At 41.6% G+C, this 72,089-nt stretch overlaps 1 protein-coding gene and 1 long non-coding RNA gene across 2 annotated transcripts; one reads left to right on the forward strand and one right to left on the reverse strand.

The window, feature by feature from the left end:
* Window positions 1-7,437: 7,437 nt before the first annotated feature.
* Window positions 7,438-16,050, forward strand: LOC124979878 (uncharacterized). The gene is made up of 3 exons (XR_007107705.1): window positions 7,438-7,555; window positions 13,607-13,699; window positions 15,402-16,050. It is a non-coding gene; the product is annotated as an uncharacterized LOC124979878 (long non-coding RNA).
* A 13,108-nt stretch (window positions 16,051-29,158) lies between these two features.
* On the reverse strand, window positions 29,159-52,918 carry Smim36 (small integral membrane protein 36). Its single transcript, XM_047543184.1, is given in 3 exon segments — window positions 29,159-29,328; window positions 52,441-52,746; window positions 52,748-52,918. Coding segments are annotated over 2 exon segments (282 nt in total). The 3' UTR covers window positions 29,159-29,328; window positions 52,441-52,635.
* Between the last annotated feature and the right edge of the window lie 19,171 nt (window positions 52,919-72,089).

Raw genomic sequence — 72,089 nt, forward strand, 5'->3', positions numbered from 1 at the left:
TTAAATCAGTGTAGTACCCTGACCTATTCTGAAACTTAGAATTCTTTTTTTCCCCATTATTCAAAGGAAGGACAAGCTACAAGTTAACATGCAAATTATAGGATAATTTAAATACGTCTATTTTCTGCCAGCAAACCGCCAAATCCCATGTCAACAAAAACATTGACATGCTGTAAGAGACTCCTTAATTAAAAAATAAGATTCATTGTAAAATATAGCACCTCCATTGCTTGCCAACAATTTTGCAGTAGTATTTTAGGCAAATTAAGTAAGTTTCCTTTGCCATTTTTATACTTAAAATTTGCATCAAAAGTCCATTCTTCACACAGAATTAAGTTATCAAAGACTCTCGTTAGAGTTTGATTGCATGGAATCTTAGAGTGTTTTGTATAAATAAATGAATGATGATCTATTATATGCAAGTGACTATTCCAGGCTTTTTGAAGCTCAGAACTGCATAGAACTCTTGGCAGGTAGGAACTTATCCAAACCCCCGACAATGAGAGACCTGACCAATGCTAGCATGGCTTCTAGCAGCCTAAGGTGGCATCCTTGGGACAACCTGGTCTCCTTTCCAGTTGAAGGCTGTCAGAAGAATTGACTATTAGTTCTAACCAACAGCTGATCCTCTTACTGCCTTTTCCCAAAGCTGTACTAGATTGTGCTTCCTTTGCCTTTCAGATGTAGATGTATCTTCTACAACTCAGGAATGCGTCACTCAAGGATCTGATGGGGCCTGAGAGTACTGACTCCCATCATTGCTCAGTAGCACACACAGCCCACCTACCTTCATTCACACTGATCAGTCCTCTGTAATTTTGCACTTCCCTGGCTTTGCCTGAACCATGCTCCCTCCTCCTACTTCTTTATCCTCCCTTTAAAATGCCCAGTCACCCCTGCACAAATTAAAATGGAGCTCCATTCTTTCCCTTACTGTCAGCAGTTTCCCAATAAAATCTATTTTCACCACCCCTAACTCAAGTCCAGCTTTGTTGACCTATTTCAGAGGCACGAGCCAGGTCTGTTCATCTAATAGCTCCGTGACATGGCCTTATCATTGTTCTTTTGGAAGATGAGGAAATTGATCTACCAAGAAATTAAATAACTTTCCCAGTATCACATTTATAGCTCATTAGTACTGAGTCATAGAATTACATAATTATTCTGCTGCAAGAAACCTTAGGATTCGTCTTGTCCAGGCTTCTCATTTGACTGGGGATTCTGAGAACCGGAGATAAACGCCTTCTCTTATAAGAGTCAGAACTAGACCCCTAGGCATTTTTGATGATTTTAATGAGCTAGAAATTCTTCCTGAATTTGGGGACAATTCCATATAAGCAATATTTATGAAGGAGGCAAGGCATGGTTTATTTACAAAGAAATTCACTCAAAATTCAATTAAATTTAAAACTTCTGAGTCATATAAACTTAGTGTATCAAGAAATCATACAGTTGGCTCTCAAACTGCTTTCTCTTTGGCCAACTCTTTCTGGCAAGCTTCTGCTGTTCTCTTGGGCAGGAATCATCACCCTTGTTGAGGGTAGGGGGCGGAGGAGGGAGGCCAGCTAGACTTTAGTTCAAGGGCAAAGAGGAGGTAGGATTTGTGCAAGCAGAGAAACCAGAGAATGGAGTCCCAGATCCAGAGTTTCTGTGGACAAGTAAACAGAGATGTGAAAAACAGTTCTGTGTTACTGATGGAGAGACTCCATTATCCACAGGTGACTCACCAGTGAGATCAAAGGAATGTGGTATTCTGCGGCCATACCTGTGACTCTCTAAACAGAGACAAAGCCACAGGGAGAGATAACATTGACTTTTTCTTTACTGATCCCCAACTCCACTGATAACAGTGGTTTGCACACAAGGCCTAAGGAATGTTTGCATAGCTCTTTCACATACTCTGTCTTAACTGAGTGCAGATGCTTGGCTGGAGGCAGAGCAAATGTTTTGTCATTGGTCATCCCCTCCCCTACCCCCATTTTATAAACAAAGCTGCTGAGGCTCAAACACATTAAGGACCAGTTCAAGGTTGTCCAGTGAATGTGGCAGAGCTACAACTCCAATAAGGGCTCCTAAGTCTGAATACTTTGTAGAGTGTGATGGTCTGCCAATCAGAGCAGGCCTGAGTTGAAGACCATGCAATGACTGTGACTTTTGGGTCTGCAATCAATAGGAAGGCGCAGGCTTTCAACAAGCACACACAAAGCAGCTCCACTTATTTAGATGATGAAAGAGTCTTTTAATCCTACGCAGTGAGGTTCACAAACTCCTAAGACAGGAAACTCCACATTGCCAAATCCTGGGAATTTTACAGCTGACAGGAAATGGGATTGTTCCATGACTTTCTGTGACTGCTCAATCTTCCATTTACGTTCCTCCCTTTGCTCTTGCTCAGAGCTGTTCTTTTGTTTCTTCCGTGTGCTGGATGCTTCTACTTCCTCATTGACTCGCCTGAGACCATCAAAGCGCTGTGCTGTTTGAAGCTTCAGGGGGTTGTGCCTTGACCTGCCCGGTCTGGAAAAACACTGCAGCACAACAGCCAAGACTCCCTGCTCAACACTTCTCTCTGTTCTGGTTTCCTCATCTATGAAATGGGGCTAATAACAGCTTTAGAGGGGCAAAAGGAACTTCTCCTCTGCCCTCTGAAGTTTTGATGATTGGGTTAGCTAACATAAATGGACAACAGAGTCACAGGAGAAAAGTCGTCACAAATGCATTAAGCATGCAAGGGATAATACCAGAAGGTGAGTTCCTGGCAACCTAGGGAGGTTTAGAAGCTCATGTTCCTTCTTCAGAAGAGAGAGAGAAGGGGGGATATAGAAAATTTATAGGGAAAATAACTTGTAGACACCCCTAAATGAGCTTGAAGAACAAGCAATAACCTGGGATTTGGGGACACTTCAACAACTCTAGTCTTTTTTCCTATAAGTTGTTCTTCTGGAGAATCTGACATACAACTTTGTAGGGGAACCTCAGAGAAAGTCTTCTCCATAGAGACCTTGGTTCTGATACAGCTTTTTATTTTATATTTTATTGTTTTAATTCAAAATACTCAATGTGTCAAAGTGCCATATTTTGTGGCCTGGTTTTCCGAGCCCCAGTAGCCTGGACTCCATAGGATATTGTGAAGAGGTAAAAATAATACCCTTCCATATTCAGCATAATGATTGGCACAGAGTATATGCTCAGTTAATATAGCCATTATCTTTGTTATCATTATTATGGTAACTGTTGGTGTTTATAGCTCCTAGTTGAATATTTTCAGGTCTCAATTTGAAAATCTCAGTGGATAATGACATGGGCAGAGCTCATTTTGTCTCACTAGGTCACGGATAGGCAGGCTTTGTAAACTGGCTGCCCTGGTCTCATCATCTCAAACTGGGAGTGTACTGTGGTACAAATAGGTGACTCATCCACAACTTTCACTGGGATATGTGAGTGCAGGAAAGTTGTTATAGAAAGGGGCATGGGTGTGGCTAGCAACTCAGCAATGTCTGATCCAAAGTGTGCAAGAATTTGTTCTCAGACAGTAACTATCTAATTTTAATAAGTGTTTGCAAACCTAGGTCATAGCCCCATTTGGATTAGAATTCTAGGGAATTCTTCCTAATCTCTGTTCCAACTGCATGCTTCCTTACATCCCAGAGATGCCTATGCCTAGCCAACTGGGTTTATCAAATGCCTGTACCATGCACAGTGTAGGGGTGATGATGTTGGGGTCCAGTAACAGGACAGGATTTCAAGATGAATGAGGAACAAGTTCTGTCTTTTGAGGCACTTAAAATCTGATAAGAGTCACAGCATAATTCTGAACCAAGGGAATATATGGCAAGTATAAAGTGGTAAGGTACCACAGAGAGGGAGAGTAACATTCTGTCTAGTGGGGTTTTGGAAGAAAGTCTTCATATGCAAAGTCATTTGGTCTAGATGGTGAATGGTTGGCAAGATACTGACCAGCTAAGATGAGTGGAAAGTATATAAGTAAATTATGTACAGTTTGAGTAAATACCATGAACAAGTTTTCAGAGATGGGAAGATGTGGTGCCCATTGGGACCCAAGGAAATGGTCTGGTTTGGTTCAAGTGTAGGTTATTTACTCAATGGGTAAGAGTTTTTATTTTATTTCTTTTAGTTTTCAGTACTAGTGATTGAACTCAGGGGTCCTTTACCACTGAGGTACATTCTCAGCCGTTTTTTAGTTTTTTCTTTGAGACAGGTTTTCACTAAGTTGCCCAGGTTGGCCTCAAACTTGCAATCATCCTGCCTCAGATTCCTGTGTCGCTGGGGTTACAGCTATGCACCACCATGCCCCTCTGGGAAGAGCATATTATATGGGTAAAAACAGTGGCATCATATCTTGGGGACTTTGATGCTAAGCTAAAGAGTAGGTGCCTAATTTTATAAACAAGGAGAATTCATAAAAAGAAACTAATAAAATATCTGCTAATTTTGTTTTTATGTTCTTATTTTGCTGGCTGCATGTGTTATAAAAGCATGTTTACGTATGTGTGCCTTCTTCTCAGCTCCTAGAAGGTCAGAATTGTATAACAAATTTGCTGAAACTCATCTTTATGCTTGCCAGGTGCTGTTCTTTCTTTTTTCCTCTGCCTCCTCCTTCTCCTCCTCCTTCTTCTTTATACTTGGCCACTGAGCTACATCCCAAGCTCTTTTTTAATTCATTTTTTATTTTGAGATGGGGTCCCACTGAGTTGCTGAGGCTGGCCTTGAACTTGAGATCTTCCTGCCTCAGCCTCCTAAGTAGCTGGACTTACAGGTGTGTGCCACTGTGCCAGGTTGCCAGGTGCTATTCTAAGTACTTGGCATGTATTATGTTCTCATAATAATCCTTGGAGGCATGAGGACCCTCATTTATCAATGATAAGGCTGGTACTTGCAGAAATCAACCTAAAGCTACTCCCTGGAGTGGGATAAAGCTAATGTCTAAACGTAGGCATAGTGCTATGTCATATTGCTATGAAATCCTTTTGCAACAACACCTAAACTAGCTCACACAATTCTGGGCGTTAAGGAAAAGAATTTTTTGCAAGCTCTGCAGGAGGTGATGCTTTTGCTAATCATGATGAAACAGAAAGTGGAGATCTAGTACTTATAACTTAATTACTTATGGCCTTTCTCTGTACCCGAGAAGTCAAAAACTCAGACTTGATCCAGACTAGGCATATGGGAGAAGATTCATTGTTCAATCAAAGACGAGAGAGCAATTCTCTAAAGGACTTCAAACTCTGAATAATTTATATAGTGATTCATTCCCTTCTTATATGAAGCTTTCACTTTCAAACCAAAAGAACATTCAGAAGCACAGGTGTTTTCTTAGAATCACAGGGTATTAGAACTGGGAAGACTTTAAACTGTTATCCAATTCAGATCCCTGCCACATGTTCAATTCTTGGGTCCCCCACTACCACAATCTCATCTCCTCCGCAGTTCTCGACCCTTTTCTTCCATGCCCAGCACTCAAGGGATGATATCCTCGTGTGAGATACATTACCTCTGCCGGTGAGATAAGAGCTTGTGGGTTTTGTGCAATTCCTGGCACGCCCACCTTGTATCACACCTTTTTCTTCCACTCTAAGTCAATCAATAATGCAAGTAATTAAGAGGGATGCTATTACAGAGACAGACTTGATGGCATCCTAAAGTGTTTTCTTTTTTAAAGCCATCTACTTGCAAAGGTTGGCAATTTAATCATTATCAGCCAAAATTACTAATCACATGCCACTTGTCTGTTCTTGAGAGGTAGGTTTTGTTGGATGAAAAGTGCTACTCTCACCTGGGGTCCAGATCCTGTCACTGGGAAAGAGGAGTTTCCCATTTCTGATGGAAGCGCATGACAACTTTGGATAGTTTTCTCTGTCAGCAAATTCCTTCTTTTATTCAGTTGGTGAAAAAAAAAAAAATCTCTAACTCAACTGGCCTGCAACAGCACTGGCAGATCCATTTGTAGCCTGCTCTGTATGTTCCTCTGGTGTTCACAGAACCTATTCTAAAATTTCACAGTTCTCTTGGAGTCTTTTACTCTATTACATGTCCCCTGCTCAGCAGGTGACCTCTCCTGGGCCCTACCAAGTGCTCGCAAAGTGTTTCCTGGCTATCTTTTCCTCTACAAATCAACTGGCATGGATACACCAGTTCTAGATTCTATTGTCTCTCTTCCTGTCCCAATCTCAGAGGAAGGGGCCGATCCCTTCTAGAAGGTTCATTAGTCCGACTGGGCTTTAAATCTAGTCCTGTTTGGGTAATTCAGGGACCTGGTTACTTTGCACAGAAGAAACAGTGCCATACCTCTTGGGTAGAAATATTTTCTTTCCTCGAAGGACAACTTCATTCCGAGCAATTGTTCCATTTTAGAAATCTAAGTAGTGAATTTAATCCTTCTCAAAGAAACTCCTAAATCATTCATTTGCTGTGCAATGTTCTTAATTTAGAGATCTACTAGAAGTACCTGGGGAGCTTTAAAAGTTCCTGATGCTCAGGCCACATCAAAGAAAAATGAAATCATAATTTCATGGGTGTGGGGTGGGAAGAGTGAGAAACCGGCATTGATATTTTTAAAACTCTCCCAGTGCTTCCAAAATGCATATAAGGTTAAGAACCTCTGGTGCAAACTCCATCCTTGCTCCTCAAAACGTGGTACCTGGACCATCAGCATCGGCATGCGAGAGCTTATTCAAAGTGTAGAAATCTTAGACTCCATCTTTTGAAGCAGAATCGGTGTCTGAACAAGATGCCCTGATGATTTCTAAGCACATTATGGTTTGAGAAGCAGTGGCTTAGATCAGACTCTAGAGCAGGATCTAGCAAACTGAAATCCAGAAGCCAAGTCCAGCTTACTCCCTGCTTTTGCAAATACAAATAAAGTCACACTGAAGAGAGTCCATGCACTTTTCACATATTGTCTATGGATGTTTTGGGGTTACAATGGCAGAGCTGAGTAGTTGTAACAGGCCTTGTGACTGACAAAGCCTAAAATGTTTAGGAAGGGTGTCACCTCAAAATATAATGCTTTGACATAAGAGTTACTTGGAAATAAGGGCACCTGAAAGAGCAGATGCAAGAAGGGCTTTCTAATCTTCCCTCTCTACCCACTCCCAAAGGGGACATTAAAACTTCCACATGAAAGATGCCCTCTCTATACCAAGAGAAAAGAGACAATTTTCATGGAAAGTCACAGGTCAGAGAATTCTATATAAACACTGTTATGGTTTAGATGTGGTGTCCCTCAAAAGATCACGTGTGAGACAAAGCAAGAAGGTTTGGAGGAGAAATGATTGGGTTAATCTAATCAAGGAGTCACTCCCTAATGGGATTACCTGAGTGGTAACTGGAGGCAGGTGGGTGTGGCTGGAGGAGGTGGGGCATTAGGGGCGTGGCTATGGGTATATATTTTGCATCCGGAGCTTTAAGTCTGTCTCTCTGCTTCCTCATCACCATGTCAGCTGCTTCCCTCTGCCACACTCTTCTGCCATGACATTCTGCCTCATCTGGAGCCCCACAGGATGGAACCTGCTCTCTTTGGATGGAGACCTCAGACAGTGTGAGTCCCTGAATACACCTTTTCTCTTCTGTAATTGTGCTGGTTGGGTCCTTTAGCCACAGCAGCGAAAAAGCTGACTAAAACAAAAACCCTTGTTAAAATATTTCTTTTACCTGGACACAACGGGCATATGCCCTTAATCTTAGCTACTTGGAAAGTCAGGGTAGAAGGATCATGAGTTCAAGGCCAGCCTGAACAAATTAGCTTCATCTCAAGAACAATAATGAGTGGACAAATTAAACCTCATCTCAAGAATAATAAGGAATGGATGAACGAATGAAAAACTTTTTGTCTTCCTTTAGCTTTCCCACATAATTTAGTTCCTTTTCCACAATTGTTCCATCTAATACAAAAGCAGATAGGTTTTAGTATTTCTTTAAGCCCTTATTTCTTTACATGTTATGTAAAACTTTTATTAAAAGTTTATGCTTTTCTCCTGTTAATCTGTGTCATGACAATTTAATTTTCAGGCCCAACCAGGATCCTGGGAGAGTAATGTGTCACCTCCTGTACATTTACCTACATTTACTCTCTGGTCCTTTCCAGATAGTTTGCCAACCACTGCTTTAGAGGATGTGATGGTTACGTTCAGCCAAGAAAGCATCTTTGTGCCTTTCTTTCTTTCTTTCTTTTTTTTCTTTAAGTTATGGGCAGAAGAGAGGACAAGATGTATCTTTTGGCACATGGTCCTTTTATATCCATTTACTAGGGTCATCCTGTCAAAGCAAGCCTGTTGTTTTTGAGTTTCTAATAGAATTAATTCTGGATATATTCTCAGAGGAACAGATGGGTTGGCACAAGTCCACCCTCAGAATCATGCTCAGACACAGACACCTCATGTCATTTAAATGATGTTGCAGAATCGTTTGACTAATGCAATATTGCAAAGTCTCTACTGGAAAAACAAGATGACATGAATCAGGAAGATGAGTTCCGGTGCCTGGCAACCACCAATCTTCCACTCCACTCCCCTTCAGAGATAGGAAATTTCTTTTCCCCCTTCCCTGTCTATCAGCTTGATTGCACATTTTTAAAAATGTGTGTCCTTCCTATTAATTAACCACTGGCTTCCAGTTAGGAAGCCAGAACTCACTCCCATTTGGTCTGTAAAGGGGAACATGGAGCTGACCTCCTCTATGTGAGAAACTCTTTTGCAAGGCTGTTGGCACAGCCTCGGGTCGATCTTTCCTCTGTAATCACAGACAGAGAGACATTAACCAGCTGTGACTATATTGATTTGTGGCCTTGTCCCAGTGGACAGGAGATAGCATTGTTTTTCAAACTCCAATGTACCTAGAAATCATTTGAGGATCTTGGTAAGTTGCTGATTCTGATTTTTGTAGTTGGAGGCTGGGCTGAAGATCTGGCATTTCTAGCATGGGCCCAGATAAAGCTGACAATCCTAAAATCAAGTCTAGAATAGAGTACAAGAGGGTAGGGCAAGGAATAGCAAAGCTCGGCCTCTGGCCAACTCTAGCCTGCTGGTTTTTTTTCTTTTTTTTTCTGCAAATAAAGTGTTACTGGAAAACAGTGCTCTCATTGGTCTGACATATTGTCTGTGGATGCTTTTATGCTGTGATGGAGGAGTTGAGTAGTCAGGATGGAGACTACCTGGACTGCCAGTCTTAAAATATTTACCATCTACCCAATTACAGGAAAAGTTCGTAGTGCTAATTCTCTAAGGACAGCCTGCATCAGTATCATTTGGAGATTTTGGTAAAATGCTGATTCCCAGTGTCATCTGCGACCGATTCCTAGGACAGTTGGGGGTGACCCTGGCAAGCCCATTGTTAGGAGAGGTTGAGGAGACATACTTGGAACAAAGGCACACCTTGTCTTACTGAGGGAGCTGGTCACTGATGAGGAGGACATCTTCCTGGCAGTTGATACGTTTCTTTAAGGAACTCACTCACTCAAATATTGATCAAATTATGATATGTGTATGTATGACTATATCACAACGTCTCCCAAGATTATGTATAATTAGAATGTACCAATTAAAAATTAATTTAAAAATTTTAAAAGAAACATTTCGTACTTAGATGCATGAACCAGAGTCTGGCTGAGGTCCTTGGAGCTGGGCAGGACTTTCTTTCCTGCCATTCAAAGTCCGAATGGAAGGTGGCCTGTGAAAATCAGCGCGGTGTCAGATGAGGTCCCAGGAAATTTGTTGGCAGGAGGTTTATTAGGGAGTGCTCCTGGGTTAACTCAGAGGCAGGGGAAGGGATAAAAAGTGGAGGGGAAGACGAAGGGTAAAAAGGAGGAAGGAAAAGAATGAGACAGGTTATCATACAGTCTCAAGGGTGGTCTTAGCTGACCCCAGGGGCCACTCTGAAGCTGAGACAGCCCTTCAGACTTACCCCAAAACAGGATGTGGGAGCCAGACTTCTGGAACCCTGCTCCTTTCACAGCTTCTCTAAGGATGGGGCGTGCCCTGGGGGCTAGTCCAGGCAATTCCTGCAGGGGACTAAGAACTGAGGGCAGCCCTCCTGCAGCACTCTTTGTAGCTGAGGGACTGAGTGCTTCTGTGACTCCAAAGTGGGATCCTGGGAAGTGCCTGATAACCACCATGTCATTTTTGTGGATGGCAATTATCATTTATCAGATTCCCATCAGAGGTCAAGCTTATTTCATGCTCAATAGCCTTATGAAGTCAGAATGGCAAAACAGAGACTCAGGGAGGTCAAGTAAATTTCCTAGGGCCCCACAGTAAGTAAGTGACCAGGTGGTGATTTCATTCTAGGTTTGCTGACTCCAAAGATCAAGATTTTCCATTACACCAGTATTTCCCAGTGTGCATTCCTCAGAACAGATGTTAATGGTATTACATAAAAGAAAGGGAGAAAGACTTTGTATGGTCAAATCGATTTTGGGAAATCTTGCTTTAAACGTGAACAGGAGTCTTTACAGCTGCCTTCCTCAGAAGCCTTCACGTGGCAAGCCACAGTGCAACTTTCTAGAGACATTAATGTGCGTTAGTTCCCAATCTTATTCAAAAATGGAATTGCTTTGTACCAGAACATGCTGATGCCTTGGAACACGGTGCACAATCTTGCCCAGTCTCCTTTCGAAGTCTGAGAGTCCTTCCCCAACTTCCCAACACTCCTCCGATCCTCTCTTGCCAGGGAGGGATTTTTCACAGGGTTTTCTTACATAAGGAATGGAATGTAGTGTTTACACTTTGCTACCTTTGGTCCTGATTTAGAAATACCCGGGGCAGGATGTCTCAGGCGGGAGAACATGGGGGGCGGGGTGCTCAGCCTCTGAGGCTTACCCTCTCAAGCCGAGCCAGATCTTGCCAGTCAGCAACCAATCTTGGAAAGCAAGGGATTAGGTCCCAGTCTCCCGTGGCGGCTGTTCCTGCTCAGGAACTCCCTCCATTCCGGGGGACTCCTTGGGTTTAGTGCTGTAGGTAGTAGTTCATCCATGACTTCACATATTTTCGAAACTTAACAATCACCACAAATAATCCTGGCAACCTTCAATTTCTTCCAGAAGAAGTTTTCAATGCTTCTGTTGAAAATATTTTTTAGTAGTTTTAGTTTTGCTGTAAAACAAAGGTTAAAAAAAATCACAATGCGAAGTTGCTAAAAAACAAAACAAAACAAAAAAAACCCTTTTCCTTTTAGTGAGAAAATGCTGAGGAACTACCGCTCCTGGATGGTCGGAAGGTGGGTAGGCAGGGGGGAAGCAGCCTCCACAGTTCAGATGAGGTCTCTGCAGTTAACCTCAAGGCAAACTTCTACCTGAAATCAGGGTAATCACAGGCCTCCATGGTACTTTTGGAAATTAGACCCAGGGCTGGCTTTCTATGACTCAGCTGGAAGATTAGAATCCTTGTCAGCTTTATCCACTGGGTAACATTGGCCTTGGTGACTCCCACTGACCTTGAGATGGGTAGGGTCTTTGGCTGGTAAGATTCTGCAGATTAAATAGAATCAAGTGGAATGTGTGTTCCCTTTACCGATCTGACTTCTGAGAACCTGTGGGTAGTTCTCCATCTATGGTGCATTTCCTCCTCTGGGTAGCATATGAAATTCAGGGAGTCAAGAAGGTGAAGATTTGGCCTGGGGTTGTGGCTCAGAGCACTTGCCTAGCATGTGTGAAACACTGGGTTCAAGTCTCAGCACCACATAAAAAAATAAATAAAGATATTGTGTCCATCTACAGCTAAAAATATTAAAAAAAAAAAAAAAAAAAAAGGTAAAGATGACTTTAGCTTAGCACATCATTTCTGACCCAAGGGATAGATATGGTTTTTAAAACCCTTTCCTAAAGTCGCACTATTGGAACCTTGAACCTCCTCTGTTTCAGATTACAAGGTATTTCTGTACAATGTTAGTGGATGTAGAACTCTGGGGTCAAAAGAGGCCAGGAAGGACACTTTTAAAATAGAACCCAAAAACTTCAGCAGGAAAGAGATTTGCCCAGCTGTAAGAAACTTTCTTTAAAAGTTCCATAATTGAACAAAACACAACAGATTGGTTGCGAAACTGATTATTCTAAGGGCTGGTTACAGCAAGTCTGAGTTGAAAAGAATTTTCAGTTTTTGCGGCTAAAACTTTCTTCTCTTCATTTCACAAGAGCAGAGCCCAGAGGTAAACTTATGTCCCTTAGGTCCCCCAGCTGTTAGTGGCAGAGATGAAATCAATGCCCAAACATGCTGAGACCATTTGACCGCTTCCCCTTCCTGCCGTCAAGACAACAGAATGAGTTGACCCCTAAATTAGAAACCAAACAATATTCTGGCAGGGTTGAGGTCATTTTATGACATAATTTCCTATGAGGTGGAGTTTTAATGACTGCAGTGGATGAGTTAATGAATATTTAAAGGACGAAAAGAGAAGGCTTGAGTGTCAGGGACCAGGAGAACACTAACTAATCTAGAATTCAGGTGGAGGTTTTCATTCCAACCTTGCATCTTGCATCTGTTTTTTGGCATTCTTTATATGAAATTATTCACTGCAGGCCTGACAAAAAATGACCTCAATACAACCTCATGCTGTCTCTTTGGGAGATCCGTATTATATGAGTGAATATTTTGGAATAGTGATACAAAGTGACCAGAAATGACAGTTCGTTCCAACTGCAGTGTGACCCAGGGCAGATTTTTTTTTTTTTTAGTTTCTTCATTGCTAATGTGAGAAAAATATTAATATTTATCTCACGGAGTTGTATAAATTAAGTGAGCTGCTAATATAAAGTTAGCCTGGCACATAGCACCAACTCCATACACACGAGCTATTATTATCACCAAGGAGGCTCACGTAGTACTTAATCTTTCTTAAGTTGATAAATATGTGCAGGGAAAAAGACCAAACATCCGAGTCAATCTCTGTGTAATTGGTGGTGGTGGTGGAGGGGGATAGAAAAAATAAAAATAAAAAATAAATAGAAATAAAAAATAAATAAAAATAAAAAATCTTAGACCACTTAGACTGCCTTAGAGACTTGAGATTATTCAGCTTCTAGACCAGCAGAGTATATCCTCTCAGGTGGAGTTGATGTTTCAAAATTTAATTCAATTTAATTGAGCTTTTAGTTTGATTTTCCAAACTTTGAGTTGTAAGACAAATGGCTGGAATACCTGGACTAAAAAGATTTCTGGAAGTTTCCATTGGGAGCAGCACTTATGGAATAACTATCTACTCTATGCAAAGTCTTTTCAGTAAGAAAAAAAAAAAGATTCAAAATATTGATAATGACCAAATACCTGGGAATGAGAGACAAAAATAATGACAAAAATTACTGTTACAGCCTAGTGACCTTGAAAATTCCAAGACCGTAGGTAAAGGGATTCACTATATTGACTCTTTTTTATTTAAAAATTTTTTTTAGTTGTAGTTGGGCACAATATCTTTCATTTATTTATTTATTTATTTATTTATTTATTTATTTATTTAATGTGGTGCTGAAATTTGAACCCAGTGCCTCACACATGTTAGGCCAGCGCTCCACCACTAAGCCACGAGTCCGGCCCACAATATTGACTCTTATGTTTGCCAATAATTATAGATTTTCTGAACCATATTTATTTTTCTTTTCTTTTAGTTCTTTATTCTCAAAGTTCAAACAGAGGTGGAACCAGAAGATAAAGCAGCACATGAGGCCATTTACATAAGAGACTGATGAGGATGTGGTTAGGTAATGCTCGTGGAGCGATATGCTAACCTTCTTCCCACCCACTCAATAGTCATCTAAAAAATAAACTCTACTCAGGAAATGAGCCTGGGCAGACGTGGGACGCTATTGTTGACGCCATTGTGATTTCTGCCTCCTCTGGGGTCGGTATTATCACTACTGGTTTTTCCCCCATATGATGAGTATTACATGTCAGACAGATGGGTTCAGACCCTGGCCGTCCCTCCTAATGGCTGTGTGGCTTTGGGAAATCTCTCATTTCCATATACTTTCATTTCATTACGTGAAACAGACATCATATCAAATTTATCATTTTACCCACTTTATTTATTTATGGTGCTAGGGGTTGAACCCAGAACCTTGTGCATGCAAGGCAAGCACTCTACCAACTGAGCTATACCCCCAGCCCTATTTTACCCATTTTAAAGTGTACAATTCAGTACCATTGTGAGTACCTTCACAATGTCATGCAACCATTACCACTATTTGTTTTCAGAACTAGTTCATGATCCCAAACAAAACCTGGACCCATTTCTTGAATACTTCCCATTCCTTTGTGTTCCCAGTCCCCATTAATCACTCTTGTACTTTCCATCTCTGTGAATTTGCCCGGTTCTAGGTAATTCACAGTAACAGAATCCTCCACTATTTGTCTTTTGGGTCTAGTTCATTTGACCCAGAATAATTTTTAATAATTCCATGGTGTAGCATGTGCCAGAATTTTATTCCTTTCTAAGGTTGGTTAATATTCCACTGTGTGTATATACCACATTTTGTTTATCCATTCATCTATCTGTGGACACTTGGGTTTTTCCACCTTCTTGCTGTGGTTTCTGTCTTTTAAAGGGGTTGATAATATCTATTTCACACATAATATTGAGAGGATAAGATAACCAGGAAAAGATCTGGTGTGTAGTAGGTCTCAACTAATGCACTCTTCTTCCTTTCTTCTTAGTATAAAAGTTTAATGTAATTCCTTAAAACCTTAAGTAAAAGTATAATGAAGGGGACTGGATGATTCTTTTCCTTTTCCTGTTTCCTTTTGATTCCTCTGTTATAATCTCTCTAACAGCTTGGCATTTCATAATATTTATGGGAAGAATTTCTCTGAGGATATGCTTGGGGACTTGGGAAAGGGAGGTTGGGGAGACAAAAGGATGACAGCACAAAATGGAAACAGCCATATAGTTGGTGATTTGTCACTAGGCCTAAGAATATTTGTTAGCTGAAGGATCTGCTAACATTTTCCAAAGCAGCAGCAGAGCTTACCACAGAGATAGCGATCTTTGAAACTTGACTCTCAGTATTGCAAAAGCCTCAAGTGTTCAGATCTGGGCCATTGAGACTGAAAAATGAAGATTTTTATCTCACTTCAATCCTTTCTTCTTTCAAGGGCAGATGCTTCCCCTCAGAATAGTAGTGGGACAGGGCAAAAGGCTATATTTTTTCTTCTGTAACTTAAATATGTGTCTCAAAGGATCCTGAGAAAAAAGTATCTATTTAATCTTGAATTCTTCTTGGGGACCATAAATGAGGTAAAGGCATCTAGAAGCCACTGAACTAAACCTCTCTCTTTAGGAAGCTAATGACCAGAGAGCTGGAAGGGCCTACCTGGCCAGGGTCATAAGAAAGGTTGGTTTGGAGTAGGGACTAAATCCCTGATCGCTTCACGTCTAGCTGAGTTATTTCTTTTGTTCCTTTACAGATCAACTGGGGTCCAGCTGATTTTCCCAACTTTGAGTTTTAAGGCAGAGGGCTGAGATACCCTTACTCAAAGGATTTCTGGAAGTTTCCATTGGGAGCAGCACTAACTGAATAGCTACTTACTCGATGCAATGTCTTTTACTGGGCACGATGAAGGAGAAGTGAAAGAAACAGACATCAAGCAGAACGGGCACCCTGGAGAGAAGAAGAATGATACCTGAAAGTAGTGCAAAGGTGTATTTGGGATAGAGTGGTAACTGATGTCCTTAGTGGCCTGAATGATAGCCCCCTAAAAGACAAATTTACACCTAATTCCTAGAAACTGAGTACTATTTCATGTGGTGAAGCTAGAAGCAGGGCAAAAGGTTAAGGTAAATCTCAACAGTAGGATTTTGTCCTGGATCATCCACAAGGGCCATAAATGCAATCACAAATATCTTTACAGGTGACAGGTAGAGGAGGTTTTGAGGGAGAAGAGAAAGAGGTAGTTAGACCAGGAGGTTAAGATTGGAGTGATCAATGGATGTTCTCTTTTTATTTATTTATACGTGTTGGGGAATATCAAACCCAGGGCCTCACACATGCCAGGCAAGCACTCTACCACTGAGCCGCAACTCCGGGAGGCTGAGACAGGAGGATCATGAGTTCAAAGCCAGCCTCGGCAATGGTGAGGCACCTAAGCAATTCAGTGAGACCCTGTCTCTAAATAAAATACAAAATAGGGCTAGGGATGTAACTCAGTGGTCCCCAGCCCCTGAGTTCAATCCCCAGTACCAAAAAAATAAAATAAAATAAAGCTCAGGAACTCTTCGAGGTCCTAGAAGCTAGAAGCAGCTGGGAATAGATGTTTCCTGGAAACTTCAGAGGCAAAGTCGTTCTGCCGACACCTTGATTTCACTCTTCCTGCATCCAGAGTTTGGGAGGAATCCTCTTTGTGGTTGGAGGTGATCAGCACATGGTAGTTTGTTATAGCAGCCACAGGGAAACCAGTATGACATCTAATGCATGACCTTTTGTATTTCCTCCTTGCTTCTGCTCAAGGGATGTGGGCCAAGGCCCTACTACCCTGCTATTTATCTACTTCTGTCATCATGAGGGGCTTAGAATGGGGTCTCAGGGTGTTGGGAGTAGACGGATTTGCCCTTTGGTTTCACTTTATAGGTGGGGTGATGGAGGCTCGGGGTGGTAAAGCAACTCACCGCCCGCCCCACACTGCTGCTTGGTTGAAGCCCAGATTCCACTCTGGGTCTGATACCCACACAGTATTCTTTGCTTTATGCTTACAGCTTAGAGAAAGGGAAATTGCAGCTGAGCTAAGAAATAGGCTGGAAGGCACACAGATCAGCTTAGCACACATAATGGGTTTAGGAATTCAGAGAACCCAAGCGGTCATCATGGAGACTCCTGGGGCTCAACCTTCGAGATATATCTCTAGATGTCTTCTTTCCATCTCCCTTGCTAGCACCTCATTGCTTAAAACTCCCTAGTGGCTTCTGATCACCCTTAGACTAAGACCCAAATTCCTGATTGCACTCTTACCAGGCCCTACCTGATCCAAGACCTTGGACCTTCTCCATCCCTGTTCCTTCCAGCGTCTCCACCCCTCCCACTCTTCATAACTGCCACTTTGGGCAGAGCTTGGCCTGGTCCTGAAGCCAAGGTCTTTTCCGTCCCTGGGACTGTGCACTTGCTCTCTGTCTGCCTGGAGTGCCTTCCCATGGCTCTTCCTGTGGCTGGCTCACATTTCACCTTCAAGTTTTAGCTCAATAGATCCCCAGGGGGGCCTTGAAGGGGGTCCTGGCTATTTCTTCTATATGTTCCTTATTACACACTGAAAATATTTTGTTCATTTGTTCAGTGTCTTCTCTTGCCACTAGAATAAACATTGCTCTGAAAAGGACGTTGAAAAAGATCCACCTCCATACCTGGAATGCGACCTGAGTAGGCTCTTAGGTGTGTTTACTGAGTGAATTTACCAGTCTTTCTAAATGGGGTTGCCTGAGCAGCTGCTGTATATTCCTTGCAAAAAAGACTGGAGACTTGGTTTCCTCTTGACCCTTCACGATCTGTATCAACCTCTCTAGAATTCTAAAGAAAACATGTTAGCAAACCCAGCATTCCCCAAGTATATATGATCGCCTGTCCTTTTGGTCATGAATTTGAAGGAATAGTCCGACATAGAGGGGGTTCCACAGAACGTGGTTTGGGAACTGCAGGTGTAGAAAATTGTCAACAACCACTGGTAGTCAAATTCCTCATTTGTTTGGAAACAACCCCAGGATGTTGTGTGTGTGTACACACAATTGTGTGTACAGAAAACAGAAGAGCTGATACTGGAAGTGGGTCAGTGGGGGTGGGGAGGGAAGGATTCTCGTGGCTGGAGAAGTGGGTGATTCTGACCTTTGCTGTGACCTCTGATCACTGAACGCTGTCTGGCAGGGGCGTGGGGTGGAACACCTTCTAAGCTTCTCAGTGGGACCTTGACCACAAGCCCGGGTCCACCAAGAACTTGGCCGTGGACTGTCTTCAGAAGGCTCTAGCTCTGCTGCCCCCACATGGTGTGCTCACCCATGGGTCTTCCTGTTCTGGAACATGGGCTCTGGCACCATCAGCTTGCATCCTGTCCCTGATTGACCCGAGAGTGACCTATAAAAGTTTCGAATTTGCTTTCTACTAGGAAAAACAACTCTTGTCAGTCAAGGCTGTATTATTTTAATACTGCCCTGCATCAGCTACGTCTTTCCTGAAACACAGAGACTCAGTGAGAACAAAGTCACTAGGTCATCGTTTGTTAAATCAAAGGTTCTCCTTTTAGAGTTGACCAAGCAGAAGCCCAGACGGGAGGAGGGAGGCGCTCAGGGGCCTGGGCTCTGTGGGGAGACCTGGGAATGGGTAGCAGTGTTTGGACACCTGCCACACTCCTCCCAGGCAGTTCCTCAGACTGGGAGGCCACGCAGCAAGGTTTCCAAGCACCTGTTTCCTGCTGTCCTCTCCTTTCACTCTCGAGAGGTCTGCAAAGCACAAATCATCCTACAGGATTCTTGGCAAGTTCGGCACTACTCAACTCAAGATATGCCAGAATCTTTGCTCTGGGAATGGCAGTTGCAGTGTCTAGTTTGGTTTTTTTGTGTTTTGTTTTTTTTTAACTTTAAATTGAAGGGTATCATATTGACTAAAAAGTGCGCATAAGCACTGGGAAATACAGAATGGACTTCTAGAAGTGGAACATGCCCCTTAGAACTCGCACCGGAACAAGAATTAGAATGTTCCAAGCCCCCTGGGAGGCCCCTACTGCTCCTTCCTACTCCTGCAGGTATGAATGTATCATCATTTATTTACCAGTTACGCTGCTAAGGAGAGATGGCCAGGTTTTAATAGTAAGCTCCAGAGATGTTCAGAGTGGGTGACTGGAGACTATTTAAGCATGGTGGTGGGGTGGGTCTTCACTGGTGACCTCTGCTTTTGAGTCAGTAGTAGAACCCTCGGTCTGAGAAATGGCATCATGGCAATTTGCCGTGTGGTAAGACTCCACAGATCCCCCTGCAGACAGGGCAGGCTGGAAGGAGGTCAGAGCAAGTTAGGGCCAGCTCTCCTTCCACCCCTTCTCGTAGGTGGGGCCCTAGCACTGACCTTCCAGTGTCACCTGGTCAGCATGAAACTTGCTCAAACCAGAAGTGACTTTCCTAGGACACTGGTACTGAATATAGGTTTGGTGGGCACATCTGTGATACTTATATTTAAAAAAACAAAAACAAAAACTGATTTATAGAGAGGTCCAGGAGATAGGGAGGAAGAATTAAGAGGTAAACAAAGCTCCTAAATAAATTATCCCAGACAAAACAAGCCGTCAAAGACAGGAAGGACTGAGACAGGGGAATGTCTCCTGGCATTTTGATAAACATTGCCAAAGAGAAAACTGCTGGGGTCTCAAATCATCCTGACTAGATTATCCTCCTTGCTAAAATAAAAATAAAAATAAAAATATAAAAATAAACAGGCTTCTGGGATTGTCTCTTAAACAAACAAATACACAAAACATCTGTACGGTTTTGCCTTTAAAGGGGGCATTAAAGAAAAATATCAGCTGAGAGATTTTTATTGATCACATGTTATTTTTAAAAACCTAGAAATCATAAAAGACCAGGAAGTAAAACTTTTAATGCATTAATTTCACAATGGGGGGATAATCACTATTAATTTTTTATGAATATTCTTTCAGCCTGTATGCATGTATTCACATGCCTTTTTAAATTACTGTTAGAACAACGCTTACTGCTTAGTCAATTGCTTTATTTCAATAAAAATGTACCTTGGATTGTTTTATGTAGATAAGGTGCACTGGCAATTTCAAAATCTCTGCCTTCTTATTTGAGAAAAATGATGGCTATAGTTTGGTTTTGGAGTGTTCCTCAAAGGCCTGTGTGCTAAAGGCTTGGTTCTCAGCTTGGCACTATTGGCAGGTGACAGGAACTTTAAGAGATGGGGTCTACTGGGAGGTTTTAGGCCAATGAGTGCATGCTCTTAAAGGGAATTATGGATACTGATCTCTACAGGTCTCTTCTTTCTCTTTTGTTTCCTAGACACCACAATATGACAGCTTCACCATGTTCCGTTCCATGCCTTGATATGCTACCTTATCATGGACCTAAAAAATGGGGTCAACCAACCAATGGATTGAAACTTCTGAAACTAGGAGACAAAATAACCTTTTTCTCTTTGTAGGTGAATTTTTCTGAGGTATTTGATACAGCAACGGAAAGTTAACATGATAATCAAAACAAATTTAAAATCCTCACCATCTATCATATTTTCCTATGCCATTAACCACTCTTTGATCATGTACTTAATGACTGTTTTCTTCCCAACACAAAAGAGGCACCATAATTCATTTAATTTATTCCCTATGTGTGGACATTAGTCAGCTTCTAATTATTCATTTCTAGAATGAGCACTGCAATGGATTTCCTTAGAAACTTCTGTGCACATTCATTGTTTACTTATAATAAATTCCTAGGTGAACAATTGCTCAGTCAAAAGCCATGGCCTTTCAAAGCATTTTGCTACTTATTCCCAAATTGCTCTCTAGAGAGGTTGGACCAATTGGTAATGCCACCAGCAGTGTTTTTGATCATTTGCAAGAGTTGAGTAAGTAGGAGCATTTAAAAAGTCTCGGGGAAACTTGATCAAGGGAGATATACACTACTTTGTGCTGTGCATGAAGTATAAGTTCTCATCTGGTTTCTGATTTCAGATGGGGCCAACATCTATCTTCCCAGACTCATCTCCTTCTCTTCCTCTACCGCCACACACAGGTACAGACATACACACATGTATGCACACAACTGTTGTTCAAGGACTGGGGATGTAACTCAGTTGGTAGACTGCTTGCCCTGAAAGCACACCAAAAAAATCAATTGCTACAACTGTAGTTCAAATAAGATTCATACACCCTTAGCTTTATGTTTCTTCTTTGATGACATTTCATATTCCATTCACTCTCACCTTATCCTTCCCAATAACCTTTCAAAATCTTTGATTTGACATTGTTTCTAAGGTCACATCCCTCATTGGGTCTGCTTTTGACATTCTGAGTCAAATGGAAGCTTTTCCTTCTCCTCCTGTAATCATCTTACCCTACCCTGTTCATAATTCTATCCTACACTGGGAGTCAGTCATTTTCCTTGCTGTGTCTTAGCTTTTCCTTCTGTAAACAGAGTGGGTAATTTCACCTTTAACAACTTACCATTCAATTTATTCACAAGTTATTCCACAATGAGCACAGTGTTCCTTAAATTTCCTGGAGCCACAGATGCATTGAGAATGGAATGAAAACCTTGAACCCTTTGTCTACCCAATGGAGTCAGAGGTGTGAATACGTGATAACAATGTGGTTATTCGACATTCACTCAAGTCCACTTAGGGTCGGTCCCAAGGTTAAGAATTGGATTTCTCCCATCCTGCTCCCTGTAGTAGGAATTGAACTTAGGGGTACTCTACTGCCCAGCTACATTGTCAATTCTTTTTATTTTTATTTTGAGACAGGTTCTTGCTAAGTTGCTTAGGGCCTCGCTAAGTGGCTAAGGCTGACTAAACTTGTGATCCTCCTGCCTCAGCCTCCTGAGTCACTAGTATTGCAGGTGTGCGCCACTGTGCCCAAGTCAAGCATTTGATTCTTTATGTTGATGTTCATGTTTCTCTCTTGAATATGGGAGGAAGGTTCAATAAATATTTTTCACTGTGAATCATATTTAAGCAGGAAGGCAGTGAGACTGAAAAGTAATTATGTGACTTTACTCTTGGGGCACAAGGATGAATTTCATTCCTTTCTAGTTGCCTTGCATTAAATCTTCATTCCTGTCAGCACCCTGAAAAGGTCAGTTGAGAGGCTTGCAAAATACACTGGAAATGGACAATGAATCTGTGTGAGCAGTTTGTGATTCCAGATTTCCTGAGTGAAAGGATTGCAAATCAGTAAGCAATTATAATGTTTTTTAAACACAAGGGCACAGATTTTTAAGAGATTAATTCATGGCATAGGAGTAGATTAAGAGAGGATAAACCAGGCTGTTTTCATCAACGTCTGCATTATTGGAAAATACATACATGCTCTCTAAGTAAAGAGGAACTGTATTTATATAGGCTTGTATTAAAAAATAATTCTGTTGACAGTTCTCAAGATCTTTATCTGACTGTCTCACTAAAGGGAAAATATTTGCACATGCCATTAACCCACAGCATGTTGCTTACTTGAGACCAAAAGGGTAGAGAGAGTTGGAATTTGCCTGCTCTCTGAACATCGACGCGTAGGTATGTGTTGTTAAATTGTGTGTTTTCTCTTTTGTTTTTCCTGCTTTACATTGAATGGAAAATGATGCAGCTTGCACTACTTAGCATGGAGACATTAATCCTATATTTTGAACTTGGGTTTTTTCCTTCTTTAAAACCAGTTATTGGATACAATGTGGTGGTAAGCTGAGAGGAATCACTTGAAACGTTGGACTTTCTATTACTCAACATCTCTGGTTGATCCTCCATCAAAGCAAACAAACAGGCCCACAGACCCAATATGCAGGGGCTGCAGGTTCGTGAATAATTCTTTTGAGGATGTTGGCCTAGCTGTTGATGATATCCACTTGTGTGGAATGAGAAGTTGATTCACACTATCGATGATTTCAATTTCAATGGGTCTATGTAGCTGTAAATCATCTCCACATCACCTGGGTTTGACTCATCTCTTCAAAACAGTTCATTGGGCCTAAATTGCCTGTAACTCAGTCCTAGGTTTCTTTAGTTCAAACTTATCCTTTGGAAAACAAAAATGTAAAACCCAACTGGTGCATGCCCAATATATGTGGCTTATGTGTATCTGCTTCAGAGAACTTGAACCTTAGTTGCAAGATGACGTTATGTCCTCCTGTTAGAAATGCTCACACTACTCATTTCTTTACAATTTAAGTCTTACTACTATCATCTTTTTATAGTTAACTGTGCAATTATCTGTTTCATGTAGCCCTGTGTAAGAAGCTGTCTTTTAAAATCATTTCTTTATACCCAGGGTTTAGCAAAACTCCTAGAACACAGTGGATGCTCAAAAATATTTCTTGAGTTATTATTATAGAAATAGTCATAGTAAATATGTGTAGAGTTCTTTATAGTTTTTGAAGTATCCTACATGAATTCATCATGGATAGATCTTAAAAACACAGTGTAAGCCAGGTGAGGTGGCACTTACCTGTAATCTCAGTGACTGGGGAGGCTGAGGCAGGAAGATTCTAAGTTTGAGGCTAGCCTCAGCAACTTTGCAAGACCCTGCCTTAAAATTTTTTTAAAAAGGGTTGGGGTATATCTCAGTGGTAAAGTACCCCTGGGTTCAATCCCCAGTACTAAACAAACAAGCAAACAAAAAAATATAGTGGTCAGTTTAAAAGCAATAGTACAAGCTCTATACCATAACACCGTTCCTGTGAATTTGAAACACATACATAAACAAATCTGTACTATATAGATTTTAAGCATCTATATATACCTAAGCGCATGTAGTGAACACACAAGACAGAATCTGAGAGGAAGAGATTGGCAGTTGTTTAGAGAATAAACTAAGAAACATAATAAATTAAGCAAGAGTGAGACTTTGCACAGACGGAAGGTAACAGGATATTGGAAACAGAAGTATGATGATCTCAACTCTGGCATCAGGCCTAAGGGAGAGAAGGAAGATATTTGTCTAGACAAGATTTTGGGGAAAAAAAATCTAAAATAATTATCTGCATTATATTTGAGTGCATTCAATTTCCCAAATGCCAAATAACTGATTCTTTGTTTGGTACCAGGGATGGAACCCAAGGATGCTTTACTACTGGGCTATGTCCCCATCCCTTTTTTTTTTTTTTTTTTTGAGACAGGGTCTTGCTAAGTTGCTTAGGATCTCACTAAGTAGTTGCTGAAGGTGGTCTTGAACTTGTGATCCTCCTGCCTCAGCCTCCCAAATCTCTGGATTACAGGCATGTACCAGTGTGCCCAGCACCAAATGCTTGATTCTTAACATTATCTTACTCCTCAAAATCACTGTCCTCTGCCACTTCCTTCTTTTCTTCCTTCTCCTCCTCCTCCTCCTTCTCCTCTTTCCTTTTTCTCTCTCTCTCCTCTTTCTCATACATTCTCAAAACACCTTGAAAAAAAGAAATGATTATCTGTGCATTTACAGGGATGAATCTAAGTGAAAAAAAGCCAGATTTAAAAGGTCACACAGTGTATGATTCCATTTAGAGGACATACTGGGAAAGATAGAACTATGGGAATAGAAATCCTGTCATTGGTTGCCAGGGACTGTTGGTGGGGAAAGAGAATTCGCTACAAGGGGACAAGAGAGAAATTTTTGGAATGATGGAAATATTGTATATCTTGTGATGGTGGTTATACAGCTCTGTTAGTTTGTCTGGGGATGCTATAACAAAATGCCACAAACTGGAAGTCTTAAATAACCAAAATTTATTTTCTCACAGTTCTAGAGGCTGGATGTCCAACATCAAACTACCGCTGGGGTCAGTTTTTTTCTCAGACCTCTCTTCCTTGTTTTCAGGTGCTATTTTCTCACTGGTCCTTACACACTCCTACCTCTGAACACAAATCACTAAATGCTAGGTGTCTTTTCCTCTTTTAATAAGGACACTGGTCATAGTGGATTAAGGTCCCACCTTGATGACCCCAATTACCTTTAATCACCTCTTTCCAGGCCCTATCTCCAAATACATTTGGGTGATACATAATGATGTTCTGGTCAATGATGGACCACATCTACACGGTGGTTGCATAAGATTTCATCTCCCAGTGACATTGAGGCATCTCAGTTTGTGTAAGAACACTTTACAATGTTCACACAATGACAAAATCAGCTAGTGAACCACTTCTCAGAATATGTCTCTGTTGTTAAGTAACACACGGTTATACAGTCATTGGGGGGCAGAGGATTTCAGCATGTGAACCTTGGGCACATGCAATTCAGACCAGAGCAACTGTATTATCAAAATGCATAAAACTGTGTACACTTCAAAAAGGTGTGTATTACTCCCTATATATCACATCTCAATAAACAAAAAATAAATTATTTACTTATCTAAAAATTATGTTGTGCATGTCAATACAGGAACACATTTCTCTGAATATTTAGAAAAAATATAACTTGTTGCCTTTATGACATTCATTTTTCAATGAAACTAAAAAAACAAGAACAACCTCCCCACCAAAAATCCTAGACCTCTCCCAGGGTTTACATTGAATGAGTTGAATGTCTCCCAAACTCATACTGTTTTTAACGCTGTAATGTTGTTGGTAAATGGGACAATTCAGGACGAGAGTTCTTGTGGAAGAAGTCGCAAATGTAGGTTACATTAGGAACTCACTGGGATTGACGGGTCTAGGGTAGCAGATGGGAAAGTTCACAGATATGGGTGGTAGCCAAATTCATATTTTTCTGGATAAATTATTTGGGAGATAGTTGAAGTCAAATTGAAAACAACTTAGGACAGAATTTAGGGCAAATAGTAGATGTGGAAAGTGTATGATTTTGGATTAAATCTTGGATTTAGTTAGATGGACTCAGATTTGAGTATTGGCTTCTCCACTTGTTACCTTGGAAAGAATCAATTTCTCTGAATCTTCATTTCCTCATCTGCAAAATGGCCTAAAGAAGCTAGTGTGTAGTGTTGTTATTGAGGATTTGAAACAAATCCAAAAGTCACAAAGAAGTCAACTGGCACTTAGTAAGAGTTCAACAATCCACAGGTTTGCTATTCAGTGTGGTTTGGTTTAGATAGCAGAATCCACAGTAGGTCGGACCTAAGGATAGAAATCTCAGGTGTCTGGGGCCTTGAGCCTCAGACAGTACCCTGGAGAGCTCCTTGAAGGTCAATAGCTGTGTCTGAGAAATGATGGAAGGCTTCTTATCCCCACCAAGACCCTAGAGCTGGGGAAGTCTGTTGAAGAGGTCTTTCCCTAATTCTTATAAACTTAGTGCCTCAGGTAATTTATCTTCACTCACCCAAGAGCATTTGGCTTTTGAATTAAGGAAAATGTATTTCTTCTGTCTTAACGGGAGTTTTCACAGGATCCCCCAGGATAGATAGATAATAGTTGTGCAGTTATATGAGCCAACAAAAATAATAGGAAAGTGTGGCAAGTGACTCCACTGCTTGGTGTGGTGAACGGTCCTCTGTGATTTGGAAGCTTGGGCCATTGATCTGGTGTCTGTTTTTTTGTTTTCCCCTGAGTAGGTAACTTGAGGTAAATACTTTATCCTCTTTAAGTTCATTTTTCTGATTGTATGAAAGGAAGATGTTCTTTTAAACTTCTGTCCAGTGAGAGTATTCATGTTCTATGGTTTGAAACTGGAGAAGGATCTTAACTGATGAATGTGTGTAAGGCTTGATAAGAGTACTCACTGTAGGTTGAGCCCCTGTGCTATGTGCTGAGAAGTTAAGGAGTGAACCAGCTAGAGGCCTTTCCTTGCTTGAGCTAATAAATATCACAGGGAATTCAGGGCCAATTCCAATTCATATTTTTAGTTCCTATTCAAAGTCAACTCCCATTCAACATTTTCATTTGTAACCTAGAAGCCATGATAATACCATTGGCGCAAAGTTCAGAGCTGGGAGTGTCTTTATAGACATTATGTGGTAGACTGCACTTCATCTCAATCCATTTTGAATGGCGATCATCAAGAGTACAAATAATAATAAATGATGGAGATGATGCTGGGAAAAGAAACACTTTTACACTGTTGGCAGGATTAGTACAACCCCTGTGGAAATCAGTATGGAGTTTCCTCAGAGGACTAGGCATGGAAGCACCATATGATCCAGTTACACCACTCCTCAGAAAGAATTTAAGTCAACATATTATAGCTATTATGGTTTGGATATGAGTTGTCTCCCCAAAGCTCCTGTGTTAATATACAAATATTCAGAGGTGAAATGAGTGGATTGTGGGATCTGTAACCTCATCAGCTCATCCTAGTTTGAATGGGCTGCATGGTAACGGTAGGCAGGTGGGGCATGGTTGGAGGAGGTGGGTCACTAGGTGGGGGAGTGCCCTGGAAGAGTACATCTTCTCTTTGGCCCCTTCCTCCCCCCACTTCCTGGTTACCATGAGAGGAACAGTGCTCTTCCATCTTGCCTTTTTCTCAAGATGTTCTGCCTCACCTTGGGCTCAGAGCAATGAAGTCATCCATCTATGGACTGAGACCTCTGATACCTATTAATAATGTGGATAGCAACTAGTTCCATAGATTCTTTCACTTAGTATTCTCCTTTATCTTTTCTTTCTTTTGTTCCTCTGAGAGCAGGGTGTGCCTTGCCTAACCCTGTATCCATTCCTGTATCCATAGTTTGTTGATTTGACATGATAGATAATTAATAAATTAGAAATAACACCTTTACAGCAATCCATGTGAAAATAGATGCAAATTTTAACTGACACCAATTAATTGTGTCAGGAAATACCCAGATCATCTTGGGCCATGTTAATAGAAAATGTACACAGTGGGCAGTAAGAGAACTCTGTCTCTCTTCTGGACAGAAAAGTTGACAAGTAATATGTTCTGTTCTGAATATTGTATTAATGAGAGATATTATCATTGGAGTCTGTCCAAAGAAGAGATAAAAAATTGGCGATAGTACAAACAAGTGGTTAGGTATATCCACTTTGGAGTCAGACAGACTTGTTCAGGTCCAAGCTCTGATACTATATCACCTTGGTGAAGTCCCTTAACCTACTGTAGCCTCAATTATCTCATCTATACAATGGAAATAATAACAACATTTATTTCACGGAGTTATGGCAAGGATTACAATGATGATGATAAATTGTGATTTATATTTGAAGGAGTTAGAATTGTTTAGCTACAAAACTTGAAAACATAGGTATTGGGGGATGAATGGGAGATGATATCCATCATTAGATATTTGAACAATTGCTATGGGAAGAGTTGGTGGACTTTTTTGGGGGTAGACTCATATGACTGGTTTAGATAAAGTACTGGGATTTGCAGAGAACAAGACGATACTTGATGTAGAGCAGAAACATTTTGACAATCGGCACTGTTTAAAAATGAATTATTTTCTTCAATCAGGTGGTGACTTCTAGACCACAGTGAATGTGTAAGCAGAGGCTGTTTCCAGGCTTGGGAATGGTCTACAGGGGCAATCTGCACTGGGCATGTGAGTTTGGGTTATCAGGGGTTCCTAAACTTGAGAATCATCTGGAAGTGATAATAAGCAGACATTTCAGATGGTTCTGAAAAGGTGGTAGAAAATTTAGATAGAAAATTTGGACCCACTGGCCTGGAGGATGGGTGCCCTTTCACCTGTATGGGCTACGATAGGATCCCAGAGTGAAAATGCTTCAAGCAAGGAGACTTGAAGATAAGTGAGAGCCAACAACCTTTGGAATCTTTTGATCAGAAGGAAGATTTCAAGCTAAGGAGTATCTGGGGGTCTAGCTGGGATGAGGAGTTAGGGCCAGTGCATGGAGAAGTTCAGGTGCTGTGGGTGGGAACTTGCAGGTTACCAGGGAGGGTCCACAGTGAACGTAGCATTTACACGTAATCGCCCTCTGAAAGAAGGAGCTAAATAATAAATAAAGGCAACTTCAGACATAGTATTCCTTTCCCTGTTGGAGTTCTCTGTAGTTTGAATCATCACCAACCATTTCCTTCATTCCGAGCTATTCTTAATTACACGCTGCGTAGAGATCAATCCACACCTCCAGGCTCCCTCCCCTTCCCAGCGTGTGGGACTTTCACTGATGTCATCCTCCCAGCTGGTAGAGGAAGCACCCAAGGGTCTGCTCAACATAAAAGTGAGAGATCACAGTCTTGTTGACCACAGAGGTGCCAAGGGCTCGAAGCCCAAGTTCAGGGTTTACTTTGAATGGACAAGTTCTTCTGCCTATGCCCAACCCTACTTCCTTCATGTCAGCACTTTTCTTCTTATCTCAAGGTAGTTCTTAAGTTAATTAGTTGCAATTATTAGCTCTACTGCAGTGGAATGCGCAATAACAGAAGAGGCCATCGGGGAGATACGGTTGGGTGCTCTGCGATAACACAGAGGAACTGTAGCTAGTCACACTGATCAATTAAGCCTTAAAAAAAAAAAAAAAAACGTAGAAGAAGAGGAAGTCTCAAACCAAAACCTACTCCTGAACACTCTGAGAGCAAAGGACAACTGAAAGTGCAAAACAGGAGGCAAATGTACTTACACACTGTTCTTTCTAATATCTGCCCACATCTGAGGCAGTGAAATGTTCCTGAAGATGGTCTCCTGTGGGACTGAATCACAGCAGCAGAAAGAACAATGAGGCTTGTTAGAAGCTGTACGTTTGAAGGCTTCTTCTCTTTATTTGCTGTGGGATTTGGGGCCAGTCAGTTCCACCACCTGCAGAATGAAGATAGATACACCAATCTCAAAGGAAATTGAAGTCTTCCATGTGAAATACCAGCGGCTGCCATACTGTCATTGGATAAACGCAGGTTAAGTTCCTGGTTGCCCTCCCTGTGGACTGACTCTCCTGCTGTGCCAAACACAATTTGCTGACCCCTACCTTTGCACCTTCAAGACATCACGATTTTCAAGGATTGTCTGTGCTATTCCAGTACCATTCCTAGCCAAGTATGTCTAAATCTGCATATTTTCTTTCCTTTTTTAAAATTTTTATTTTTTAATTTTTTGGTATTGGGGATTGAACTCAGGGGCACTGGACCACTGAGCCACATCCCCAGCCCTGTTTTGTATCTTATTTACAGACAGGGTCTCACTGAGTTGCTTAGCACCTCACTTTTGCTGAGTCTGGCTTTGAACTCATGATCCTCCTGCCTCAGCCTCCTGAGCTGCTGGGATTACAGGTGTGCACCACCATGCCGGGTCTAAATCTGCACATTTTTGAAGAGGCAGATTTAGACATATTAATAATGTGCATAAGGGTTTACAAGTTATATTAGTTTTCTAGGACTGCTTTGTTAAAAACAATAGACAGTTATTGTCTCATAGTTCTGGAAGCCAGGAGCCTGAACTGAAAATGTTGGCAGGGTCAGGCTCTGTGCGGCTCTAGGGGAGAATCCTTCCTCCTGTCTTCTGATTTCTGGGTTCGCATCAATCAGTGGCTTTCCTGGTTTGTAGATGCATCATCCCTGTCTCCTGGCTGTCTTCTTCCTGTGTCTTCAGGTTGTCTTCCCTGTGTGTGTGTCTGTCTCTGTGTGCCAATTTTCCCTTTTTATAATATACCAGTCCTTTTAGATTAGGACTCACCCCGATGTCCCCATTTTATTTGATTACCTCTGTAGAACCCTTATTTTCAAATAGAGTCCCGTTCTGTGGGGTTAGGGGATTAAGGTTTCAACATATCCTTTTAGGGAAAACCACAACAGGAGTCATACAAATCTAGGCTCAAATCTCGGTCCTACCACTGATTAGATACAGTCTTGGTCAAATGATTCACCTTTCTATGCCTCCGTTTGTTCATTTCTAAACTTGGGAATACATTACCACTATACCAGCAGGTTGCTATGAGTTTAAAGGGGGATAATGCTTTTCGAGAACCTGGCAAGCGAAGAAGAGGGGCATTTTCATGGACTTATTTTTTTAAGTTGTGGTGGGAGAGAAAGTCTTTCCTAGAAGCCCCCTGGAGGAACAGGTCACATTCTCAGGTCCTGTGTAGAAGGGAGGCTGGGAAAGCTGATGGCTGACATTTTCTGCCTCAACAACGGGAGATGAACTCTGCCAGCCAAGAAGAGGTGGGTTGTGGTGGGAAATGCTGAGGGAGAAGGTGACCAAGAGTGTCTGCCAGGCCCAGGTAGCAACTGTCTTTCTTACCTACCTTTTGCTTCATGTTTCCTCAACAGAACTCAGAGCTTCTTTGAATGACTGTGTGGAGTAGATTTGATTTGACTAAATCTGGATGGTGATAGAGTTGGCTGGGGTTTCTCTCACCCCCATGATGCAGAGGGATCTGGGAGGTAGAGGGATCTGGGAGGTAGACCCTTTTATTCCTTCATGATCCAAAGCAGCAAGTTTAAAGAAGTATCTCTTTTCTTAGAAAAGGCTATGTATATATATATATATATATATATATATTTTTTTTTTTTTTCCATGAAGAGTACCTGATGCCTTGGTTCCTTTACCATCTCAAGGAAGGGTTAAGAAAGAAACCAGCTAGTTGTATTGGAAACTTAGGGCAGGGGAGGGTTCATCTTTAGATTTTATTCAGCCTCAGATTCCCAACTCTCCAGCAGGGTTTAGGAACAATAGTATATGATTTTAGGAGGATCGAGACAGTCATTTCCAAGCATGTTTCTTGACATGGAGTCTCTCCTTCAAACAGAAGCTTACAAGGGATCCCAATATACAAAATACATTTCAGCAATGTTGTTCCAGTCATATGGGTTGGATGGGAAGAACCAGGTATACTGCATTTACCATATTCCTCTGCAGTGTTCTTGAAGACATCTTTGTGGAACTTCTCAGCCACCTGGGGAGCTGCAAAACCACTGGAGTACTTCATTGGTAAGGATGCTCTTTCCAATCTGAATCCATCACGTTATGTTAATTTTTATCTGGAGAAGGAGAATGAAATCCTGTGCAACGGGGACAACCAAAGTCCTGCAGACTCACAGAAAACCAGCTCTCCTAGATTTTCCTGAAAAGTTCTATCTCCCTGAAGGAGAGGGATCTTAGCATTCCCAATGGGCTAGCACAACCCCCAAGTTTGTTCCAAGCAGCACTGAGTTGGCAATAGATCCTCATGCTGACTTTAGAGGGCAGAGGACTTCTTGGATTTTTGGGTTTGAAGCCCCCAGCTAGTGCTCTTTCAGGATTTACTATCCCTACAATGCCCTCAATGTATAGGAATGGAATTGGTCTCCTCCATAGCATTGCTGAGGACCACAGACCAGCATCAGGATCCCTGTGGCATCTGAGTATGAATTCAAATCTGGTGTGTGTCAATGTGCTCCAGTGGCTGATGCTCAGACTTCGTCTCTGCCATGATGATTTTGAATCCAGCTTTGCCTCTTTCAGCTCAGACAAACCACTTCTCCACCTCTGTTTCTTCATATATAAGTTAGGAATAATAATATTTCTGTCTTAGGGTTATTATACATATTAAATTAGGGAGTGTGAACAAAAACTCTTGTCCCTGTTTCTACTCTCAGGAAGCAGCCCTGAAGCCACTGTTGTAGAATAGGCAAGTGTGCCTACAACTCCTCCAAAGCTTCGACTTCTTAGTGGGGTTGCTGACACCAGTTTTTGTTTTTTGCTTTTCTTTTTTTTTATACTGGGAATTGAACCCAGGGGTGCTCAACCACTAAGCCATATTCCCAGCCCTTTGTATTGTTTTCTTTTAAATTCTGAGACAGGGTCTGCTAAGTTGTTTAGAGTCTCACTAAGTTGCTGAGGCTGGCCTTGAACTTGCAGTCCTCCTGCCTCAGCCTCCTGAGCTGCTAGGATTACAGGCACCACACGTGGTGCTGTCACCAGTTTTGTGATTAACATTACTTTTGAACACTTGACCCTTCTTTCAGAAGTATGACCTTTGTTGAGAAAACCCCAACACTCCCAGGAGTCAGGGCCCGACTCCTTTGTCCTGTAGTAACTCGGCACCGCTTCTAGCTCAGCACCATGAGCAGAGGTAGAACAGGAAGAAATGGGTGGGATCTCATGCATGCCTAGATATCTTGTTATTTTGGCCACAGGCACAGCTGATGGGGCTGAGAGGTACATGGTGAGCTGGCAGGAAGTACAGGGGCAGAAAAAGGAGTACTCTGAATATGAAGCAGTGTCCTGACTACCTAAAACCCACGCCTGAATACTAAATGGTTGTGAGCACACAGACAATCTGGATTTTTTACAAAATCAGACCTGGGTGTGATCATGGTATTGCAGTTATGATGGATTTGGAAGCTTAAATATTGTGGGTGTGAAAATCTCTCCCAAACTTCTGGTCCTAGTCCAGATCTGCTAAAATAGACTCTTGATAAACAGGCTCCAAGCACTGACATTTTGAACAGTCTCTCCAGGTGATTTTGCTTAGCATAGGCATTGGTTGATTTTTGGGATACCCTGACTTCTTCCGAATCCATGTCTTTTTGATACGAGTCCCTCAGTCACAGACTGGGGCAGATGGGCAGGAGTTTCTTTTGATTTCTCATAATAACTATCACACAGGTGGCATTTCATAGTAGTTGAAGGAAGTCTCTTTTGAGATCAGGGGATCTCAAGCCAAATAATAATTTTCTTTCAATTTCCCCTTAGGAACTTGGCCTAATCATGTAACTGTTGTTTCTCAGAGATAATGGTTGCAGCTTACCCTGCCTCCGAATAATCACGGAGGCTGTGTAACACAGGGGGCAATTTTTATTTGCAGTGCTACAACATTGTTATCTCCCATGTTGTCATCTTCAATGTTCAAAGCTTTCCAGTTTCTCTGGGCAAATTATAGATGGTCATACTTTACTTACCTTGAACTTAGCTGTCACACACTCACAGTAAAAAACCAGAAGGAAAATCCCACTTAAAGGCACACATAGAAATAGGCACACAACTCTCTATCTCTTACACACGCACAAACACACATGCACACGTGCACACACACATAGTTGAACAGCCAGATCAGAGTCTTGGGAGCAGCTCAGATCACTTGCCTACCATGTGCGAGGTCCTGGGTTTAATCCCCAGTACCACAAAAACAAAGAAACCAACAAAAACCAGCCAGTCTAGAACAGGAATGGTACTAAGTCTCAAGATACTTTACATGTAGACAATCTTCTTACATCTATTCTCAGAACAGGCTCTTATTTACATGTTCTTCTAACAGAACTTGATCTAGTTTCCAATCCTCAAGTACAAGAGCAGCGTTCACAGACAGAAATAAGTGGGAAAAAATGGGTAGAAACATGGAGAGCACCAAAATCTGAGAGAGTTAAATGCCCAGTAGAAATGTCAAGGGGGAAACCCAGCAACAAACACATAACAAATAGAGCATTCTGGAGCCTCCGAGTTTAAAGATAGATACTCCTCTGGACCTCCATGGGTCCCAACCGTACTGTGATACTTCTGTCCTGACAGTACTGTATGCTACCTTCTGTTTTTGAGAATGAGTCTGAATCATCCATGAGGCTAAATCACATTCTGTGTTTTTCGTTGGGAAACATGGGCTTGGGCATTCTAGCTAAGAAAGATTTATTCTGGAATGTTCAAAACTTTCAGGCAAGATTAAGCTTCTGAGAGTCCTAGAGTTTTAGAGCTGGAAAACATGTAAGCTTAAGAAAATTATGACTCATCGAGAGGGTATATGACGATAATCTTCTCCGTTAAGCTGACCCACCAGCTGTGACCATCTGCGACCCATCCGTTGAAGCTGATGAACCAGAGAAAGCCTTTTTTGCCATTCCAGTTTTAGATGAATTCAAAAGCCTTTCCACATTGCAGAAAAGGAACTTATAGGTAAAGGAGAAAATTTACTGACTGCCACAATAGCACAAGTCCAACTTCTTTCTACTTCTTCCTTTCCATATCACTGCCTCCTGGGTCATCTATCTGCCCCACCCCACCTCATCTCTCAGGTCCAAATCTGTCCCTATTCTTCAGGTTAGCTTCAGTGCCTCCTCTTCCAGGAAACCATCTGGAAACTTCACTTTGGTCTGTGAACTTGGTTTCTGAACTCCATGAGCTGCTTCTGAGCTCTCTTACTGTATTCTTCAGTCTCTGAATTACAGGTCTCTCCTTGTTCATTCCAGTTTCTTCCTATTAATAGTGTACAGTTTGCTCAAGACAGAATCTGGATTTGCTTCATTTCTATATCTTAATAGCATCTGGCATAGGCTCTCGCATACAATGAGCGTTTGATAAATGCTTGGTGAATGAATAAACAAATAAATCAAGATAGACTTTGCATTTGTCATTCCGACATTGAAAGCTACCTTTATTTATCCTTTGCTTTTGTCATTGTTACATCGTTGACATAGAGAATTAGAGACTTTAGGGGAAATAAGAACTCAGTGACAGAGGCATCCACATGGAAAATTATACTCTGATTTTTCCCCGCCCTCAGGAAAGGACAACTTTCCCTTCTCTTAAAATGTGGGGGCCCCAAAGTCACAGTTTCTCTCAAGTGGGGAGAAAGTCATTAACCTTCATAATGTGGCATGCACTTACAACTACAGCTTCAGAGCACATTTGTTTGACACTCTTTGGTTCATTGGTGCTTAACAAAATAGTCTAAGAGCATCTTAGATTTGTGTAGCAAGAAGGACTTTCTGAATGCTTGATATGCACAGTCCTCTTTTGGCTGTCATAACAAAATGTAACGGCAGGCAGGACACATGCCGTTATCCTAGCTTTTAGATGAATGTGAGGCTCAGCGAACTAATGTGAGCTGCTCAAGGTTACACAGGAAGTGGCAGAACCAAGACCATTTTTTAAAAAAAATTATTTATTATTTATTTTTACAGACTGCATTTTGATTCATTGTACACAAATGGGGCACGACTTCATTTCTATGGTTGTACACAATGTAGATTCACACCATTCCTGTAATCATATATGTGGCATAGGGTAATGATGTCTGTCTCAGTCCACTATCTTTTCTTTCCCCACCCCTTCCATCCCATTTCCCTCCACACAATCCAAAGTTCTATTCTTCTCTTACCCGCCCCCGTTATGTATCATCATCCACTTATCAGAGGAAAACATTCCACCGAGGCCATTTTATTTTGTTAGCATTTGGTGTAGCACCCAAACCAGCAGAGCATACAGAAATTACTATTCAAATCTTTCTTTTTTGGTCTCTGCTCTCTTTGGATGCCTGCAATAAGCATTGATTTATCACTCAGCATTTGGGGGGTTGGGGGTTGAACTCAGGGGCCTCGACCACTGAGCCACATCCCCAGTCCTATTTTGCATTTTATTTAGAGACAGGGTCTCATTGTGTTGCTTAGTGTCTCACTTTTTACTGAGGCTGGCTTTGAACTTGCCATCCTCCTGTCTCAGTCTCTTGAGCCTCTGGAATTATAGGTATGCACCACCATACCCAGCATCACTCAGCATTTTTACCTTATACTGTAATTATTATTTTAAATATTGAGACAATACTGATTAAGTTTATGTGTCAACTTCAGATCTCTGGAGTACCCAGATATTTAGACAAACACTAGTTTAGAAATCACTGGGAGATATTTAAAGATAAAATTAATATTTGGATCAGGAGACTTCCAGTAAGGCAGATGACCTTCCATAAGGTGGATGTGCCTCATCCAATCAGTTGAAGACCCTAGAGAAAAAGACTCAGCTACCCTGCTCCCATACGAAGACTTTTGCCTGCAGGCTATCTTCAGACTGAAGTTGCAACATCCACTTTTCTTTCAGTTTTTAGTCTCCTTGCCTGCCCTGCAGAATATCAGATGTGCCAGCCTCCACAGCTGTGTGAGCCAGACTCACAAAACTAGACTTCTCTCTCTCTATATGCACATTATCTTATTTTTCTCTAGAGAAACTTGAATAATATAGGCAGTTTTTAATTTATGAGGATAACTTGTTTTATGAATGTCTTTAAATTTAGCACTCATGAATCTATGATAGTTTTTTTTTTTTTAAAAGAAAGAAAAAATTTCCCCAACAAAACAAGCAAGCAAATAAAAGCACCTGAAAAAAAACAAAAACAAACCAAACAAAACACCAACCAAACTAAATAACAAAAACCTCCAATGAACCGGACACTGTCTGAAGTAACTAAAATTCCAATGCCTTATTCTGAACACCCACTGTTCAAAGGAAAGAGTTAAAGATTTATTCTCTCCTTCCTATGTAAGTGGCAAGTGCAGAGCAGCCAAGCTTAACTGATGAGGGAAAGTTTTCCTTTACAAAAGAATTCCATTCAATGCATGGGGAAGGGATGGTGGAGTTAGAATTATTTTTTAAACTTTGATGTAGTAATTGATTCAGGCAATGATTCAGTAATTGATTCAGGCATGAAAATCCAAGAAGAACATTGGAGGCTTGATCATGCTGACTCATATGAATCCACTCATTAATTTGTATATCACCAAGGGTGGAATAGCTGGACACCGTGCACCTCCTGACACAGAGCAAACAGAAACATCGATGCAAGAATTTGCCAAAGAGGTAGGTACACCTGAATCTGGTCTTTATCTAACTTCAATGTGTAGGAAATATACGGCAGGTAGAATACACAAATTAAACAATAAAACAAACTGACAAACCCCTAATGTGTAGGGTGACCAAGGGTGAAGGGTGCTATTTATAATCGTAATGGGATAAAGAAAGACGTAAACTGAGACTGTCACAGGCAAAACTTCGAGCAATGTCATCATGAGAATGTGTTTCATTCTAAAAGACGATCACTGGTTCCTGCGTTAAGTGAGGAAAAGAAAAAGGACAGTCTTTCAGGTGAAGAGTTTTGAGAAAATTTAGAACCAAGTGTAATGAGTAGACCTGGTTTGGTTTCCGACTTCAATCACTAGAGAAGGAGGCCACTGTTGACAGGAGTTTCCATGGAATTCTGGCTTTGTAGACACAGGAGGAACATTAAGTTAATGTAAGCAAATCTCTATGCTGCATCAAGATGCATGATGAAATACACGGGATAAATGACCTGACAGTGTTCTACAAACATCATTTTATCACAAGGTAGATTAGGTTAAGATGGCAAAAAATCTTGATAATTGTTGCGTTTGGGTGATCATTTTGTGAAGAGTGCCTACCAATTTTTTTACTTAGTATATTTGCATTTTTTTTAATCTTTTTTTTTTTTTTTTTTTTGTAGATGGACGGAATGCCTTTAATTAATTTATTTAGTTTTATGTTGTGCTAAGGACTGAACCCAGTGCCTCACACATGCTAGGCAAGCACTCTGCCACTGACTACAGCCCCAGCTTCTGAAAATGTTCATAACAAAAATGAGAAGCTAATCAGAAAAAAAAAAGACCTCCTAAAAATCAGTGTATGCCATGGTTGTTGATCTTAGAATACCATTGCCCTTTTATCTGTAATTTGTAATGTTAATATCTAATGCACATTGTACTGTTATATGCAGTTCCAAGTATATTATGTGTAATTTAACCCCATAAACCTTAGAAAGCAGAGAGTATTGTTATCACTGCCATTTTACCTTTGAGGACACTAATGCACAGAGACGTTAAGGAACCACCCTGGGTCACTTATCAAATGGTTGAAGAAGCTAGAGACTGAACTACACAGTATATTTCTAGCATCAACATTCTTGGTTTTTCTACTATTTACTATTTACATTTGGATGTTAGTTCCTTTGAAGAGTCATATAAATTTCCACATCATATAGGACAATGAATTCAGGGCCAAATGAAAAGGAGAAAAAGAGCTTTCTTTTAGGGGTAGCCTCAGGTAAAATTTTAGAACACACGAGGTTTACTTGGGCCATTTTTCTCAATCATCTTTCTGTACCCCCACCTTCATTTTGCTCTCTTCATAATCTCAATGTCTAGTGACTTTAGGTTTTTCTAATCCTCTGATAACAATTGGCTGGGGATGGTTATTCAAATGGAGATCCAAATGCCCATTTCTTTTGATTCGATGTTCTCCATGCCCAGTCCACGACATGTGTTAATACTTGTTTATCAAAAAAGTAAATGAATAAAACACATCCATCCATCAATTATTTCTAACATGGTGGCAAATTATCTTCTTTCTAGAATGTAAATAATTCTGAAATTTTGAAGTTGCTGCTATCAGTTTTTATCATTTTAGTGTGAACTGATTTGTTTTGATTGGACTGCTTTTCAATTCATGCTATAAAGTAAAGAATATGAAAATTGAGATGGAATCTCAGCACAGTTTTGATTTGCATTTCCCTGATAGCTAAAGATATTGAGCATTTTCTCACAAAGTTGTTGACTATTTGTATTTCTTTTTATTTTTTTGGTACTGGGACTCAACCACTGAGCCACATCCCCAGCCCTATTTTGTATTTTATTTAGAAATAGGGTTTCCCTGAATTGCTCAGTGCCTTGCTTTTGCTGAGACTGGCTTTGAACCCACAATCCTCCTGCCTCAGCCTCCTGAGCCACTGGGATTACAGGCATGCACCACGACTCCTGGCTCTATTTCCTCTGTAGGGAAGAGTTTGTTCAGTTCGTCTTATTTTATTGATTGGATTATTTGTTTTTTTCTTAATGTTTTTTTTTTTTTTTTTTTTTTGTGGTGCTGGGGATCGAACCCAGGGCCTTATGTTTGCAAGGCAAGCACTCTACCAACTGAGCTATATCCCCCACCCTTAATGTTGAGTTTTTGAGTTCTTATATTTTCTGATACTAGTCTTAGGTTGGAAGAGTAGCTCGTAAACATTTTCTCCCTTTATGTCAGTTATCTATTCACTCTGTTAACTATTTCCTTTGCTGTGCAGAAGCTTTTTTATTTGATGGCTTCTCAGTTATTCATTCTCTCTTTTTTTCCTGAGCCATAGGGTCTTATCCAGGAAGCCTTTTCCAGTGTCCATTTGTTGAAGTGTTTCCCTGGTTTTTTTAGTCTAATAGCAGGAAAGTTTCTGGTCTTACACTTAGATCTTTGATACACTTGACTTTACTTTTGCACAGGATGAGAGGGATCTCGTTTCATTCTTCTACATATGGATATCCAGTTTTCCTCAGCACTACTTGTTAAAAAAACTGTCTTTCTCCAATGTATATTTTTGGGAATTTTTAAAGAATGAACTGATTATAGTTGTGTGATTGGTCTTTGTGTTTTCTATTCTGTTCCATTGGCCTGTGTGTCTGTATAATTGATATGCATCCATAAAATTATTAGAAGGAAAAAGAATGAGGAATTAAAATTTGACTTGGAGATCAAAGTGGAGAAAGGTAAGTTATGGCCTCTGCTCTTAAGGAACTTATGCCAGAGCTGGGGAAACAGAGACTAGAAGCAAGTGATTCTAATATAGTGGGAAAGTCTCCTTATGGAATTTAGTAGAGGCCACTATGGGTCACAGAGCAGGATCCCAGAGTGGTGGGGAAGGTGAGGGGTCAGGAGAGATTGCACGAGAAAGAGGATCTCAGCTGAGCCCTGACATGCTCTGCAAAAAATTTCAAAGGCTACAAAAAGGCAACGACAACGGAAATATGAAATACCAGAACTGAGGAGGATTTCAGGTGGGTGGGTGGATGGGTGGGGAATAGCAATGAGGCTGAATATGTGGGTGGGGGCCTTCGTGGGAACTGAGGCCCGGGTCAGTTATATGGGACTTGCTCCATCCAGTTCAGCTCCCTGGGGCTCTGCCCTTTTCCCCCAGGTGGTTGTCCCCTTGGGAGCTCAGACAGACATCACAGAAAACATCAACCAGCATAAGTCAAGTTTCCAGTTCTTTGTCCGTGAGAAATCCAGAGATGCAGGGCTGACACCCTTCACAACTAACCAGTGCTGGCAGCCTTGGCTCTTCTGAGGCAAGTGGCTGAGAAGAGCCTAAAGGTCATCTGGATTCTGGACAGATTCAAACAAGGCTGTTAGCTGTTCTGAGATAATGTTGCCAGAAACTTCTGGAAACTCCACTAAGAGGCGAGGTAAGTGGCTATGCTTATTTCCCCTCGATCCTCATCTGTTTCTCAGTAATTGAACATTGTGGGGTTGGCCAATTGCAAAGACATGGCCCCAATACTGTCCACCTTGGCTCTTCACCAACATCCCAAAGTCAGTCTCCAGAGTCAGACCAGGACACTAGCCCCACGTCTGCTGAGTCTGCACTTGGAGATTGAAAAAACTTGTCCACTTCTCCCTGGAGGCTGGAAGAACTTGCACCTCCTATGGCTCCAGGCAGACATATCCTAACACTAGTCGGTTGGCATGGAGACTGTATTATGAAATGCTCCCCCAAAGGTCCTTTGCCTTCCTTTAAACACTTGCCCAGCAATAGAAATTCATTATAGAAAAATTGAAAACTATGCCTAAGTATAAAGAAAAAAAAATCACAATTGCCGGAGTTCCATTTTGTGTATGCAATTTTGTTGCTTGTGCTCCCAGGCATACAGAAACACGTGTATGTATTTTATATATTTATATATATTTTTTACTATTATGGAATCATATTGTATATACTATTCAGAAATTATCTTTTTTCCCCTTATTGGTATATTATCCACATATTACAATTTCTATCAATTCATTGCTACAATGAATGCATTCTATTTCCATGTAAAGATACACCAGAATTCTAAACCATTCTCATTTTTGAGCATTTAACTCATCACCAATGTTTTATTCTTTATTCGCTTTCTACATACTTCTTATATATGCATTTGATTTTTTTCCTTAGCAGAAATTTCTGGAAGTGGAACTGCTGGGTCAAATATTTTCAAATTTCAAGGTGTTTGATGCAAGTCATTGCCCTATAAATAACTTGTTATGAATGTATAGGCTCAGCAACAGGATGGAAGAAACACTTTGTCTTCCATCACTGCCACCCGTCGTCATCATCTTCTTCATCATTGTCATTGTCGTGGGAATTGTCATGGTTAGTATACACTGAGCAGTTAGCAGGTTCCTGACAAGAGTCTAAGCATTTCATTTGCAGCAAACTGATTTAGATGTCACAACAGCGCTGGCAGATACTGGGATTATTCACAATGTAGGATGGAGAAAGTACAATTCATGATTTTACTTAAAAAACAATGTAAATGACAGAGTAAAGAAAACGTTATTTCCTCCATTTTCAAATACACTTTTGACAATGGTCACCTTTCAAAGTCTTTTATGTGCTTGTCTAGATGTTTTCTATGCATATAAAAACATCTAAGCGTGGGAACGTACTTTTTATTAAAAAAAAACAATAGAATTATGGACACCATCAAACTCTTATGAAACCTCCATTTTCTTCTAAGAATACATCATGGTCATTTTTCCATAGCAGTTTCCATCTTTCCATAGCAATACGTGCAGATTTACCTCCTTGCCTTTCACAGGTGCTTGGCGTTCCATGTATGAACATACCACTTTGGTTTATGTGTCTCTCTCATCTCCTAACCAGGCTGTAAATGTTGTAAAGTCATAGCCCAACCTCATGGCATTTAGCAAAGGTCTCAACTCATAGCAAGTAAATACGGAGTGGAAAAGAAAAATTGTTTTTCTACAGAATGCATGTTTTCTCTCAAAGACCAACTGCACCACATGGAAATGCCAATCTGAGAAAAGTTACCCTGAGAGAGTCATAAATCTCTATTTAATCAAGGTCATGAATTAGTTAATGCCGTTCGTAACTGGCTACAGTCGGGTCGGGGATCCTGGAAATTTTTTGAACGTTTGTTTTCGTAGGAGACTAACACTTTGAAGTTTCCCAAATAGTTACATCACCAAAAGCATCTTAAGTAGAGGGGGAAGTCACTAGAAAAGATCTCATGTCTGGGTGTGGCACTGAGCATGTCAGTATGAGCTTGAGCAGGGCCTTTCTCTCTTGCTGTTTCATTAGGGGTTTGGGCTGGTGGGGCGTGAGCACCCTTTCTTATAAAGTCATGACATCCCACTAATTTATAATCCAGAACAAAATTCACCTTTGTGAGGCATATGGTGGGAAGGAGCATGGCAGCTCATGTTCCCTCAAGAATAATTTTAACTCTTGGTTCGTACACTTGACATTTTTTGAGATGGAAAAATACATAAAGGAGAGCATATGATATGGTCTCAGAGTGAGAGTGAGAAGTGAGCCAGATCTGCCGTATGTTCTCCCAGAAATGGTGCAGGAGAAAATCAGTCTATGCTATTCATGCCCTCCTACTTCAAGCACCTTCCAAACAGATTTAACCACGATTGGAATACTGTTAGGAGGAGCCAGAGGGACACTAGGTAGGGTCATATGCAAATTCACTCATTCTATGCAAAAAGTGAAAAAAAGAGATGCCAACTTATACGTACACTGTGATTATAAATATGTGCAGTGTATATAAAGAACGTCAGAAAATGCAAGAAAATAGTATAGTATGATCTGAGTAATGGGATGATGGGTGAATTCTATTTTCTGGTCTGCCCTTTGCTATATTTTTCTCAACATTTTCTAAATGAATAGGCATTCCTTTTATAATAAAAGGAATACAATAGAAAAATATCTTCAGATACTAATTAAAAATGAATAAGCCATTATGATGCATGTTACTGGACATTGCTTCCAAGTAATTAACACCCTCATCTCTTTCTTTTCCTTCTCCATATTTTTCAAGATGACCTCAACAGATGTGTCTCAGAAGGGAAACAAATGATCCTGCTAGGGCAGTTGCTCATTTCCAATTCATTCCTTCCCTTTTCCTTTCCAATGGAACCCTGGTTTTCTTTGGAATGTTGGTATCCCCAACAAAAATCCACATCTTTCAGTCTTCCTTCTAGATAGAGGTAGGCATGTAATTAAGTTCTAGCCCACGGAATATAAATAGAAGCTGTGGGTGAGCCTTGCAGCTAACTCAACGAGCATGTGTCTCTTTGCTTTTCTTCCCACTCCTATCCTTGCCTAGAATTTAGACTTAAGGTTTGGAGCTTCGGAAGCCAACTTTTAGTGAGAAGTCTACCTGAGGGGTGAAGAAAAGTCGGTGGAGCAGAAGTAAGGTATCTGGGATATTGGGGGCATCTTGGAGGGTTCTGTTTCTGGCTGAACCATTTTGCTCCCAACCCTGGACTGCAGGAGAAAGAACTAACTCCACATCCTTGTTTTAACCACAATATTCTGTGTGTGTGTGTGTGTGTTTAAATTAATCATAGCTGAGCCTAATTTCTAACTCATGTACCTGGAACAATAAGGCAACAATAAGGCAAACTTTAATTCCTAACCATCTTTAAAAAAAAAAAAAACAATTTTAGGGGGAATGCAATTGAAATTCACTGGGGATGGAAAGAAAAGGCAACATTCTACTAAAAATTAAGGATGGTCTCCAAAACACCAATCAATTGAATTTGTTTCACATAGTCCTCATGCCTCGCATGGTGGTGATTTCATTATTTTTACATTTGGGGACAATAAGCGTGTCAATACACCCCAGCAACTAGGAAATCAGCGCACCACCATATGCCTGAACTGAGACCATTTGTCACGGTTTATGTTCCTTCCAAAGACTGCAGAACAGACCTTGACTTGAAGAAGCACCAACGTGGGGATAGTTACTTGAAATGTCAGATGGAAAACACGTTAGCAAATGGGGTGCTCGTGTGCATCCTGGAGAGGGGAAGGACTCAGCCTTCTGCAAAGCTTCCTGCTGCAGCTCTCTGATCAACAATGCTCCAGCTATTGTTTTTCAAGACAAATTCTCCAGTCACTAGATGTTTAATTTTACAAGGCTAGAGTGAGAAGAGACAGGAAAGATCAGGAGAAAGAAAAGGTGCTGGGTTAGACATGTCAGAGCTGAAAGGACCTTGGAAGGTTACTCATGAATTTTAGCACTTTCTTTATGCAGATGAGCAAGTGGGGACTGGTGTCCCCCAGGGAGAGTGACCGGGTTTGAGATGGAACCCTTGGTTACTTCTAACTGGCCTCATTCATTATGAGCCTATCTACTGCATCCCCAGCTTTCTGTACCTAGGGACATTGAAGCGTCTCAGCTTCCTCCCTACTGTGTGTTGCAACAGCTCTGTTCTAGAGGGATGCAATTTTTGCTCTACAATGGATTTAAAAGATCTTTCTTTTTCCAACGAGAAACAAAGTCATCCCCAGAGGATGGAGAATTCCTGATGTGTTTAGTCCTTTAGTAGGTACTGTTGGGGAGTTGAAACAGATGTGTAAGACACTCAGTCTTTTACTTGAGGTACTTAAGATCCAGCCAGGAAAGAGAACACAAAGGAAATGAATAAGATTTATAAACTAAAGGAAGAACTTACCTTTGCATGTAAAATAGTCATCCAGGAATTCTACAAACCATCCTTAGCAATACAAAGATTTAGTCCACACTTGAAAATGACTATTTTTCACTTGAACAAATTTCTGAGGTCATGTTCTTAGACAGGGTTGCAGAACAAAACCTGGGGTTAGGTGGGAGGAGATTGGAAGTGGATTATTCTCTTTACTCATGGACTTAATCAGAGCTTTTTGATATGGTGGAAGGGCAGAGGGCAGATCTTCAAAGTTAGACATACAAAAATATTTATATAATGTGCCTATGACTTGTAAGTATATGTATGCATGTCTATATAATGCATAAAAGACACAACGTATATTTATTTAAGTAGACATCCACAGGGAGTATCTTCACTGATACCCAAAGGCATTTGGAGACCAATACGTTTGGAGGCCACTAGTTTAGACAGTGAAAATGTTTAAAATTGGGAAAATGACATTACCTCTCAGGGTTGTAGTGATGATTCAGACATTGTCTGCAAGGGGCTTAGTATGTTTTTTCCTGCCTCCTGGTACATTTCACAAGCACAGAGCTCACATCTGTTATGGGCAGTGACGCATCCCCTGAGCCTAGCACTGGGTGTGCACAAAGTAGGTGCTTTATAAATATCTGTCGGATAGATGAGTGGTCTGTAGGTATATACAGTTCCTTCCACATTAACTGTACCTCCACCTATATCTGTGCTCCACAAGTGACAAAATTGGAGTACACAGAACTGAGAATGATGACGTTGTGGCAGGAATAACTCACTTTCTGCATGCAACGAAGTCAATCATTCTTTAACTTAGGTTGTTATTATTATTGGTAAACCTGCATAGCAGACAGTGATTCACCGGTATGCTACGACTCTGCGCTTTCAGCCACCTTTTCAACCGCATCTTATCACACCTTCTGATCTAATCTGAATCTGGATTCTTTCACCAGACACATTTATAGAGATCACTGTCTAAACAGTGCTTCTTTCTGAAACCAAAAAGGTGTAAATGAGAGAAAACGAATGTAAAGTTCAAGAGCAGAAAAGATCTAGGCTAAATATAGGGAGACCTTCTTGATGGTGAGAGTTGTCAAATTCAGTATTATCATTTTAGTAGTTATTTCCTTCTCTGGGTCTTCTGATTTTTCCCTGAGCATGTGTATAATGATTGCTGCATGTGAGTTTTTCTCCCAAATTCAACCCTAAATATCAGCGTTTCTTCCTCTCTCAATGACAGTCCCTCACTGATAAACTGCCACGATAGGGATGTCTTTATCATATTTGACCCATGCTCCAGATTCCAAATTCCACTACCACGTTTCCACTGAGTTACTCTTTTGTAATTATAAATCCTTCTTTCAAACAGCATATTTTGGACTGGGGAGATAGCTCAGTTGGTAGAGTGCTCGCCTCACAAGCCCAAGGCCCTGGGTTCAATCCCCAGTACCGCAAAAACAAACAAACAGCATCTTCTTCTCTCCCTAAGGCACTTTGTGTTTCCAAACCAAGTCTCCATCCTGCAGGTATCTCCAGAGCTTTGTATTGTGTGCTTATCAACTTTCAACTGTATGGAGGCCACCAGGCTGGAGATGTGCTTAACAGAGAACCAGCAGATCCCAGCCTATGGTTGGGGTTTAATTAAATAACAGCTGGGTATAGAGAAAACTTGAGTAAAAAAATATAATGTGCAGACAACTTCCCACTCTCTTGGGAGATTATGGAACAGCTAAGATCTTTCTTATTATTTGGGTCACAAGGCCCTTATCTGGACCTGACAGCATGAGAAGGTTAAACTTGAATCAAGGGTCATGACACAGGTAGATATAAATGCTCTTTTGCTTTCTGTATCTCAGCCACTAGTGTTCTCTGGGAAGATGAAGTCATGGGAAACAAGCTGTCCCTGACACTCCTGAGAAATACTGGGTGGACTCAGTCTGGCCTTTCAACCTCAGGGAGTTTTGCCTCAATCTAGAGGATCATGTCATTCAAAACACAAACGTAAAGGTGGGGAGTGACACATCACAAGAGTGTGTCAAGTCTGTATCTATCTTGACAAATCATTCTGTGCCTCCACAGAGATTCTGGGCAGCTGTGGGGTCAGAGTGCGAAGTCAGAAATGCGTCAGGGTCTCTAGGCTCTATGACTTCCATCCTAAAATTTTATGGAAGATAAGCTGGAACCCCCTGTCTCTGAAAGAAGAATAATGGTTTCTGTCCCGACACGTTTTCAGGAGGATTCAGTGAGGAACCTAACACTGGCTTGACGGCTTTTCCAGGACTCGTGGGGTATCTGGAGAGACGTGGATCATTTGGAGCTAGTTCTGAGCTTTTTCTGCTTCAATCAAATAGTTTTGCACATGAGGCCCATAGCTTTTCTTTGTGACTTGTCCCCTGTCCCGACACCTCCAACTCAGTACTCTGCCTCTGCTCACAGGATCAAGTAACTGACCTCGAAGAGGCTTGAAGTGTTAAGCCTCCCTTCCTGAATCTTAAATATTCCCTTTAGGCACTGAATTAGTTTGTTCTAACAAAGTGCCACAAACAGAGTAACTTAAACAAGAGAAATTTATTGTCTCAACCTCTGGAGGCTGAAGCTCAGGATCAAGGTTTCAGCAGGGATTGCTCCCTCCAAGGTGCTAGGGAAGGACCGTTCCCAACCCTTTTTCTATCTTCCGGTTCTGCGGATTGGGGTCACATCTCTCCAGTCTTCACGTGGTGTTCTCCCTGTTTGCACGTCTGTGTCCAAATTCCTTTTTATAAAATCATCAGTCATATAGGATTAGGGGCCCTCCAGACTCCCATATGACCTTATCTTTACCCACATACCAGCAACGACCCTATTTCAAAGCAAGTTACATCTGAGGTGCAAAGGGCTTCAACATATAAATGGGGAAGGAAGGGTGCAGAATGCGACCCACAACAGACACTTTTTCTTCTTTGCAAAGTTCTACTGCATGTGACCCCTCTCCAACCTCCCATCCGTCCCTCTCAGCACTCCCATAAGTGAATTTGAACTGGCCAAGCCTTTAGGTGATGTGAGCCCTCTTTATTATTACTTCGTTTGCTGGCATACTAATAATGGCTTTCATTCTCTTGAAATCTTACTATATGTCAGATGTTTATGAATGTTACTTCAAACCTCATCAATGTCACCATCATATCCATGTTTAAGTTACAGGAAAAGGTTAGGAAGTTAAGTGACCATAAAGCTTAAGACCAGTAGTGACCCTGGGAGTAGTGACCCTTGAGATAGGCTTGCCTGGTTGTAAGCCCAGTCTTTGTCCACTCTTCCCCCGTGTCTTCTGGAATATCAGGGAATAATGTTCTACCCAAATCACAAAGATTTACTTTTTCCTCTGATGGAAAACCATCGCCATATATGTCAGAGGAGAAAATCTGCAAGTCCATAAGATTATTTAAAAGACATGTATTGAATAACCTTCTAGGCATTGGATTGCAATTCTAGACAGAGAGAGGGAGAGAGAGAGAGAGAGAGAGAGAGAGAGAGAGAGAGAGAGAGAGAGAGAGAGAGAGAGAGAGATAGATCAGACAGGCTGAACAAACAAGAGAGGTCACTTTCCTTTAATAACTGTGAAATAAGAGATGGCAGAAGGCACCACCCTTTAGAGCTGAGTTCAAATCCTGCCTTCCTTGTGGGCCAACTATGTGGCTTTGAATGAGCTTTACCTGTGAGCCTTCAGGTTCTTATCTTTAAACTAGTTTTCATTTTACTTCTCTAGGAGAGGAGTGTGAAGGCTAAATGACAATATGAATAAAACATACCCAGCATATAGCAAAACTTTGATAAATCTCCCCCCACTTCCCCATTTCCCTAATCTTGGAGTGTTCTGCATGTGTTCTTCCCACAGTCGTCATGTGAATTTGACCCAAATGCTGCATTCACTTAAATACAAAGTGCACCTGAAGAGAGCGCAATGGATTAAAATAAAGTGCCCTAAGGGAGCGCTAATCTCATAAGGAAACTAAAATAAAGCAGTATTCGAAGGTCAAGGGATTTCTTGGGTCTAGCTGGTAATCCATTCCACCAAGTTTTAATAGCAAATTTCTAACGCATTAGAACCTTACAGCTGTGCAACTAATAATTCCATTAGGAAATGAAACTTTAATTAAAAATAAGAAATAATTCATGAAGGTTTAAAATAGAGGCAGGTAAGGAGATAATGTTGCAGAAAGAGCCCTGGGGCAGGGATAGGATAAAGGGGATGACAGGACATTGGTCCCAGCTCTAAGGCCAAAAACTCCCGGGAAAATCATAATTTCTCCTGGGTTCACTTCCTCGCTGGTTGCAATGGTTTGAATGTGTTCCCCAGATGCTCATGTGTTAGAAACTTAATCCTCAAACTTATATGTTAATAGTATTAGGGGGTGGGGCTGTAGGGGTACTTAGGACTAGATGAGGTCATGAGGGTAGGGCTCCTATACTGTCATTAGAAAATTTTAAAGAGGAGGAAGAGACCCAAGCTGGCATGCTCACTCTGTCTCACCATGTGATACTCTCTGCTGTGCTATGATGCAGCAAGAAGGCCCTCAATACATGCCAGTACCATGTTCTTGGAACTGTGAATTAAATGAACCTCTGTTCTTTATAAATCACCTAGCCTGTGGTATTCAGTTATAGCAACAGAAAATGAACTAAGGTATCAGTAAAATTCTTAAAAATACCTCTAACTTTTATAAGATTCCAAGGGTAGATAATCTATAGAAGAGATTGTTTTAAGTGCTAAGAACTTAGTTTCTGCTTAAAGAACATGAATTCAATGAATCCAAAATCAAATCAACCAGAGGCTCGATTTATTCCAAATTCACCTTAGAGTGTTTTTTGTTTCCTTCTCTTCTTCTTTTTTCTTTCTACTATATTTTTGTTCCCTTTATCTGTTGTAGTGGTTATTATTGCTATTATTATTATTAGTTTTTTCTCCTTTCTAATTTATTTTTCTATCCTCACCTGTTAATTTTTCCTCTTTAATTGACTAATATAAAATGAAGACATAATTGAAAATATTTTTATTTGAAATTTTTTGAATGTTTATTTCATATTTCTAACTTTACCATTAGATAGGTTGAACATTTTATATTTCTCTCAAAAGAAAACATTAAATAATATTAGTATCATTGCATTCTTGTGGTCCACTGATATTTTTTTCCAATGATGAATATATATTCCCATGAAAGGGGAAATGAGAGAGTTGGTCCAGGTGAAGTTCACACTAAAGCTCACAGTTAAGAAATAGCAGATTTCCTAGAAGACACTGTGAATTTACTGTTTTTACCCCTTTCTTTATAAAATAGAGATGGCTACTTGATCATAAAAGAAAAAAAATCCTACAAGGTTGTTTTAGTTAAGATCCCATTGCTGTGACAAAATAACTAAGAAAATGAAACTTAATAAATGAAAAGGTATATTTTGGCTCATGGTTCAGAAGTTTCAGTGCATGGTAACTTGAGTCTATTGCATTAGGCTTATGATAGCACAGTGTGTTGGTTGGTGGTAGCGTGCGGTAGAGGAGGCCTGTTCACCTCATTGGTCAAGAAGCAAGAGAGAAAGAGGATGGGGCAGGGGCCCCAGCAGCCCAACAAGAGATGCCCCAATGACCTAATTTCCCTCCACAAGGTCCTGCCTTATTAAAGTTCCACCACCTCTCAATAGTACCACAGGCTGTTGGCCAAGCCTTTAACACATGGGCCTGTAGGGAGCATTCAAGATCCAAACTATAGCAGGATTTTCAGTATAATTTTAACATCACATGTATAAAAGAAAATATGCTTTTTTGATACAATAAGAACACAGATAAAAACAAATGTCAAAATCTGAAAACAAAGTAACTGGGGTCTCTTCTCCTTGTTATAGCTACTTGTTTATTGAGAGTGGAAGCTGAGCTCATTGTTAAAGCAGGCAGGGTAGGCTGCACCGGGCCCTGCTCTTCCTGTTCAATGGGAGAAACAGACACTTAATATCTCACTTTGTCTTCACAGTCTTAGAAGACATTGGGCTTTTACAATCAACGGGCCCCACCAATTTGGCTTCCAAGCTTGATTTTCGTCATTCCTTCTATCCAAAATGCCATCTCCTGTGCCACCCTCCAAATTCCCAGTACAGGTTTGTCTTCCTGGAAAGAGCCACTTATCTTTCAGTCAAAGTCCTCTTATCTCTGAGGCCTGGGTCTAAGCTGACACGGGCCATTCACCCTCATTCCAGTGTCCCTTGAGCCCCTTCTGCACACGAGGCACCTCTGTGGACTCCTGCACCTGTGGGGAGCTCTAGCCGAGCACTGCAATGCCCTCTGGTCCCTTGTCTCAGTCACCCGTGACCCCTCTTCCTTCGGGTAGGCTACAGAGACCAGAGGGCAGGGGTCTTGATGCACTTGTTTCTTTGTATGTTCATCCAGGTCTTGAGAAAGAAGAAGGGTTGAATAAATCACCAAATGAACATTTAGGTTGCCTTGAGCTCAGGGAGAGAAGGATTAATCACACACACACACACACACACACACACACGCACGCACCACAGAGATATGGAGATAATAATGCAAATTATGCAAGCAAATGAATGAGCAGGGTAATTTGTTTATTCATTTGTTTGTTTGTTTATCATACCAAGGATGGAACTCAGGGGCACTTGACCATTGAACCACATCCCCAGCCCTATTTTGTATTTTTATTTAGGGACAGAGTCTCACTGAGTTGCTTAGCACCTTGCTTTTGCTGAGGCTGGTTTTGAACTTGAGATCCTCCTGCCTCAGCCTCTGGAGCTGCTGGGATTATAGGTGTGCACCACCACACTTGGTACATTTATTAGTCAACAGCGATGAATAGACTGAGAGACATGTCCAGCAGTGTTCTGGGGAATGGAAACACCAAGCTGTGGGATTTTGACCTTTTTTGATTATTATTATTATTATTATTATTATTATTATTAATTATTATTATTATTATTTTGAGACAGGATCTTGCTAAGTTGCTGAGATTGGCTTTGAACTTGCCATCCTCCTGCCTCAGCCTCCCAAGGCCCTGGGATTATAGGTGTGCACCACTGCACTTGGCAGGATCTTGACTTTTAATGAGTCCTCACTAATTTTGTATTATAGATTGGAGGACTCGAGGTCAAACTTTTTGATGAGAAGCATGGCAGGAAACACGTCCACAAGCATCATAATCGCTACCTCCAGGCATCAAGCGAAGTCTCGAGTGCTCTCATTTACATAACCCTGGCAGCTTGGAGGTCCTGTCACCGGACTGAGGCACGAATAGCTGCTAAGTGGAGGAGGCAGGTTTGAACCCAGGCTCCAAGCCCTGTCATCTTCATTGCTCAACAGTGACTGTGTGCCCTAGACCAACTCATTGTCACCACGTGAAGAGCTGCTAAGGACAGAGATAATAACAACCTGGAGTCAGTCCAGAATGGTCACCTTGAATGTAAAGGATTTGGAAAGTATAGGATGGGTCTGAGGGGGTGTCATTCCTCCCCTCTCTCTCCCTCTCTCTCTCACACGCACACACACACACACACACCACACTCTTGCACCCTGTCCTTTTAACCCTTACTCAAAACCAACCTCTCCTATCAGGAGTACCAGTAGCCGACTTCATCCTACAATAGTACTGCTAATATTTTGCATTTGGAGAATTCAGCTGAAGACCACTTTGGGCGTCTTACCTGAAACAGTTGCTTTATCCGCGAAGAGGAGGACCAGAAAGCAGAAAGTAAGACAGAAGACCAGCTTGCTTAGCCAAGCAGGACCCGTGTGCGGAGAGAACTGGAGCCCCAATAGGGAAGAGTGAGTCCTCTATTGCAAGTCCACTGGCCTCTCCCCAATGTCCAGTGGCCTCTCCCCAGTGCCCCACATCCAGCTCACACCATGGTGCTTTTCTTCCCCAGGGGAGCAGGATCTTTAAAATGAAGGCCAGGTCCCCTTGCCCAGTGGGCCCCAGGCGCACTTTGCGGCATCACCACCAAGTGAATGGGAGGGCTGTGTGTCCACGGTGGCCTCGGGAGCGTACTCCTTACTGGGGTCCTTGCCTCGGCAGTCATACAGCACGCAGGAGATGAGGAACACCAGGAGCAAGAGGACGTAGCTCACCACCAGGATGATCAGGTTCAAGGTGACAGGGTCGATCTCTAAGTAGAACTCCATCACCTCTCCCACGGCGGGGACGCGAATCTAGAGAGGGGCATTTGGGTTCGGTTTTCGCCTTGCAGGGAGCAAACTGTAGTTCATCAGAATAGCTCCATGGACTCTGCAATGAAAAATACAATAATCCCCACTGCTCCAGGAAACCTGGAGGATTAGAGCTGCTCAGTTTAATAACTTAAGCTCTTGCTGTTAATACCACAGCCACCAAATCACAGAAACTGTCCCTCACCAGTTCACCTACACAGAGAGAGAGAGAGAGAGAGAGAAGGAGAGATGGTTTCCGTGTTACCAAATCCTGGTACGTAAGTAGTGACCACAAAATCCCTCATGGAATTCAGTGAGCAAAAGGGCTGTTAATAAGCACACCAAAATAATAGTTCAGAACTTGGATTGTCCTGGACCAGTTGCATTGTTCTCATTTATGTAAGGGAAGTTCGATGCCAAGTGTGGAGTAATTTGGGCTACCAGGCCATTGGCCTTTGGGAGTGGTTGTTTCTTTAACAAGAGGAAAACATGAGCAGCTGGTATTTTCACCCTCTCTTTATTATTTATTTTTTTCACTCATCGATTCAAAAATACTTATAATCCACCTCCTGTGTTTCAGGCTCTGCGCTAAGCAATAAGGGTATAATAGAAACAAGATAAAGATGCATTTAGTCACCAGGGCAGACAGATATTCCACAAATAACCGCACAGGGCACCCCTGAAGAATGCTGGCAATAGTGGGTCCCCAAAAGAAAGGAAAACAAACAGACAAAACCAAGAAGCAGCAGCTCCCACGAAGAAGCAGTACTTAACCTTTGACCCAAAGAATAAGCGGAATTTAGCTAGGTGAGGTTTTAGATACGGAAAATTTTTCTAGCTACAGAGAACAGCCTACGTGGAAACTTCGTGTAGACCAGGCCTGGACCATTGGAAGAACAAGGACAGAGTGAACTGGAGCATCCAGAGAGTGTGGGGAGGGCAAGTTGAGAGGCAGGCAGGGGTCAGACGGAACAGGGACTTGTGGGCCACAGAGAACCTCAGACTTCCTCCTAGAAACAAGAGGTGCCACTAAATAGCTTAGGAAGGGAAGTGACACCATCAAATTCACATTTTAAAGAGATCACCTGTGGCTGCTCTGTGGATTCAGGAAGACATGCAAAGTGAAAGGAAGATCAGATATAGATTAGAAAATATTCATGGATTCACAAAGTCTTTTTCTTGTCTCAGTTGTAGCCCTGTCTCAATAGTCCTATATGGGGCCAGCCAACTTCATGGGTGTATAACTTGAGCAGGAGACCAAGGTCTTGTGCTCAAAAGGTACTCATTTGGTTTAAAGCTTCACTGTTACCATCTTAAAACTATTAATGATTTTTAAATTTTGCATTGGGCACCATAAATTATGTATCTGACTTTGGTCTCCTACGTATTCTTATGGTCCCAGACAGGGTATGAGCAGCCATTTCACAATCACTAATGGAATTCTTTTGATACCTATAGTTAAAAGCCAGTGTTCCCAGAGGTTGGCTGTTTCTTAACATTGATAAACTTTGGTGGACTGGCAGCTTTTGGACAAGCTCCTTGATGCCCAGCTTCCATGGAAACCTGAAAGGTCATAGATGCTGTAGAAAGTTCTTTAGTCATCAGGAACTTTTGTTACAAATAAAATATTCCCTGATTCTCTGGTCCTGGACTAGCCTGTGGAATTACACTCCAGAAGATGAGCAGTCCTTTTACATTAGAGGTTTAGGCTAGCCTTACTGGGATCTTTAGGCTTCTTAGGAACACAGATTCTGTGTCAGCCCCAGGTCTACTGAGTTAGAATCTTTGGGGCTTGAGTCTCAGAGTCAGCATTAATAAAAATCCTCATGGATAATTTTGATAGGTAGCCAGGATAGAGAGCTCTGGACATGGAGTGTGAAAAGGGGTTGTGCAAGAAAAGGACCAGCATGGGGCTTAGACTGGGTACCAAAGACATCCCAGGGGACATTCAACACAGAATCCAACACTGTCCAAGATTCTGAGTTCAACAGGTTCAGAGAACTACTTTTGTCAAGAGGAAATCCTTTTCATGGTGACGATTCACATTTACCAAGCTCATAAGAGGCCGATGTTAAAAAACAGAATACCGACGCATTAAGCTTCCATGACAAATGCAATCGTTACAGGGTTGGGAGTGCTTGTACTCCAAAGACCAGAGTTTTCCTTCCTGCAGGCAGATCTACTGGAAAATTCCATCAACCATTGGGAAGTCTCCTGATGAGCACAAAATCCCAGGAAGTGGAGGAGTCAGTTGCATCTGCAAATCACATGCTACACACCCGACTGAAGCAAGACTTTGAAAGCAGCCCTGTACCCCAAATGATTGCTCTCCTTCATCCACGCTAAACTCCACATTCCTGACTTCTACAGAGAACTGAGTGTGCGGCCCTGGAGCCTCCATGTAACATGTAGGGGAGTTCTTTGGTGCCTTTAAATAGGATGGCGCAAGGATCTGTTAGAACTGACTCTGAAATGAGAACTACATATAGCATGATCCCCCTTAGATTAAACGGGAGACTGTGCAACAACTCTGTCCCGTTGAGTGGCGTTTTCACATCAGTGCTAGGGTTCTCGTCGCAGCGGTGATACCCCTTCACCGTGGTGGTTGATCTGGTCTGCCTTCTTGCATTGTCTCAGCTCTGCTGATCTTTCCCCCGGTGTCCCAGAATGTTATTGAAGACGATTGTTTGGGATTCCTGTCTCTTATTACTATTTGCATAGAGCTTTTTTGGTCTCTGTATCTTCCAGCGCTCAGAGTTCATTTTAAGTCCATCCTCCTGGGTCCTCACTTCCTTTCAACGTCTGGGGTGAATGGTTGCCTCCCCCTTTGACTTATTTCACCTGGAGGATGACTGCTGTATTCACATCGGGCCAACTTCCAATCTTACCTTCTTTCCCTGTCTTTGAAGGACTTTCCTCTTGTGCCATCTAGTGGCCAAAGCAGAGGTTGCTCAGTAAAGAAAACATTTGTAGGCCACAGGGAAATGGGGATGGTTAGTTCTCCTTAGCAGAACAGAGGGCTATAGATAACAACACATTTCTGAAATCCCTTGAAATTGTCGGAACATACTTATTCACTACACACAGGAATTGCACGCTTACTATATGCTGGAAGGGCGCTAGGCATTTTGGAGCTTGATTATGTGGTAAATAATGAAATTGCACTACATACTTCATGTTAGAGAACTTGGATGAAAAAAAGGAATTATTAAGCCCATTTTTGGAATGAGAAAATTGAAGCTCAGAGAAGTAATGTAATTCTAATGAGCTCATTCTTGTTCCCTTCCTTCCTCTTACCCTGTCACCTCTCTTCTCTAGTGCCTGAAATATGAATCAAATTCCTACATGGAATGCACTATGCTGTGGGGCATTTAAAACTCCTGGGATCCTCACCTGTATACACATTTATGCGCATTATAGTCCATTTTGACTGCTAATTTGGAACATTACTTGCTCATAGCAGGTAAATATGTTTCCCATATAGTTGCAAAACTCTAGTTGCATTTCTAGGCAACTAGAGTTTATTGCTTAAAATACCAAAATACTTTTGTGATTTTACTCTTCTGGAAGGGAATTTACTTCTGGTATTACATTCAGATTGCCTCGTGTCCTCAATAAAATATGATATTGCAAAAGTCTTAGTACAGTGTTAAGTTTAATAACTTCAGAGCTAAAAATGTCACAAACATCCCCAAGAGACCATTGGAAACTTCATTATTTTCAGGACATTATTTTTGAGGACGTTTAGACTCAGAGACAGACACGAGGCTTTAAGGCAAGTTTGTTTTTTGAATTCTAGTCTAGTGCCTTTTTTCACTGGAGCTATTAACCAGCTAGAGTGAAACATGAAAGAGGAATAGATGCTGTATATGCTAGTAGAGCGAGAAGAGCAATAATAATGAAAATCAAATGCTAGGCATCTATATTTTCAAAAGACAACTTGCCCTTCAAATCTGCACTGAGGACATATCCCTCCTCCCCATCTGCTGCCCTTCTCAGCTTCCCAGTTATAAGCTAGTGGGTTGCTCATCTAGGAGCCCCTGGAGAAATACTGCCACACTTTATCACAGAACAATTTTATCATCCTTTCATCTGTACTGGGTTTAATAGTGTGTCTCTCACCCCGATTTATATCCACCTGGAACCTCAGAATGTAACTTTATTTGGAAACAGGAACTTTGTAGATATAACTAGTTAATAAGGTCTTACTAGGTAAGAGTGGGTCCTGAATCCCGCTAATGGTGTTCTCATAAGCTATGTAGACGCACAGAGAGGAAAATACCACGAAGAGATGGAGGCAGAAAAGGAGTGATGTGTGTATAAACCAAGGAACACTAGAAGGTGGGAGAGAGGCAGGGAACAGGTGCTCCTTCAGAGCCTCTGGAAGAACCAGCCTGCCGCCATCTTGATTTCAGACTTCTAGGCTCCACAGCAGTAAGTGGATAGATCTCATTGCTGTAAGCTCCTCTTTGTTGTGGTATTTTGTTATTGCAATTCTAGAGAACTAATAGATGCCCTATCTAATGCATAGATAAAAAACCAGGAGTAGCTCAGAGCAAACTGAAATATGTAAGTTCTTTCAGATCTTCCTCTGTTTTCTTTTGGTACTTGCCCTTTCTGGTTCTGGTCCCTTTTTCTCAGGTATAGCAGCAGAACAAAATGTTCATGGTGAAAGAACATTCCTGTATGTGAAATTTACTTCCATAAAAAAAAATAAAGACCTTCCATTTAAAATAGCATCAGGCTGGCAGCTCCTGAAGTAGCCTTTTATATCTTCCCAGTAAAATTCCTCAGAAGACAGAAAATATAAAAACCTGTAAAAACAATGAAAAACAAAGTCGTGGGGGATAATATTTTTAAGATGTTAAGGCATTGCTGCTTCCCTTTCTGCTTCCCAAGGATTATTTGAACCCATTTCTCTTGTCCTTTGTCTTCAGGATTTTTAAGAGTATTGACTCTCAGGAGAGATTCAGTCTGGAAGAGTTAAATTCATCATTCTTGAGCTCCTTTGTGGACTTCTGTATGTTTAATCCAAAGTCCATAGTCTTAGAGCCATACACAATGGGGAGAGCAGGACTTTATTTAGAATTTGAAAATTTGGAAAGAGACTAAAAGCATAAAATTCATATGAAGACCAAAATATAGGATGGAGAAAGTGAAGAATGTGAGTAGCTTTGTTACCCTAAAGGCAGACAGTAGGAGTTGGAAAGAACTCCTGCTCTGAGAGGAGATAACAAGAACCTAGATGTCAACCTAGGGTCCTTAGGAAGGTCCTGTGGGATTCCTCCACACATCAGATATTGGGAGAAGGACAGGAGAATTACCCGAATGGATACTTCAACACAGAAAGCCTTGAGCTTTGACGCCAGGTATGTCCTTGAGAAACTGTCAGGTTGCTGGAGATGTCTCATGCCCTGTATGACACTGAGCAACTATGTTCTGGGATTGCGGAGAGCAAGAACTGAGAAAAGAGCTAATGGGACAACCCAGGGCTACTTTACAATTGAAAACATATTTAGATGGCACAAGAAAATGGCTAAGAGTTTCCAAGACTTCAAGATGAGATGGAGGTGGGAGAGTTGAGAAGATGTCTGATGGACAAGAGTCCTTGGTTCTACCAAGAGGACAGAGTGAACAATGGGCCTAGGAGGATATCATTTAGTGACATGTGCATGAAAGAGGCAAAGTAGGATGGGGGTGGTGGATGGAGTGTTCTCCTCCAGTTTGGTGATATCTGAGGTGCTGAGGAGTCAGCTAGATGTCTGAGTCTGGATTCCAGTGGAAGGGTCAGTGTTGCAAACACAGATTTTGGAGCCATCCATATGTAGGTAGCATGTATGATCATGGAACTGGATGAGATGGGCATTGGAAGAAAGAGCAGACAGGGAAGGGGAGTAAAGATGGGGCCCAGAGTATTCCAGTTAGAGGCTGAGGAGAGAAGGAAGAGCCACTAAGTGAGGAAGAGAAGGTGTGGACAGTGAGGTCAGAGGAAAACCCGGAGGGAGAACACGGTGTCATGGGAATCTAAGCAGAGAAGGTTTTTTACAAAGGAAGGGGCAACAGGGATTGGAGCTGCTAAATGATTGAATAATACAAGAATGGAGAATTGGCTTTAGTTTTGAGAAATTTATAAAAACTAATGGCGCTTTACAGAGAAGAGATGAGGCGAGGGATGAAAAAACCCCAAAAGTAGGTTGAGAAATAAATATAAGGTAAGATATAGAGGCAGCAAGGACAGATAATTTTGAGGAGTTTGGCTGTGAAAGATTGCAGAGAAATAGCTAGAGGGGAGGGGGAGGAAAAAGTTGGGTTTGTTTTAGATGAGTAATGTGAAGGTATGCACGTGAGCCCACAGGACAATCCAGGTGTGAAAGGACAACTGACCAGACAGGGAAAAAAAAAAAAAAAAAAAAAAAAAAAAAAAACTTGGAAGAGCAACTTCCTTGGGCAGAAATGGATCCAGAGTAAACATGGAAGGATGAATCTCAACTGGGAGCAGAGACAGTTCTAGTGTATCAAGAGAAAAGAAAAGAAAGTGGGTTTGGAATGGTTGTAGAGGTAGGAAGACTGGGTTTGTTTTATCTCATTCTTGAGTTTTTTTTTTTTTTTTTAAATCCCCACACAGGAAAAGGTTAAGACCACTTAGCAGAGATTGGGCAGGGGAAATGTGCAGTGTATGCAAAAAGAGCAGAAGTTTTGAAATCATTTTGAGGACAGAGAAGATAAATATCCTAGAGAAGTAGGGCAGGATTGAGGGGACAGTGTTGAATTCCCCCATGGGGTGTGTGGTGGGGAGTTTAAAGTGATGTGTTGATCTGCTCAAAGTCAGCAGATGGTTCAGTGAGGCAGACTAGAGGCTTCAGAGGGTGAGTTAAAGGATGGTGGGGCAGAAAGGGAGTGAGGAAGGAAAGGTTCTGATGCTGGATCCAAGCCTCCTAACCATGCAGGAGGGAAAGGAGGAGAGCGGTGGCAACAAGCGTGGGGGTGCCTAAGACTGTGGCCAGCCGGGGAGTCAGTGGAAAGGTGGACCGTGCGTGCTCACAAGAGCTGGAATACAAGAGAAGAATGGAGGAACTTTAGATTAGGCAGAGGGAAAAGAGAGGGAGGAGGGGGCGGGGTATGAAAGATGGTGGACTGAGCCAGACGTCATTCCCCGATATGCATGCATGATCACACGAATGGTGTGACTCTACCTCGTGCACAACCATAGGAACGAAACGCTGTACCCCATTTGTGTACCATGAATCAAAATGCAGTCTGTAAAAAACTAAAAATAAAAGAACTGGAGTACAGACCCAGTTAAAATACAGAACTAGTTAATATTCCAGGGGGTTGACCTGGTGGCTGGAGAAAGGCAGGACTGGAGCAGAGACTGGGGTGTTCTTGGGGGGACCCTCCGAAGGTCCTGCTGGGCGGAGCAAAGGGCGTGCCTTTGGCGTGGAGGAGGTCCAACATCTACTCCGGCAGGTAGCGGAGACTGGGCAGGGGAATGGGCAGCGCACTTAAAAGGAGCAGGTGTTGTTGCAGTTGCCACGAAGGAAGAAAAAGGAGTGGAGGGGATATCAGAGCTGAGTGCTGCAGATCTCGGGGGAGGCGGTCAGGAAGTTTCTAGAGGCAGGAAAAAGAGGCTATCACCCACTGAACACGCAGGCCCTGAGCTACGTGGGCGGATGTTTTCCGGAGCGGCTGGAAGAAACAGACACACAATTTGTGACTGAAAACAACAGAAATTTATTCCGTCACAGTGCTAGAGGCCAGGGGTGCGAAATAAGCACCAGTGGGCTCAAACTCACGAGCTGGCAAAGCCGTGCCCCCTGCAGGGCCTGGGGGGGGACCCGTCCCTTGCTCTTTCCCCTTTCCCATGGCTCTTGGCATTTCTTGGCCAGTGGTCACCTCGCTCCAGTCTTTAAAACCAGCATCTCCAGATGCCTGCTGTCCTCTCATTGCCTCCTCCCTTCTCATTGCCTCCTCCTCTTTGTGGGTAAAACCTCCTTTTGCTTCTCTCTCTCTCTCTTTTCTGTAACCATGTTCGGTTTTTTTTTTTTTTTTTTTTTTTTTTTTTTTTAATTAAAGCATTATAGTTACACAGAGTAGCTGGGTTCATCCGGACATCATCATACACGCACAGAATTGGATTTTGCTTCAAGATGCGCCCCCACTTTTCTCTCATCCTCCCTCCCCTCCTCCATTCTTCTTCCTCTACTAGATTTCCTTTTGCTTTATTTATTTATATATTAATTTATTTTTCAGTACCAGGGATTGAACCCAGGGGCGCTTGACCACTGAGCCGCATCCCCAGCCCTTTTTATGTTTTTTTTTTTTTTTTTTTTTTTTTTTTTTTTTTTTTTTTTTAAGACAGGGTCTCGCTGAGTTGCTTAGGGCCTTGTTAAGTTGCTGAGACTGACTTTGAACTCATGTTTCTACTGCCTCAACCTCCTGAGCCGCTGGGATTACTGATGTGCACCACCATGCCTGGCTATTTATTTATTTTTGATTGGTTCTGTTTACTTATACATGAAAGTGAAGTTCCCTGTGGCTTATTTATATATGCTCAAAACATGATTTTTTAAGAATTCATTCTGAATTGCTTCCGCTTTCCTATCCCTCCCGTCTGCCTCTCCATCTCTGTTTTCTACTTGACTGTTCTTTCCTATAGCTTTATGTTATCCTATCCTTTCCTTTATTTTTCTCTAGATTCCACATATGAGGGAAAGCATTCAACCTCTGAGTTTCTGAATCTGGCTTATTTCATTTAGCATGATGTTCTCCATTTTCATCTATTTACCAGTAAATGCCATACTTTCATTCTTCTTTATGATTGCATAGAACTCCATTGTATATGTATACCACACTTTCTTAATTCATTTATCTGTTAGTGGGCATCTGGGTCAATTCCATAATTTAGCTATTGTGAATTGTGCTGCTATAAACTTGGAGGTGGCTGAATCGGTATAGGATGCGGATTTGAGTTCTTTTGAAAAAAAAAAAAAAATACCAAGGAGCAGGAAGGCTGGACCATATGGTAGTTCCATTCCTAGTTTTTTGAGGAATCTCCATACTGCTTTCCACTGTGGTCGTACTAGTCTGTAGTCCCATCAACAAGGTACAAGTGTACCTTTTCCCTCACATCCTCTCCAGCATTTATTATTATTTGTGTTCTTGATAATTGCCATTCTGACTGGAGTGAGATGAAATCTCAGGGTAGTTTTGATTTGGATTTCCCTGATTGCTAGAGATGTGGGACATTCTTTTGTACCTGGGTTGGCCATTTGTGTTTCTTCTTTTGAGAAGTCTCTGTTTAGTTCTTTTGTCAATTTATTGATTGGGCTATTTGTTTTTTGAGTTATTTATCTATCCTGGTGAAGATTTTTCTCCCATTTCTGTAGGCTTCCTCTTCACACTCTTAATCATTTCCTTTGCTGTGCAGAAGTTTTTTTAAGTTGATGGCATCTCACTTTGCGATTCTTGGTTTTATTTCTTGTACTTGGTGAATCTTATCGAGGGAGTTGGCGCTGCAGCAATACGTTGGAGTGTTGACCCTGTGTTTTCTTCTAGCAGGTGCAAGGTTTCTGGTCTAATTCCTAGGTCTTTGATCTATTGTGATTTGACTCTTGTGAGGTGCCATCCTCTTCTAAGGATCCAATGTGACTACACTTTTGGCCCGCCTAGATAATATCATATAATTGCCTCAGTTCAAGAAACTTAATTTAGTCACATCTGCAAATAAATTGCAGGTAAGGTAACATTTACGGGTTTCAGGAACTGGAAAGCGAATACGTTCCTGTTCTGGGAGGCTCATGTTTCAAGAAAAATCGGCTTCCATTATATACGTCTAGTGTGGAACCAGGGTCCTTGGGACTTTTCCATAGAGAGAGTGCTAATAGAAGTCATTGTAATAATTTTTGCTTAATAATTAATCTTGATTTAAAGGTGAATGTAGGAACAAAAATCAGGGAGGGAAAGAGAAGTAGAACTAGGCTACGTGCTCCATTTTAAACAAGAGAAGTTAAGATGATACCAATTTCTCTTAACTTCAGCAGTTAGGAGACAATTTTGTAACTTTGCTTTGGCTTCTTTTTTTTTTTTTTTTTTTGATGAGAACCCTTACAGAAAACAATCGCACCATACGAGTTGCCCAGTTTTAGGGACAGCAAATTTTATCACTTCCCTGGTCTGCTCTTCTTTCTTCGGCTCTCTTTCCCTTTTCTGGTTCACACTCATAACGGCATTCTGCATTTCCTTATCTGTATCTCGTGCCATCTGGAGGAATTCTGCAGTCCTTTTGACTTTGGACTTTTTATAACCCATGATTAGGGTATAGAGATGGCTAACGATGCCTACTATATCTTTATCCAGTTTCCTGAGGAGGATGTATGTGATGTGAGCGTTCATTTATTTGGGTATGTGGATAGGACTTGGGAGGACATGCATGGATTTGAGATGCATACCCAGCTCCAAGATAGAGTGCTCAGATGTGACTAAAACTTTGACGGTGCTAATTGCCAGGATGCCAAAAGCAACCCAGAGGGAGGCACCGGTGCCATGTGGGAAAACAGAGAATCCTGGTGTCCCTACATTTAAATTATATTAAGAATCCAAACCTTTCTTGCCATCTTTGCTGCTTCGACTTTGTGCCAAGCCTCTGTTACCTCCCAACCTGACTTGCAGCTAGGTTGTCTGCTCAGCTTTCTCCATTGCCCTTACCCAGACTATTCTCAGCATAATAACTCTAGTCAGCCTTTGAAAACACAAGTTCGATTATGTTATTCCTGTGCATAAAAACTTTGAATGCATCTCATTTCACTCCAGCAAAAGCCAACATTCTTGCATGGACAGAAAGGCACTGTACAAGGTGGCTTAACCTACCTCTTTCTTCTCACTTCCAAGAGGTTTGCCCCTCCCCTCTTCTATTTCAGCCACCTTAGTGTTCCTTGGACCCTCTAAATGACTCCTACCCTAGGACCCTAGTACTTGCTATTCTGTCTGCTGGAATGTTCTTTCTCTAATCATCTGCATTTTTTTTTGTTCCCAAGCTTCCTTTGGGTCATTGCTTAGATATGAATTTATGAGAAGGGCTGTCCATGACCCCTTATTGACCAGTAACCCTCCCTGCATGGAGCACTTCCCGTTTCGATTCTTCTCCACAGCACCTGTCCCCATTTGACTCACTCTGAGTGGTGCTGTGTATTGTTGTGTGACTCCCCTCATTGGAAAGTACTCTAAACAACAGCAGGGGGTTGTCTATTCATTGCTGTGTGCTTGCCACTGCATAGAGCATGGCACACTGTGAGCACTGAATACGTATTTGGAAAAGGAAAGAATGGATTCGTTCACAAAAGTACCTCTTGCCTTTCTTGATAAGTTATCAGATTATTTATTATGAGATAGTAGTGACAAAAGAAGTCCTCTTGACATTTGCCTCCAATAATCCATTTAAGTTATTAATCAAATGGATGAATCCCCTGACCTGGGTAAAACTCTCATAATCATTGCACCTTTGAACATTGCTATGTGCCTGACATGAGCTTGGCAGGGGATGGGCTCCTCATACTGAAAACATAACATTCTACCCCTGGCCCCTCAAAGATCATTTCCCTTTGACCATGCAAAATGCATTTAGTTTATCTACAAAAGTCTGCATAGTCTTAATAGTTCCACCATTGCTCAAAGGTCCAAGTCTAAAGTCTCATCTGAGACTGAAGGCAAACACTTAGCTGTGAGACTCCGTAAAGATCAAGAGCAAGTTAAATATGTACAATACATAATGGCACAGAATAAACATTTCCATTGCCAAGTGGAGGCATAGGAACATAGATGGAAGGGATGGGCCTAAAACAAGACCAAAACCCAGCCAGGCAAACATTGGATCTTGTAACCCGGTGTCTGGCATCTGGGACACACGACAGTGAGCTCTGATCTCCAAAAGACTTGTGCATCCCCATCCCTACAACCTTGCTGCTTGTAGCTAATATGGCCTCTCTCTTTGTTCACAGCCAGCAGTTTTCCTTCACAGACTTTTCAAGTTATTGTCATCTCTTAATTTTGAGGAGTCTCCACTGGAGCTTTGGCTTCTTTCTCATAGCTTCACACATCACATTGAGTTCTCGGGACAGTCCACAGGGATTCCACTCTGCTAAACTTCATTGTCACTCCTAGGATTTTCTTTGAAATCCTCCATGATCCCTTAACACCAGCATCCTGAATTCCTGCAGAACCAGCACCAGTGGATGATGCCCAAATCTTCCACCAGCTTGAGCAATGGCCAGGTCCCCTTGGACCATGGCTAAAGTGACCTGAGTGCCTGAGTGGCTGAGCACAGTGAAATAAATTCCGGGAAAATAACTTCTAGGCCCCCTATATGTGAACAGGGTGCCTGTAAGTTTTATTGAATGAATTTTTGTTTTAATACCTTTGAACCTGCCCTGGGTGTGATCTTGCTGATTTCTGAGATGCCCTCAAGGCATCCTATTGTCTCTGTGCAAAGTACTTAGCATCTCTTTAGTTGTGGTGATATCTTCAACAAGCACAACTTCCTCGGTCCCAGTTTTACATGTGCTTCTCTGGCCAAACTGCAAATTTTTAGAACCTTTCTTCTCACTTTCTGCTCCCGATTATCACAGTAAACCTAGATAAAAACTGCCAGCAACACCCATGCCATTGCTTGAGTGCTGTACTATCTTGAAATTTCCTCCATCAGATTAATTAGTTCATTATCTTTAAATTCAGCTTCACAGAAAGTCTTAGGACATGGACAAAATGTACACAAATTCTGTGCCAAAATGTAACATAAATGGCCTCTAGGTCAATTCCCACTTGAGTCCTCATTTGCCTCTGAAACCTCATGAGCACAGTCTTTATTATCTGCATTACTACCTGCATCCTGATCTTCTGAGCTCCCACCAGAATCACCCATTAAACTCTGCTTACAAAATTCTAAGGTTTCTCCAGCCTGCATCTCCTAAGTTTACTTAACTCCTCCCACAAAGCAGTTCCAAAAGTTTCTGAACCACACCGTCAAGTTCGTCACACAACCCACTTCTGTATCCATTTCTGTGTTAGTCAATTTTCTGTGGCTATGGACAAAAGACCTGACAAGATAGGCTTAGAGGAGGAAAAATGTATTTTAGGCTCATGGTTTGAGATGTCTTGGTTCACAGTCAGTGAACACCATAGCTTTGGGCCCAAGGTGAGGCATGGTGGAAGGGCAAGATGCTCAGCAAATGACAGCCAAAAAACACACACAGAGAGAGAGAGAGAGAGAGAGGAGAGAGAGAGAGAGAGAGAGAGAGAGAGAGAGAGAGAGAGAGAGAGAGAGAGAGGAGCAATGGACACAAATAATCCCAAGGGCATTTCCCCAGTGACCTAATTCCTCCAGCTTGCCCCACCTGCCTACATTTATCACCTATTAATCCATTTAAATTATTAATTAAATGAATAAATCCACTGAGTAGGGTACACCTCTTATAATCTAACCATTTCACCTCTAAACATTGCTACATTGTCTAACATGAGCTTTTCTGGAGGGACACCTATTATCCAAACCATAATAACCTGAATCCAATCTGGTTTGTTTCTTCCTTCTCCTTCCCCTCCTTCTCCTCCTCTTCCTTCTCCTCCTTCTCCTCCTTCTTCTTCCTCCTCCCCTTCTCCTTCTTCCCCTCCTTCTCCTCCTTCTTCTTTCTCCTCCACCTCCTCATCTTCTTCTTCTTCCTCCTCCTCCTCCTTTCTCCTCTTCCCCCCTTTCCTTTCCTCTTTTTCTCCTCCTCCTTCTTCTGTACCAGTGCTTTGAGCCCAGGGGTGCTTGACCATTGAGCCACATACTCAGACCTTTTTTTTTTTATTATTTTGAGACAGGGTTTCATGAGGTTGCTTAGTCCTAAGGCTGCCTTTGAATTTGTGATCCTCCTGCCTCAGATTCCCAAGTCACTGGGATTACAGGGGTTGATTGGTTTCTTTATAAGAGGAGGAAATTAGGACACCCAGAAGACACCAGGGATCCCATAGTCCAGGGGAACCTGAGAGTTCATTATTTCTAAGAGGGAAAGCTTGTTCTAGCACTAGTGGCCATTGTGTAAAGCTAGTTTGGTTTCAATCCTGATGCAATGAAGGATCACATAAGAGGAAGACAACTACTGCATTGCCATCATGGTAGTGACTAACTCTGACTGAGGGCTGACTATGTACTAGGATCCCTCCCAACTCCTTGACAGGCACTGAGTCATCTCATCTTCACAACTCTGAAGGTTGATCGCTCATTTTACAGATGAGAAAACTGAAGCCTGGAGAGACTGAGAAAGTTGTCTGAGGCCCTAAGTTTGTACATCGTGGAGCCAAGATTTGAATTCAGGCAGTGGCTCTGAAGCCTGCGCTTAACTTCTGCACTCTCTCTCCTTTAATAATCTTCCTCTGCCTTCAGAAAGCTTTGTCTGCACGAGTAGATTTGCTCATCTCTGATCTGCAAGGGCAAGTTCTTAGCTTTGCCATCAGTGAGCATAAAATTGCCTTTCCAGCTTTATTTTTTATTCTTCATCTATATCGAGAAAAATTGTGTCGCTCCTTGTCTCTCAGCTTTTCCCTAACTCGATTTATTTATTAATTATTGTGATTCTAGTTTCCTATACTGCCTTCAGTTCTCATGCTTACCTGTTTTCTATAGCTAGTCGACTCTTCAAGATCAAGTGGAAAGCCTGCCTTTCCCATCCAGTTTTACATGAACTCTCTCTTCTGAAATTTTCATTGGGTGCAAAACTAATTTTAGGGATTAATAATTTACTTCCTTATTAAAATTCTTCTTTTGATGACTCAATATTCTCTAGGCATCTTTTGAAGACTTAATTTTTCACCGCTTTTATGTTTCACCATCAAAATAGATTTAATTTGCTGAGGAGAGGGATAAAAATATCCACTACCTATGGCGTTTTGAACAAAATGAAAATGCAGTAGAGATTTATTGATCTGCTTTTTTGCTGATCTGAAAAGGGTGAAGAAGGAAGAAGGAAAGGGTGAAGAAGGGTGAAGAAGGAAATAATAAATGTGGTCATCCTAATTAAGAGCTAGCCTCTTGCCAAATGCATTATACATGTTAGTTCATTTAATCCTGATGTTATGGTAAGGTGATTACTGTTATTATCCTCATTTTATAAATGAAGGAAATGAAGCTTAGAGATATTATGTAGTTTGTCCAAAGTCATATAATTTATAAACCTTAGGGCTATGATTTCAAAGTGTCATGATATGCTATCCTGAAGGATTTATAGAAATGAAGAATTTAGAGAAAGTAAGTTATCAAAAGAGATAATACAGATTGACCTCTAAAATTCTGGTAGCCATTCTAGAACTTGATCACCAAACTCTGTTTTTTTTTTTTTTTTTTTTTTTTTTTTTTTTTTTGTGGTGCTGGGGATCAAATCCAGGGTCTTGTGCTTGCAAGGCAAGCACTCTACCAACTGAGCTTTATCTCCAGCCACTCTTTGTTCTTCTTGGGCACACAACTAGACTGCATTTCCTGACATCCCTTCAGGTGGTTGTGGCCTGAACACTAGCTAATGGAAAGTGAGTCCAAACGACGGAGGATATAATTTCTTGGTTTGTCTGTTCCTCCAATTAAATGCATATGATGGTGAAGCCCTATTGGATGGCAGAGCCACAGATAGAAGAGACCTGGGGCCCTGAGTCACTGTGTGGAGAGCTGCCTGTGAAGCAGGAACTCCTCCTTGGGATTGACATATAAGTAAGATTATTTAAAAAAGTATTGAAGGGGTCTATTTGTTACTCCAGTCTCACTTACTGATACACTAAAGCAAGTTTAAGATGTCTGTCAAGGGAGTCAGAGCACTCTCAATTGTCCAGGTGCCAAGTCAGGTATTTGTGGTGGAGTATAAAGGTCAACTTCAAATGTCCCTCAGTCATAACTGTCAGCTTGTGTGTCACATCTGGTAGGGGAATATTAAGAGTATTGGTTCTATCAGTCTTGATCTATGATCTGTTGTGCCACAGGCAAGTTTTCAGTGAAATGAAACAAACTGGAGAAAGCAATAGACACTTGGCTCTGCGCTTCAATTGGAAATTCCTTGTTCCAGGCATCCTGGGCTTCTGAATTTAAATGGTCCATACCACACACACACACACACACACACACACACACACACACACACACACAAATATGCTTTCTCATTGTAGAACAATTTAGAATGTATAAGACTCCACACAAAGTCAGAATGTTGTCTTTTTCAGTGGATGGAACACACAGAATTCTGTCTCTTCTAAAGATCAGAGTGTCGGCTATTGCTGTTAGGATGATAGGTTGGAAGGAAAGGTGGTTTTGGCCAATTAGTGCTCTTTTCTCTCTCCCTCTGTTTCCTCCCTCTTTCATCAAACCTCCTTCAGCATCCATCTGGTGCTGACAGCTGCCCTCCACAAGTCACTTCCAGGATCCAACCACATCTTCTGGTCCTGTGGACTCAGGAAAGTGCTCCCATCAGAGTCCATGTTCCTGGCTCCAGCCTTGGAAGGAACTTTGAGGATTTTCTGTCCCTTTTCCTTCCGTCTCACCCTCCCACTTTCTTTCTTTAGCTCTTATCACATAACAATTATTTGTGGCCTCTCAGCGCACCCCCTCACCTTTCCCTGCCAGTTTCTTTCCTCCGCCACGGCAGCTGCAGTCTTTCTCCCCGCCAGTAGAGGGCACCCAGAGACCACGACCCCGTGCAAGTCTAAGGTTTATGGTCCAATTTTCCTTCCCGTCAGGAGCAGGAAATGAACAATAGTGGCTTGGAGGATAATGGAGTCTTCTCATTTTCCAATTCAATTCTTTATATCACCAGTGACATTCTTTGGGCAACAACTGAAAAAATAAACTCCACCCCACCCCCTCCATAACCACTCACAGTTTGCTTCTAGCCCAGTTTCCACACTCTGCCCGCTTCTCTATTTCCAGGAACTCTTTCCCCCCTTAATTATGCCTTTGCCAGGATGATGGGTGGAACACTGCAAGCTGGAACATTTCCAAATCCCAAGATCCCACCACACCTCAGGGGTCACCTCTGCACTGTCCTCAGCGGGCTGCTTGCCAGCACACTTAACCCATTCATTGTGAGCTGGAAAAATGAAATCATCTAGGAAGAAAAGGCCCTCTTGAGTCCCCTCTTGTGCTCAGAGAGCAGTGTTTGGATGACATGCTGCTGGCAGATTTTTAGTTTAAAGCGTTGTTGGCGGGTGGATGGCAGGAATGGGCTGTGATTCTGCAGGATGTATTCACATTATTTACCATCTTCAAATAGGCTTTTTACAGTTAAAAATGTGAGAAGAAGGGAAAGGGAAATTTGGGCCAATTATCTCTGGCTGCTGTGGAAAATTCAGAGGCTAAAGCTGCCATAGCCAGAAACAATATTTTTCTCCTGGTGCGGATTCTGTTATTCAGAGTCATTGACTCCTACCAATGTCATTAAAGTACCAAGCACTTTACGTTCAGCCAAGACAGAAGAGCCATTGCTCCTAGAAGGCAGGAACGTCGGAGAAGGAAGGATGAAGATGATATCATGCAATCTACTGATTGAATAAAAAGAGACCCAGAGGCCTGAGGTCACCAGGTCTGTGAGACCTTGTTTCTTTCCGTCCGCAGTTTTGTCCCCCACCATGCCTAATCTTATTGCCAACTCTGGTACCTGTCAGGGGAGTTGTGCTTTAGTCTAAGTCTGAGTGAGGAAGTCATAGGCAATTCTAATCTGGAATATCTGTCTGTCTGTCTATCTAGATATTCCTGAAATATAAATAAATATTTCCTTTTTGGAGACACATGTACACATATGTTCTTGAAATATGTATACACATACATGCCTAAAATAGAGAGATATTTCCTTTGCTGAGGAAAAGGCCGAGTGTGAAATATCACCAAGAGAGGGCGCCCGCGGAACAGGAATTTTCTTGTGTAGACCATTTTGTAGTCAGAAAAAAAAAAAATAGGCCAACTCAAAGAGATCACCAGAGATGGGAACTAGCAATTTAGGTTGGTATCTACCCTCAGAAAGCGCTGATCTTAGTAGCAGTGGCAGATCAGGTTCTGCAAACCTTGCCCCAGACAAGGACCGTCCGGATGCGTGCCTGTATCTCTGCAGCTTCATGTGGGAGCCTAGGCCAGTGGCCTCTCTTGGAAATATCCTGTTTTTTTCCTCCTGTCCTGGAACCTTTCAACTAGTGATCAGAGCTCTAAAATGTTGCTTTCACTTTTCGGCCTCAGTAATCCTGAAAGTTTGCGCACCCTGGGATTAGAGCACAAAATATTCATTACTTCAGTGTGTCTTGCTATCTGGACTACAGAATCCTTAAAAGCGGGACTATCCTAGCATCCAGTCCCCAGTGAGGCACATCATAAATGCCTGGCTAATGTTTGTCACATGTGTGAACGCACAAATCAATGCCAACAATTTTTTACCAACCCGGGTATCAGCTCAGGCGAGTGTGATTATTCAACCTATTGTTTTTTTCTTCTTCTGCTAAGGTATCTGGAAGAAACATATTTTGCATGCAAAGTAATGTACCAAAAAGGTTAAATCTGGGTAGACTTGAAGCTCTGCCACAAACTTCTTGTGTGACCTTGGGTAAGTTGCTTAACCTCTATGGGGTTTGGAGTCCTCATTTGAGCCTACAAGATCTCTCTGAAATGTTTGTTCTGAGTCTGCCTAGCACTAACTATTGGAAATTGCATGAAGCAGATGTTTATATTTATTCTGAAGAGCAAAAGGGAATGTGAGACAGGACCAAACTTTTTAGGTTTCCTCTGACTGAAGCACACAAGAAATTGCCATACAAAGATGGTACCACTCAGAAAATATTCTCTCTCTCTTTTTTTTTTTTTTTTTTAAAAAAAGCCAACTGATTTTGCAAACAATCAACTGAATTTGGCCCAACAACTCATAACTAATTTTCCATTAAAAATATTTTATACGATTTTAAACCCAACTTTTCCTTCTAAATAAGTAGGCTGACGAAGATACGACTCAGCTACGCAGATTAGTCTTGTTACCTATTGCTTTATATGTACATCCTTGGCCACCTTGTTGAGTCAACTGAGACTGTTTCCAATAAGACTCACAGAGGTCCCTTTAGGGATGAGGTTTTTATCCCATAGCCCACCCCTCAACCTAAAAGC

The sequence above is a fragment of the Sciurus carolinensis genome, chromosome 3 (genome assembly GCF_902686445.1).
Source record: "Sciurus carolinensis chromosome 3, mSciCar1.2, whole genome shotgun sequence".
NCBI classification, from domain to species: domain Eukaryota; kingdom Metazoa; phylum Chordata; class Mammalia; order Rodentia; family Sciuridae; genus Sciurus; species Sciurus carolinensis.